The sequence below is a fragment of the Caloenas nicobarica genome, chromosome 7, assembly GCF_036013445.1.
Source record: "Caloenas nicobarica isolate bCalNic1 chromosome 7, bCalNic1.hap1, whole genome shotgun sequence".
In the NCBI taxonomy this organism is placed as follows: Eukaryota; Metazoa; Chordata; class Aves; order Columbiformes; family Columbidae; genus Caloenas; species Caloenas nicobarica.
The window spans coordinates 19,846,366-19,917,712 of NC_088251.1; the positions used below are offsets into that span (position 1 = coordinate 19,846,366).

The 71,347-nt window shown below is 41.5% G+C and overlaps 5 protein-coding genes across 6 annotated transcripts; 1 reads left to right on the forward strand and 4 right to left on the reverse strand.

The window, feature by feature from the left end:
* Window positions 1-3,439: 3,439 nt before the first annotated feature.
* On the reverse strand, window positions 3,440-4,890 carry CH25H (cholesterol 25-hydroxylase). Its single transcript, XM_065639320.1, has one exon. The coding sequence runs from the start codon at window positions 4,817-4,819 to the stop codon at window positions 3,995-3,997; it is 825 nt and encodes a 274-aa protein (XP_065495392.1). The 5' UTR covers window positions 4,820-4,890; the 3' UTR covers window positions 3,440-3,994.
* A 5,200-nt stretch (window positions 4,891-10,090) lies between these two features.
* LOC135990635 (putative lysosomal acid lipase/cholesteryl ester hydrolase) lies at window positions 10,091-23,181 on the reverse strand. 2 transcript variants are annotated; one of them, XM_065638445.1, is made up of 9 exons: window positions 22,970-23,181; window positions 21,082-21,202; window positions 17,787-17,985; window positions 17,285-17,394; window positions 16,555-16,691; window positions 15,356-15,502; window positions 14,019-14,090; window positions 13,187-13,258; window positions 10,091-12,428 (listed from the first exon to the last, which is right to left on the reverse strand). In XM_065638445.1, exons 1-9 carry the CDS (start codon window positions 23,072-23,074, stop codon window positions 12,195-12,197), a joined length of 1,197 nt encoding a protein of 398 aa, XP_065494517.1. In that variant the 5' UTR covers window positions 23,075-23,181; the 3' UTR covers window positions 10,091-12,194. The 2 variants fall into 2 exon arrangements, with proteins under 2 accessions (XP_065494517.1, XP_065494518.1); XM_065638446.1 differs by lacking the exon at window positions 10,091-12,428 and adding an exon at window positions 12,530-12,615.
* A 3,611-nt stretch (window positions 23,182-26,792) lies between these two features.
* On the reverse strand, window positions 26,793-40,918 carry LOC135990777 (putative lysosomal acid lipase/cholesteryl ester hydrolase). The gene is made up of 9 exons (XM_065638813.1): window positions 40,504-40,918; window positions 39,233-39,353; window positions 34,755-34,953; window positions 34,253-34,362; window positions 33,522-33,658; window positions 31,990-32,136; window positions 30,708-30,779; window positions 29,540-29,611; window positions 26,793-28,781 (listed from the first exon to the last, which is right to left on the reverse strand). The coding sequence occupies exons 1-9, from the start codon at window positions 40,606-40,608 to the stop codon at window positions 28,548-28,550; spliced, it is 1,197 nt and encodes a 398-aa protein (XP_065494885.1). The 5' UTR covers window positions 40,609-40,918; the 3' UTR covers window positions 26,793-28,547.
* A 4,807-nt stretch (window positions 40,919-45,725) lies between these two features.
* Window positions 45,726-50,066, forward strand: LOC135990999 (interferon-induced protein with tetratricopeptide repeats 5-like). Its single transcript, XM_065639226.1, has 2 exons — window positions 45,726-45,759; window positions 48,283-50,066. The coding sequence occupies exons 1-2, from the start codon at window positions 45,755-45,757 to the stop codon at window positions 49,718-49,720; spliced, it is 1,443 nt and encodes a 480-aa protein (XP_065495298.1). The 5' UTR covers window positions 45,726-45,754; the 3' UTR covers window positions 49,721-50,066.
* A 4,733-nt stretch (window positions 50,067-54,799) lies between these two features.
* SLC16A12 (solute carrier family 16 member 12) lies at window positions 54,800-65,015 on the reverse strand. Its single transcript, XM_065639317.1, has 6 exons — window positions 64,827-65,015; window positions 62,647-62,750; window positions 61,267-61,410; window positions 58,262-58,853; window positions 56,879-57,138; window positions 54,800-55,702 (listed from the first exon to the last, which is right to left on the reverse strand). The coding sequence occupies exons 1-6, from the start codon at window positions 64,925-64,927 to the stop codon at window positions 55,440-55,442; spliced, it is 1,464 nt and encodes a 487-aa protein (XP_065495389.1). The 5' UTR covers window positions 64,928-65,015; the 3' UTR covers window positions 54,800-55,439.
* Between the last annotated feature and the right edge of the window lie 6,332 nt (window positions 65,016-71,347).

Here is a 71,347-nt window from a genome sequence, read left to right on the forward strand (position 1 = left end):
TGACTGCTGAAACCACTAAGATAAAGCCAAATTAAAGTTATTCAGTCCTTCCAATAACGTTGAGGGGCAATGGATGACAATTATGTGTTCTGTCATTACAAATTGCTTCAAAACTAATTTAGAGATAGCATAGTCTGACAGCCCAAAGAGATGCTAGTTTTTCATTTAATCCAGATAATACACTATACTGAGTCACTAAATCCATTAATGACACATATTATTTTTCAAACTATACAAAATCATAGCTGTAGACTGTCTTGTTCTTCCCCTTTAAAGTATTTGCATTTGATTAACATGAATAAGGAGAAAACCTTTTCCAGAAATGAACACTGACTCGTCATGGCTCTAAACTTCATAGGCTCTCTCGAAAGCACCTGAGGAGCAAGCACGATTTCCAGCAGCACTGATAATGCACTCACTATGCAAAAACCTGTCCCTTTACAGTGTTGTATACTGTTACCTCAAAACTACCAAACCAGCTATCATTCAAAAGACTCACCCTAAGTTTCAAGAGAGGCACAGTATTAAATTGCCAGTGAGAAGTTGGGAACTCCTGCAATTTTTAAGATCAAACAAAGAGTTCAATATTTAACCATGTTTCTAAGAACTAAGATGCAGTTACAAAGAAACATGCATCAAATCTTATTTCTTTGACCTTTATCAAATCAGGATTTTTAGACATATAAAGTGGACAATAACAGCATAAAAAAATCTCATTTTATAGCTTCAAGGCACTCTGCAAACATCCTCTCTTTACTCACAAATTACAACAGATCAGCTTTTGGTAGATTAAATAGGAAGTCTGTGTGGTATACCATGTCACATTATGATAAGGAAGGAAGCCAGGAGAATTTTGGAACAGAAAAAAGAAAGTTGGTTTTGATTTTCTGACATAAACCCCTACAATGGAGTGTCATGCCGTTTCATTTGTCTGGTAAAGACTTGTGGTAAAGACCAAGGGGAAATGCAAATACAGGAAGTGACATCTGTAAAATCCTGTTTTAAAATCTCAGCACCATCAACACACAGAACTTGCTGTGCTCTCACGCTCAGTGGTACAGTATATGCTGAACTTTCAATGAAAACAGGAAAAAAAAACCAACAACTTTTATTTGCTTTATCTTCAGTATATGTTTTTGTCTGTGTTTTGCTTTTCATTGAATTGCAAAGGCCTGAAGTTACACGTTTGTCTGAGCTTCTGCTGATGAGTTTTTCTCATACATACATCTAAAGTTATATCATAGTATGCTATTATGGAAAGAGCTTCTAAGTACACACAATATGCAAATGGTTTCAATCCGTCATGGTTCAGAGCCTAAGCTACCTTCAAAGCACTGGAGAAACAGGGACAAGGTATGCTAGGATTGTGTCATGACAATGAAGTACAGATACTTCTAGCATGGAATTCAAATAAGCCACTCCAGACATGTTCTAGTTGAATTTTCATTTGACAACTTTTGGTTGGTTGTTTTTTGTTTGTTTGGGGGTTTTTTTAGTATTCCAAGTTCGTGCAATAATGAACCTTTAAACTGGGATTCCAGGTCTGATTGGCAAGAGGTCCAGTACAGATATAACCGGGAGGAAATTCCGTATCTGAGGAAATGGATTCTTGGTGTGTGTCTAAAGTCATACAGACTTGTGAGGGATGTGAGGGAGAGAAGAGTAGGCAGGATCATCATGGAGTACATTGCCTCTTTCCAGTGTCACTTTGATCATCCTCACTGCTGTTACACCGTGCCTTCAATACCAAATAAGACTATCTCACTTGACAAGAGCAAGCATAGTTTTGCTTGCAGATGACTAGGACTCTTTCTCCAGTAGTAAAGTATTTATTATATCAACACTTAAGCTTCACACAAAAAAGCAGAATAATCCCCAGGGGTTCAGCTACAACCTTTCTTGTGGGATTTGCTCATAAGCTTCCTATAGCAACATATCCAAGTACCTGTTAGCCTTAACTTTGCTTACTTAGAGAGCCAATGGTACATGAAACAGACTGTTATAGTGTATAGTTACAATACATAGTTATAATATAAGGTATAATTCATTGAAACCAGAGAGCACCCCTGTCAGATGCTCAGTATTTGCCAAGCTGAATTAAGTGGGATTTCTAGAACAGAGAGGGTAACTTTGAGATACCTCAAAATGACTACACAGCTCAAAGAAATCAGAGCCTGTATTTTGCCTCCTGCATTCGGCAGGAAAAAAAACCCCACCACAACAAAACAAAACAAATCAAAACAACCCCCACACAAACAAACAAACCAACCAACCCTCACAAAACCAAACTTCCTTCTCTTTGTAGCACACCCCAAAATACTGAAGATTACAATAATCAGAAAGATTGGGAATTCTTTCTTTCAGCTGAACAGATGCAAGGCAAAAATTCTAGTTTTGTATTCTTTTAAGCCTCAGTGTTTGCTCTCAGGATGTGTCATGTTCTTGCCACTGAAAAGAAGGGTTGCTCTACTGTGAAATCCAGAGAGCAGAGGGAGTAGTTAAGCATTAAGATTGCAGCATTCCATACTGTTTATGAAGATGTTTATGAAAATTATTTCCTGTTATCAAAAAGATGCACTGTCCAAAAGTGCTGTTCCCTTTATAAGTTCCTACTGTTGGAAATACGAAGAGTTCTCTCTTCTCCTGGACAAACAGCCTCTGTAAGGTCCTGCAACCCTCTACACATAACATAATGACAGACATATTTGGATGATGATTCATAAGTGTCCATTACACACTCCACATAATTTGCACTTTCTCTGTTCACATCACTATCCTGAGAATTTTATTAGTAATACTGTATTATAAGCATTAAAATGTTACATAGTAGACATCAGAAGTCCATATGGATCTCTGCTGAATGAGACATGGAAGGTTTGCTTGTCTCTTCATGCTTTTTTTTTTTTTTTTTCAGTGTGACTTCTGTGAGACTACTAGGCAATGTTTTATGTGTAACTGTTCTTCTAGCAACATGTAGGCATTTTGTTCTATGGTTTAGGGTCCTGAAAGCTTGATTCTATTCCTCTGAAATCTGCTTGAAATATTGCTTACCAGGTTTTGCATGCAAGTAATAATTAATTGATGTGGTTGTGAAGGACCAATACTCCCTTTTATTATGGGGCTGCTTAATGTTCTGCTCTCACACCATAAATTCAGTGAAAATTATTCAAGCTTCTCACAAATGTAATAATATTTCATTGTGGCTTTTCAAACTGCATTCTTCAATATTCTGTTTCTACAAAATGGAAAACTATTTAAAAATAACACATGATTCTGGAGAAAAAGTAAATGGTTCACTTCTGAAATAACATGACAATATTTTAATAAGAAAAGTCTGAAACTCAAACTGCACCTATGGAAAAGGAATCACACCTGTTCCTAACATAAACAGAGGAATTAATAAAATGAAACAGAATACAATTTTAAAAGAATGGCCATGTTTATTTTCTATTAAAAACAGACAGTACATCAAGCTTTATAACAGAAATATCAAAATTATTGCACAGTTAGCCAACTAGCTTTGTTCGGCAGCAATATTTTACAACATCACTGAGCAATAATATGCTCTGGCAGATTAAACTCCACAAAACCCATGGTGTGTACCTTTTCTGTTTACATCATAAATCATCCTACAACGGTAAGATAATTGTTCTGGCGTATGTATAAAACATCATACAGTAATACAATACATGCTTTATGAAAGCTGGAAAGAAGGAAAGAAGAGAGGATGTCTCTTAATGCTTCCCTTACACCTTCGACTCAAACAAATTTAAGCAACAGATATTTACCCTCCCATTTGCAGTCATCTAACACACGCAGTTCCAAGTATACATAAAAATACACATATATTAAGAGGATTTGTTATAAATAGCTATTGCTTTTATAGGCAGCTTCAAATATACAATCTTCAGCATGTCTTTGAAAAATTAATGTCCCGGTTTAGTCTATTTAAAAAAAAAAAAAAAAAAAGGAGTTTATCCACAGGTAAATATCTCTAATTAGAATGTGTCTCTGTGAATGTCCCGAAGAGTTTGTCCCAGTGGGTGAAGTAAGGAGCATAGTTCGATTTGAATTTCAGATGATGGAGATCATGATGGGGTGCTCCTCCATACAAACCAAAAGGCACAAGTCGGTGAGTTGACCACGGAAGGTCATATCCTGAATGGTCCTCCACTGACAACCAAATGTTTACAAGGAAGAAAATCATTTCTGTCAAAGGATGGCATCCGAGGAGCACTGGGTTGATAGCAGCAAAAAAGCCCAGTGAGAGCAATTCCCATACACTGGAATACTGTGTAGTAAGAGCGAATGTTGACACATGCTTGTGATGCACCTTGTGGAAGGTCTTGTAGAGCCAAGGCACCTTGTGGTGAAGCAAATGCCACAGGAAGTACTCAAAATCAAACAGAAGCAGGCAAACACCTACTTCCAGCAGGACCTCAGGCAGCTCCGGAGCTATCACTGGTAGATTCATTGGTCTCCAGTACCAGTGGAGAAACGTCACTGGGAAGATCAAAACGACATGGTGATATGCACTTTGAATAATGCAAGGTACCATCATTCCAAGAGTTGGATAGTTCTGCGGCTGGATTTTGTATTTGCTCAAGTTTGGTAGTCTAGTGCTTAAAAAGTCCAGTGCAATATATGGAAGACAGAAAGCCAAGTATGCTGTAAAAGAAAACAGCACTGGAAAAAACGGTGACTTGATCAATGGCTCCTTTGCTGTGACAAAGTCCCAAAGAGGCTGCAGGAACAACCTATCCCGCTGTCCATCCATCGCGCAGCTGAGCAGCACTCTGTCTGGCAGGCTGCAGTTCATGCTGATGGCAGTCTGAGAGGTCTGTAAATCCCGCAAGCCTTTATCTCGCTCAATGGAAAACTCCGCCCATCAGAAATCCTCCTTGCTTAGTCATATGTGGCTTTAAAGAGGAAGTTCCCTGTCATGTTATACAGCAGTGGTGTAATGCATTACAATCTCAGAACAGAATTAGCTGCCCAGGGCAATCACTGGAGCTCTACAAGAGATTTGCAAAATAGGAAAAATAAGCAGCAATGCAGGACTCTACCACTGGAATTCAGAAAAAAAAGAGAGTAGGAACATTTTCCACTCTACTTTGTGCACACACTGGAAAAACTGATGTCTCTTAGTAATTTTAAACTGCCCTGTCCTTTGTAATCCTTTTGCCTTTACAAATAAGGAAATACAACCTACCTGTGGATAGCTGGTGGGTAGTGGATGTGTGCAAATACACATTTTCTTAATGATAGCTTCAGTATACAACAGGCTAAGTTAAAACCTTAAGGAGACCCACATTATGCTTACAGTCTGAATGTGGTGGCTGTGACTTATCTCCATCTACTTTTGAGGTCATGTTCTTCTTTATGCTCCTGTATCTACTTGACATGGCAAAATCCACCTGACTTGACCAGATACAAAACCGAGCCAACAACTTTTGAAGGACAAAATATCCCCTGGTTTCTGAGAAGCATATAAAGTAAAATCTCATTATGCTTCCAGGCAGATACTTTGTGACAAATATTTTTGCATTATTGCAATATTCACTCTGCACCTCAACAGTTCTTTGAGCAATATGATGTGGAAATAATCCTTTACCCAGGTGTCAGACTAATTTACGTAGCTAAGATCCACTGGTTAGACCTATGTCCTTTAAAGGATATTCCTTTGACAATAGACAAGTGCAGAGCAGACAGAAGCTAGCAGGCTTGAGTCCCAACATTTGTAATTTGGTAAAAGTATTTTAGGGGTAAATGATGGAGGTTTTGATTTAACCTCTAAGACATCACTTCTTCATGCTTTTAGAAAAAGACAAAGCTTTGAACATTTAAGGAAAACAGAGCTTGCCATCAACTTCCTATGAACTCACCTCTTTTGTAGGTACAGCATTTATTCTAATATTGGAAATGAGCTCAGCTTCCTGGATGACTTTATTAGCCTGTTCAGACAATTTTAGTTCTTTGCTATTCAGAAAAGAAATCTGATGGGGGGAAATGGGAGACGGAATTTCCTTGCTTCTCAATATTTAAGAATAATTAATTAGCAGTGACCTTTTCTGAACTATACATGGACTTCTCCCAACACCTAAGCTTACTTTCAATCTCAACTATTTTCCCTTCAAGAGCCTCTGGTCTTCAGGAAGTGCAGATCTTGCTCTCTTCTCAGACTTCAAGGAGTTTACTGAAACAGTAACATTATCTGTGCTACTACTCAGGCAACCAGAAGTTATTTGTTAGAGACAAGTATGGGATGGCCTTCAAAGACTCTACATGTTGTATAGAAATTTTAGAAATAGATTAATATTTTCTGCAGCTGTGAGACTGTTCTGTTTAACTCAATTAATTCAGACTGTCGAATATAGTGAAACTAAAAGCCAGCGAGATACACTAATTTAATGGATGAGCATCTATATGCAAGAGCTTCATTTCAGTCTTCAGATTGTATTTTATCCTGACCTCCATTCCACAATAAGGACATGAAAAATGCATTTGTAACTCAATCACCATTTGGGTCTGAAAATAATATTCTGAGAGATTATTTCTATTGAATTATGTAGTTACCTCCCAGAGGCGATATGTGATTCTCTATTTTGTTAGAATTATGCAGTGACTGAATTTATTCTATAATGTATTCCAAATCTGCCTAAAGGAAGATTGACAGAAATTGCTCAGCTGCCCTAAGGACACTCCTCCGACTAATCCCTACTAGCCATATGAAGTCTCTAGAAGTTTTAGAACCATTGCTGCCTATAAACTAAAATTTAAAGAATAGGCATTTTGCCTGCAGACTAGGTCATTGAAAAATATTCTTAACTCCCTTAAGGATAAATAGCAGAATTCTGCAGTCTTGTTACTAGTATATCCTGCAACATAAAGCCCAAGTAAGGTGCAAGGCAAGCAGAACTTACCTCGGAGCTGGGTGCTGCCCGGGTCACCAGCACAGCCCATCTGCTGGGGCTCTGGAGGGTGGGCTCTGCTGGCAAGGCTCACCCCAGCCAGGCACTGCGCCCCGCTCAGCAAGAGGGTATGTTCAGAAAAAGGAATCCTCACGCATCAGAGAGGGCAAACCCTTAATCTCCAGACACTGAGTTCCAGCTGTTTGGCTTAGCCACCAAAAAGCACTTATCACATATTTCCGCTCCGCTAACTTAGGTTTCTTTGCCAGCACAAGGTACAATGTGAAGAAAAGACAAAGTACATGCAAATCCTTTCTGTGCTTAATGCAGTAATACAACCTCAGCTTTTTTTTGCTCAGCTTACAATGCTGCCAAACTTTCCCATGTGTTACAAGACTCTAAATGCGTCTCTCAAAAAATCAAGACTCCTGCTACAGAGTTCAGGTTGAAGGGCACATAGCTTGGAATGAGGCCCCGCAAAGGGTCTTAAATAGATTCCACATGAGCACAAGATGCAAGCACCTACCCGAGGCCACGCTGTTAGGTACAAGCTATGAGGTAAATAGCAAAACACCGAGGGGGTAGGAAAACGAGGAAAAGTTTAGCAGGAGGAAAAACCAGGATAAACATACTGAAACTAATGTCACAGCAGCAGAGCCAAAATTTCTTTTTCCCTCCTCCTCTTGTCCCTCTCTCTACGGTAGGATTACTGTTGTACCAGCGATAGGGCAACATCCCAGTGCACGCTGAGCCTTCTGCCAGAAAAAGGGTGCTCGGGAAGAGGGCTGGTCACCCGTTCAGGACAGTGGCAGGGAAGCATCACAGTGACCAGAGCAAAGGCAGGCAGAGCCAGTCCCTCCTCTCATTTTAAAATAAATTGTTACCATACCGTGGGCCCGAGGTCCTCACCCCCCCACTCACCTGGCCCGGCCGTTCCGCGCTGCTGGGGGCCGCTCCGCGGGTGCGGGTCCCGCCGAGCCCCGCGCTCCCCCCGCCCGGCCGCAGCGGCCTCTCCGCGGGCAACAGCGCCGCCCAGCGGAGAGACCCGCCCGCTGCTGCTGCCCGCCGCGGCCGCCTCGGACTCTGCTGCAAGAACGGCGCCCGGAGCCGGCGCCGGCTCCCGGGCAGCGCCACAGCTACCGGCAGCATCTCCTAGGCTTTGTTATAGTTTTCGGGGATAACAAAACACACGCCGTTTTGCAGCAGGACAAAGACTTGTTAGGCACAGATCAGCCACAGGCCTTGCAGGTGTAACCTTCTGTTCAGGTGTACTGAGCCTGAAACTCGGGATCTGTATTCAAAGAAAGGACATGAGAATTTATTCCCCGCTGTGGAATAATCACTGAGAGGGAAAATTATTGAAACTAATTATCAAGAGCACACTTATTGAGAATTAAGCTATACCCCCATCTTCAGCATATAAGGCAGCTGCGCAGACAAGAAGAAATCTGCTCTGTATGATTTCACCCCACACACCTGGCCTGCATTCTTAATTGGTAGTGCCTGAGGAAGCTCAGTGTAGTATTAACATAAAGATATGGGGTGGGGGGAGGCAGATTAGATAGATAGATAGATGATAGATAGATAGATAGATAGACAGATAGATAGATAGATAGATAGATATGAAGGTATCATGGCCAAGCCCTGTTACAAGGCAAATAAGGTGCAGGTACAATAACCAGATTGTACAGCTGCTGCCAGTTTCAAAGATAAAGTATAGATGCTGTCGATTAAAAAGGATAAACGGTCATTTCCATCCAAAATGCTAGTTACTGAGACAGAAATTTGTCTGATGGATGAACTTTGCTCATTATCATCTCATTATAATACCAAAACACACCTCCATCTCAAAGGATACCCACCTCCAGCCTACCTTTAAGCATGTGTTGTGAGGTTTTTACCTTAAAAATCAGTGAGGATTTCTAAACGAATCCATAACAAAGTCATATATGACTAGAGTCACTCAAGCTCCACCTAAACATAGAAAATAGTATAAAATTCCCTAACAATACAGGAAGGGTGGGTGAAGCCATCATCACTGAGCAGTCGACGGAACATACTAGGACTTCTGGGACTAGTCGACGGGCTGAGCCTATCTTCCCCGCCCTCAGGAGGATGCTCTTGCATAAGATTTGTGCACTTAGTTATATCAGATTTTCCCTGGGACACTTCGACTTTAAGCTTGTGTCTTGTAGTCACATTAATAGCACTATATAGTCATCTCAGAATTTTCATATATATGGTACCAATGATTATTTCTTGCAACTAACATCTTGTTTCAACTGAAGTGTACTTTCGCAACTAAAGTGCATTTTTGCAGACAGTGTATTTATCAACAGCATCTAAAAGAACATGCACCTGTTGCTTTAATAAACCTCATTATTTGTGGATCTAGCCATGAGAATTTCTCATTGAATGCAGCCAGACCTATAGTATAATGTGCCCAGATCTATAGTATATATTATGCTATTTGTGTATCTGTGCAGCACGTATATTATACTATTCGTGAATCTATGCAGTGCAAAGATTCAATGATCACAACTGGTCTGCACTATTCATAAATCTAATTGTGTGAATTAATATTAATGTGCCCTGACCTATAGTATATATTATACTATTCATGTATCTGTGCGCCAGACTGGCCGTTGAGCGCAATTAGACTTACAGTGCTAACTTGAGGTTATATGACCTAGCCGCCTTGCACAGCGTTTAACTTCTGCTAAATTAATTATCTTAATGCAACACCCACATCCCAGCAAGCAGCTTCAACTCTGAGCCCATGGATATGTTGAGTACTTGAGGATGAAGAACACGCATTCCTCTTCAGTTTTCATGAAAAACTTTAGCCTGAACACAAAAAACTTCTCTTAACAGAACTAATATATTTTCTTAATCAAAATGTTTTCATACCATCACCTCACCTCCCCAGCCAAGCTTCACTGAAAGCCTCTCTAGCCAGCACAGAAAAAAAAAAGCTTAATCAAAGGTCTTTTTAATGAATTCATAACAATGGCTGGGGATGGAAAGCTGGCAGCAAATTAAATTTTTAATTCTCAGGCTTCACTTTATAAGGATCAGTGTTCAAGACAATAACCATCGGGAAAAGACTAAAATTCTTTCATTCAAAATTTGCAATTCAGTAGTGAGAAATTTATTCGCATCCTCTACAACTACACACATACATCACTTCTGGAGGAGTCAGAATGCACTACAGACACTTTTCAGCTCAGTATCCTCGGAAAATAAGACTTAGACAATTATGTTACAGGTGTGGCTACTGTCCATCCAACATTCATGATTTTTTTTTTCATTTATGATTTCATTGATTTTGTTAATATAAAGTTATTTGAAAGCAAGCTACTGAAGAGGCCACTATTAGCATTCTCATGATGGGCAATGCTGCAGCAGGAATTTGTATTTTATAAGACATCAAAGAAAGGGAAAAGACATTATAAATTCTTCAATTGTAGGAAAATCTTCCACCAAGCACCACATTTTATTATATAGCAGGAAACCTATTCAACCATCAAGGTCTCTCTCACCTATCTTGCAGATTAAAGCCATTTATAACTTTTCTTGATATTCAAGTACCATGTTTCCTTTATTTTTTAATTTGCACGGCACATTCACTATAAAGAGTAATTTACAGAAAAGTGGTTTAGTTTGCTACTGAGCTGACAAAACTGTTTCTTTTACAGGGGCCAAGGAAGTAGGAGCTCTGTTTTACCACCACTTCCTATGCTGAGGCACTTGTATGTTGGTTGACTCGATGTGTAAACTTTTGTCAGTGTTATCACTAGTTACAGAATCACTAAACAGTGAAGAAATGCTCTGCACTGAGCTAGTATATCATTCAGTACATACCAATGACCACATACACACACTGTACCATCCTTACGCCTTCTGCATGAGCTGAACAGTGTGAATATACTTGCAGATGACTATAAAAAAATCCGTTTTCAAGTTCCAAGCACAACACGTGGACAAAACCATGTGCCTTTATGTCTCTGTAAGCCCTTGTAAGCCCAACTATGTTGTACATCTCTAAGACAAAGCCCTGGATTGTGCATTCACTTCAGATGCACACAGGCCTGTAAGTCCGGCAATCCATCAGCTGAATGGGGACTACTATCTCCTGGCTTTCAAGCACAGGTTGATCACATCACTAAAGGCTAAGACTAAGTCAGCAGAAGGTATCTGATGCACTCTGTTATGCTAGGACACTTGTGTATTATCCAAGCTGATATTCAACCAACCTTCAACAACATATATACACACTCATAACAAAATCCTATCTGTAGAACAGGCACTAATTAAGATCTGCTTTGAAAAACAGACCATTCATCACTGCTCATTCTTATTACACCAAGCTTCTTGCTCTTCTCAAGCGATGATTAAGGGGAAAAGTCCACATAAATTAAGTCACTCAAGCTATCGAATTAACGCTTTGGCTCTTCCCTCGCCAGTAGTATACTGGTGGAGTTTGTTTTCTAGTGGTCAGTGCAAGGAAAACAACATGAGTATGTTACATCATTCTGCTTGAAAGCCACAACCTATTGGTATTTCTTTTAACCATTTCTCTACTTCCAGGAATCTGCAAGGACAAATAATGATCCTTATCCACAGCTGGTAGGTGAAACATGAAAGGCTTCAGGAACACCATTAAATCAAGAAAAATGCAGCAATGAACCAGTCTCAAAACAGGAGATTTCAACTGACAGTGGTGATCTCCTCTGGCTTCAGGACAGCTCTTCTGGGCAATATTGAGAGAGTCACCTGATGTAGCAAGTTTGTGTGCGATGGCTAAAATAATAACACAGAAAGAGTCACCAAGTGCTTTTTAAGGTACCAGCACCCAATGGGTCACCGCAGTACAGGGAATACTTCTGAAAAGTACTCAGAAATGGCAACGTACTGACAAATGGCAGTGTTGTATGCACAGTGAAATTCTTATGCTTTTAATCATCAAGCACCTCGGGTGCTCAGTGGGCTAACGTGTCTTTCAGACACATCCCTAAATTCACATGCACATGATACACTCCTTTTGCACAAAGTCACACTGCTGTTTTTCAAGTACCATGCCACTGTGTACAAAATCAGCGAGATACAATGAGGGTTTCTGCAGGAGAGAGAAATAATACTGAAAAATCAAACCAAATATGAAACCAATTCAGTAGTCATTGATGGCATTTTTAAAATGCATCATAAATAAGCAATGTAACATTATTGCCAGAAAAGCATATGAATTCCAGGTGAATTAATACTGTGAAATACCATGCCGGTTCAGAGATACTTCCCCATCATGTTAATTATTTCATTATACAAGCGGTAAGGTGCATCAATGCCCCAGATGAAATCCAAATGTTCCCATTCTGGAATGTTTTTGTGGTAAACCAAGTCTGTGATCTGAGTGAGCAGCATCGCAGCGTCCCTTGTGTCTGCCAGCCAGTCCTGTCCACCAGTCCACACCGCAGTTGGCACAGTCATCTCCTTTATTTTGTAGAAAGGGGGAGTAGACTGAAGAGAGGGGAAGGGAAAACAAAGGCATTAGAAAGAACAACTCTCCAGTGTGATACTGTACCACAATGTAACATATGGCCAAATGCAATAAGAATGTGTCAGGTTCACATGTTTTCTTCCTCTCTTGGGCAGCTAGAGATGGAGTTGGAGTCCTGACTCAGCAGAAACTGTAATTCCAGGAGTCCTGTGATATTTATAGCATAACTAGCGGTGAAGATGTGGCTTGAGGAGTTGACAAGACATCAGCATAGCAGAAGTCTCAGAGAATGCATCCCATTCCAGTTATTTCTAACCCAAATGCTAATAGTGATTGCTACTCTGGAAGTATGATGCTGCAATCTGTCCCAGTCACTAAAGTGACAAGGGGCAAAATATTTTTTAGTATCGCATGCAGCAACTTGGAAACAAACTTGTGTTGAGATTAAACAGGCTGAAGTAAGCAATACACATGAATTGACAGTCTCTGCCTTACAGTGAGAAGTGCAGTGGGACCTCATGATCCAGGCAGGCAGGACCACCCTCAAGAAATGCTGTGCCAGAACAACTTCATATCCAAGTGGGGGCTACATACCAACTTAGGACTAACTCAGAGCAGTATAGTCCTGTTTGGGGGGTTTTGGTGATGTTTGTCTGGTTTGGGTTTTTTTGTTTTCTTCTTGTTTGGTTGGTCCGTTTGGTCAAAGCATCCAGAGAAATGCCCAAGGACTTTTTTTCTGACACTTAAGAATTGTAACACAACCATAAAAGATGTCTACCTGGTTGTAGTGAGCCATATTTGCAGCCTTGCTTCCCCAGTCATAAGCTTGGAATTCTCCAGTCTTCAAAGCCTAGAAATAAATATTCACCCATACAAAGAAGAACTGCAACCCTTCTAATGCTGGAATAAAAAAAGTAGAGTTCATCTGGAGAACTTACAAAGGCAACTGACACAAGAAACAGATTTCACACTCTCATAGCAATGGTAGGAAAGATTGAGGAAAACAGTTTAGTGTACCCAAAGCCAGGATGTGGAAGCTCCGTGCTTACTTCTGAAAAATCTACCCTGCTGTCTAAACGTATATGAACACACCAGGGAGCTTTCTTAGAAAATCCACTCTATATGATTTACCATCTAATATTTTTAAGAAACAGAAGTCTATATAACAGCCATCTCGGAAGAAAAAGCCAAAAAACAAAAAACCACAAACTTCTTTCCGAGCCAACGCTTGAGCAGCTCTGTACAGCACAACACATTGCTGCTGAGTGGGTGACCAAGTCCAGTTACAAGATCACAACTAGCACTGACCACTGCTTCCTTGGCAAAGGTCTTCTCGTATTTATCAGCCTACTAAGCAAGCTTCAGGCACAAGAAGAGCATCACAGGCATGAAATTGTGGACTGGGGTGAAATTTGAAATACACCAATAAAATAGAAAATGAAGCCAGACAGAACAGAACAGAAAGCCTGCTGCTGCTTTTCACAATTCAGGAATTTCGCTTGGGCTATGCTATATATATTTTGGCATTTTATTCCATTTAAATATCAGAGACATCAATATTCTACAAACAAACTAGAGACAATAGGTATTTTAGATTCTGGAAACTCTACCTGGCTCCAGTGGATCATGTTTTGCACAGATGTCCCTGCAGGGCAGTGTGTTGAATACACATCCACTCGGCTCTGCGACAAGATAATTCATAGGCTTTAATCCTCAAAGTGCAACAGTGCAACCATTATTGCTTCTTGAACAATTAACAGAAATTTCTCCATTCTTTTTAAAACTGACATAAACAAAAGTTAACTGGAGCCATATGTACAGATGAGGAAAAAGGTTCAAATGTTTGGGAGATTACTTAAAATTAACTGCAGAACTTTAAAGCTGAACTTTAAACCTGATAATGATATCCCTTAAGCATATTTAATATATTCAGAGTATCTCTTAATAAGTGCTAGTATTGTAAGAATTGTGAGCACATTAACAATCTAAATATTGATGGACCTCAAGAGAAACCTTGCATTACTCTACATCTAAACTAGCAGCTGTCAGTCCAAAGTGATTCAGAATTTCACACACTGAATCGAGAAGTACAAGATAGCCAGGGGAATCTTAAATCCTGGCAGAAAACCAACCAACCAACAAAAAAAAACCCCACCAAATCAAACAAAACCAACCGAACAAAAAAATACCACCATTAAACCCATGAAATCTCTATGTGCTTGGCAAGAAAACATACAAAATCCTGCACTTTCACCTTGATATAAAACACAAAAAAAAATGTACATTTTTGCACACAGAATGGTGAAAAAAAAAAATGCTAATTCTGTCTCACTCCTGTCTAAAAATCCTCAGCCTTCATCCAGCTGTGGGTAAACTGATACCAGCTTCTCCTGATTTCAGGGAGTTAGAAACACTTTAAGCAGCATTATGAAAAAAGGCAGTGTCATGCCAGTTGCTGTTAACTAGCTTTTAGATAACAAAACAAGCCCTAACAACAAGTCCTTTGCAACTAGAACCACAGATAAAGTCATCAGCAGGGTTAGAAACTGGTCCCACAGAAAACAGTTGCACACATCCACCGAGAGGCAAGAACGCTTCAACGGTTCTCTTGAAAAAGCCTGAAAACTGTATCATTATTCCTCACTTCCTAGCAAAAGGAACTAAACATTTGCACCGTCATATTAATTCACTTCTCTTACCCACTTCCCCAAGAGATCTAAAATAATGTATTTTAGCTTTCTAGTAACAGTTTACCCGGTTGATTCTGTCCATCCAAGACAGGCAACTACATCTATACCAAGGAAAGATATTCATTCAAACTCAGCACGATGAAGAAGGCATTAGTTTTTTTCTAATTACATGTGAAGGACAGTCAGTACAGGGATACACAGTCAGTACTGTGTTAGAGTTTAGAATAACTCAGCTATTAAAAGTAACCAAACCATACCATATTCAAGTTTCTCTCATTAAAACCACACAGAAGAAAGAATAAATTGCCGCAAAGATCATCAAGTATTCTGTGGGTGCAAACATGGGTAGCAAGCCACTTGAGCACAAAATTCTGAGGGAGGAATTGTTTAGTTCCAAACACTTTCTACAAAATAAGAAACACACAGAACAAACATGTAATTGCATAGAATGACCCGGGTTTATTTTCTATACTACAGCATTGCTGAGGTAATTATTTCAATTTGCACTGGCAACAGGTGTGTCATATGAAAACAATTTATCTCCTTATGAACCTTATTTCCAGTTCAATGGGAAGGTCATGGTTTGTGCATGTGCTACAAATGATGCAGTTCATTACCGACATAAAATGAACATGGGAAGTGCAACCATCATTAAAGATGATGTCCTCTTTAGACAAAGTTTATTACACAAGGAAGAGGAGACCACGTCTGTCAGTATCACTTTAATATATCTGCCTCTGAAGCAGAGATCTAATAATGCATGGACACGCATTAAATCTGCACAAGGTACCTTAGAGAGGGTTTTACTTCACAGGGCAAACAGCTCTGCACGGGAATCTCCACGGGTGATGGAAAGAATGGTTAAAGACTGGTTAAAATAGTTAAAGATGGTTAAAAACTACACATAGCAGGCTTTCACCATGTCTGACTTCAGGCGCTTTGTGCAGCCTGCCAGTCTGCATACATTCCCTTGGATGTTAATGGGGAAAGGTGAACTCCTCCAGAGGATGATTCACGGCATTCAAATAAAGCCGCTGCTCTTAATCACCCTCTGAAAAATCCTCTTTTAATACTAAATGGTTAGTGGTGAAACAAATCTGTTAATGTTCCTATCAGTTCAAATTCTTCTAAAACAGAACAACTATTTAATTAATCATGTGATTTCTGTAGCATAAATTCTAGAAACATGTACATGGAAAACATAACATTATTCCACCCATTAAGTTTTAATAACAAAAGATTACTCTAAACTGATGCCTGGAAAATTGTCTCATTAGACAACAGTAAAGCCAGAGAAGCCATTGCTTACTTCCATAGCATTATCATTGAAAACTTGGCCTTCTTCTCGTCAAACATGTTAATCTAACCACAGCTCTTCACATTCCTTGCTATGCTGTTTTCAACTAGAAAGGGGGACACCTCATCTGGCTTAAAACACCTACAGTCAAATACAAACCTTGAGTAGCAGGTCAGGAAACACTCTCAATTTTGCCAGAGGGCTAGTGGCAAACTTGACTGTAGCTACTGGTGCCAAGGCAAAGAACATTTTGATTTTCTTAGCCAGCTGTGGCAAAGTTGAAAAAGCAATGAAAGCTGTAAATAAGATGAGAATAGTTAACAAACCTCACTGACGCAAGTTGGATGAGAAGGTTACCTGGCAGTGATTCTATAAAATCTAGGATGTTGAGTGTGCACAAGTATTTTTACATTAATAGTTTCATTGGATCGCTTCAGACATTTTAGATGAATCTCGTTACCATAGAACACAAATTCAATGAGACAAATGAGAAGGATTTGTTTTCTTCTGAAAAACAAGTTCGTGCTAAGTAACCCAACACTCCTCCAGCTCTGTCTAACTGCAGCTCTAAAAGCATCTGAGCCAGGCCTTACATGCAATAAAATATTCCAGAAGTGGGAATCTTTATGAAATATAGCATAGTTCATCCTTTTATTTTAACAGAAGCTCTGCTGGTGGCTACTACTTCAATTTGTCATTTCAACAGCTTCCCACTTTCAGGAAACACAGAAACGCTAAGTCTTTCCTTTTTAACGTTGATGAATATTTCAGGAATCAGCTAAAAACCAGAAGCAGTAATTTCAGAAATATTTCATCATTAAACCAGGCATGTGGAACTGGATATCGTTTCTAACACAACACATGCTAACAAATGCATCTGTTCACGTACCCATTGTGGTGCCCTGTGAATGGCCAACGTAAAATACTTGTTGCTGACCCGTCTTCTTCAAAATAAAGTCCACGGAGGCTGGAATGTCATACTTAGCCATTTCATCAAAGCTACAAAGCAAAGATAAAAAGTCAGTTCTGTAAGTAAAGTGGAACAGCAGTGTGCAACAGCTGCACAGAGCTTTACTGCACTGCAGATCAGTTTTCTGGATATAAAGAAAAGCTTCCTTTGGATGAAGCAGGACACTCTGCTGATGGAGTCTTCCCACCAAGCACCACTGAAAGCAGCTACTGTTCTACTGACCACATATGGAGGCTGTCTCAGGACACGATAGTGACCATAAAGCTCCCCTTCACTGCCCCTACATACATGACAGCACATGTAGCCAGAAAGAAATACCTTGTACATTCACAATGCGATTGAACTGACATGATGGGCAAAGAGAGGACGAGAAGTCTGCTCGCAAACCGTGTGACTAGCTCCTCTAGCAAGTCAAGGATACCTGAAAACCCAGAATTCTTCTTGCTTCACTGTGAAGTGTATGTGTTTCCTGGACCAAGTGTTCCCTCTGCTGTTGCCCAGCCACACATCATAGCCAGCATCTGCCAGCATAAAGCCAAGGCTGTTGTATTCAAAGTTTGCGATCCAGTTGCTGGCATCTGCAAGCAAACCATGCTGCAGAAACACAGCAGGCCTTGGACCTGAAAAACAGAGCATTTATCATAGCTTCCTGTTCATCTGGCATTGAATGCCTAAGAATACTTAAGTAGTTGAAAGAACAACAGTCAAAACTCAGGTGGTATTTAGGAAGACTCTCTCCTGACTTCTCCATCCTGAAAAGGGAAATGACACCTTTATGTGGAATACAGATTGAAAAAAAATGAAAGGTTCCTGCTTCTACACAAAGAAAATAAATTAACATACAATCCTATAGGAGGAATAGGACCTTCAGAAAAGACAGACAGGTGTCTCTGGATCTCACAGTAGCACAGGTGTTTTGGTTTCTTGATTTTTTTTTCTGCTTTAATAACTGAAATCTGAGAACATGGTAACTTAGGCTCAGTGTCAGAGTTGACACATCATTCTACCGCAATAACAATTCACAAAATAGTTCCTCCATTGATAATTTAAACTTGGATCTTTCAGCAGAAGCAGTCACATCGCAACTGTTCCAGTCACCTACACCCTCCGTTCCAGGTCATGTCCATAAATGTTTGCTGTGAGTTCCACAACCCAAATTACCAATATTCGTCCCTCCTGGCATTGCTGTCATGAAGAAGCTTCTCAGTGCCTGCTTTTCCCATTTTGTGGCGCGCTGTCCCTGCTACCAAAGCAAATCTCCAGCAGTGCCAAACTGGTGCTAGAGACAGTGCAGCTCAACACAACTGTTAACTCTGCTGCAGTAATACCCCACTGCCTTACGAACAGCGTGAAGCATTTTCAAGCCTAATCTCAAATTTGTTTTCAGTAATGTCCACTTTGATACTTTCTTGCCCTTTACTAAATTCTGATCAACCAACTTCTGATGTTTTTGAAGAACAGGCTCTTGCCAAGCTGCTACTTGCATGTTTCATAACATAGGAAGGGGAAAACTGTTTAACTGCTTCAATGCTTTCATTCTGTTCTCCTACTAGCTTCCAATTTCTGACAGTTCCTTTTTCACTTTACAAAGCAGTCACCAGATCTGCACATGAAACGCACAACCATATGACAAACTGATTTGGACCACAATAATTTTCTATCACCTCTGATCCTAAAAACCCCAGGCGGGGGAATAAGAAAGGTAGATCCTTAAACCACTGTTTTTGCTATAGAACATTTTGTTCTCTTCACTGCACCCCCAAGAAGTTGAAGACAGACATTTCCATGCCCTTCTTACCCATGCTATGCAGTTGGTTTAGGTTTTTAGTTAACACTATAACAAAAAAAAATGTTTTGCTTTTAGGTTCTCTGGACATTTTCCTTACCCTCCACCCCCTGTTTTTTCTTAGCTGAAAAATTGTAGGTTTGTTCCAAAACATCATGTGATACATAATTCCAAGGGATCCCATTCACATTATGTAGGTATTGCAAAAGAAGAATTATGGCATATATCTGCTAGGTCAGCAGTAACACATCATTGGTATCTTTCTCAGAAAACATACCAAGTCTATAAAAACTTAATATCAACATAAACTTTGAAATCTTCAATTCTTCCAGAAGGCCACACTTCAAGAGTGCGGCAAGGGGAATGTGGAGAATTCCTACGGATCAGGAAACTTCTGTTTGTCTATGTCATCAATGAAGGATTCTGCATCAATGAAGGCAGCCTGTCTTTTTCTGTGGGCTTCTCTGAAATTCTGAAGTCCAACCTGTCAGGTTGGACTGGCCTCCTCCATGTGCTGACCTTTACACACCCACCTAGTGAGAGACGGTGGATGGCGTGAACATCCTCATACCAAACCTACAGAGAAGGTCAGGAAGACTGTTGCTTGGCCTTTGACGGAGGAGAGGGTTTTTCCACAGGTCTTGTTCACACCCAGGGCTATAGAACAACCACCAATTTATTCTGCAAGCTCCATGCTTTTATCTCTCATCCCAGTTTTTTTCAGTCCAAAGGGTTCTGAGGCAGTCCTTAGAAGATGTACATTTTCTATGCAAACAGGCAGCTGTCGTATGCATGAGATTGTAGGATCTTTGATACGGGATGGCAACAGGACTGATACCAAACTCAGCCATTGCTGTACAAATACACTGTTACTTCCATATGCAGTGTATGAGGATAGCAAGTCAAAGGCCACATGTACTCCTCTTCTACACACATTTGCCTCATTTTATAAGCATTCCATCATTCAGTCCTTGTCAAAACCTCTGCCCATATCACTCTGTTAAGTTTCAGCTTACATTCCCCCTATCCTCCTCACCTGTACACTCCCTGCATCTCATCCAAGCTTTTATACCAGCTTTCACAGTAATTCTTACAGCCTTTAACAGTCCTCCATCAAATCACATTCATGGAACAACCTAGTCTGGGTTGACTGTTGTCAACTACTTGCTACATATCTTAATTTGCAATACATTTTTAAAGGTATTATGCTCATTCTGATGTGATGTTATGTTATTACATTGTTTTATCTATTTAAGCAGATGTGTAAAACATGACACTCCAACAGTGTGCTGTATTGGTCTGGCTTGTACCTCACTGCAAAGAAGCTTCAGTGAGGTTAAAATTTAGAAACAAATTCTTATTTTATGCAGAAATCAGGCAGTAATTCTTTCGTGAACATGTGAATGGGAACTCTTGCGGTTCAGTTATATTTCACCAAAAGAGGCATATGAACTACCTCTAATTCTGAAAAAGCTCAGGCATTTTTAACAAACTTAGTTGCTATAAAAAAGCATTTTTTCAAATGGCGTTTGAAATAACCCCACAATATTACAATCAATCTCTTCTAAAGAGACTTCACTACTTAAAAACCCCCAACAAATCTCAACCCTTGTTCTCCACTGCCTAGAAAATCCAGGTCCCTCAGTCCCTCAAAAAAGTCAAAGAACAGTGAAAGGCTTGTACTAATGTCACAAAAAGGCAACGCCAGGGAAACACAGCTTTCCAACTCCCTTTCCCTTCCTTTACTCAAGTCACTCTACCTATGTGCCTAATCTATTTTGGCCATAACTTTCACCAATAACACATTCTAACTGCAGAAGTCATATAGTCATCAATCTTTTTTTCTGGATTCTTAGAGGAGCAAAAGTTTTAGAAATCAGACAGAGCTTTTCCATGACTTCCCATTTTTCCAAGCAGACATAAATCTTACCTTTGCTGCTCCCACGGCCTTTTCTTCCGTAAGGAATTCTGTTAATGGAAAGGATATACCCATCTTCTGTTGTCACTTCATACTCCTCACTAGGGTATCCCCGGAAGGTAATAATTTGACTCTGAAGAAGGAAAAGAAACCACCTTGGAGTCCAACTGCCAGCCTCCCCAGTTCATTAACATGTGCAAAGTTCTCTGTGCTAAGAATGTGCCAGACCAGCTGCCTACTCCATGAAGACAGGTTTTCTTATGAGACTTTGCCCAGTATAGAGTCAGGAACCTGCCAGAGCACAAACTTTTATCCCCAAATTTCAGAGGACTCCCTCACCTGTCCCCATCTTGTTAGTCTTATTAGTTACATGCTGCTTACAGTGAGAAAGGAGACTGAAGTGTTGCAAAGGAGATTATAATAACAGGGAAAATCACCAAGACATGGATTTGGCAGACAAAAAACTGAAACTGTCTGTTCTCAAAGAAAGCAGTGCATTCCAGTAACAGACAGGTGAGGACAGCAAAAAGCCGCTGGCACTACAGTGGCAAACAGAAGAAGAGAGGCAGGGAAGAGTTAACATTTCCTGAAGCGGAAGTCTATAAAAACATTTCAGATGCATACCTACACTTTATGCTGAATTCTTTGTTACACAGATGACATAATCATGTTTAGGCAAAGTGCTGAAATGACCCACAAACACCGCAGCTTTGAAATACTAAGGTCACACTCTTCACCTGTGCGAGCTGATGACACTGCCACCTCAGATCAGAGTTTCATGTGCCATTTCTTGCTCACCTTTCTCCTTGAACCTTACGTCTGTTGCAGAGCTTCTAAGTGACTTTGGTGACAAGCCACACAAAAACCAAATAATAATAAAATACCCCACACTTGTTTAACATCATGATTTCATTAACAGGTTTATCTCCCATCTCTTATGTCTCAGGCTTTATGTTATTTTCATTTGATGCAACTCCATTAAGACAGAGAACTTGCTATTTAATTGGTTTTATGACGCCAACTGTGCCTTAAGAAAATGCAATAAATGCAAGACATGAATGAAGTTCTACTCTTAGACTACTGGGCAAGGAAGAGAAGGAGCATTTAATTAAATATGCTATTTCTTTTCAATATATTTTAATCATGCACAGAGACATTAACATTCTGAAATTATTTTAAGGCTAAATTTGATTCAAGTGTTATTATCCTTAGACTAAATGACTATTTTCAGTTCTCGAAGTGATATTTATATGATCCTGAAAACTAAAGCACTTCTTATAGACCTTACATGTTTCTAGCTTGAAGTATCCCCTCGTACATGTGAAAAAATACCATGGTTTAGAATGGGCAGAGAACAAAAAGCAACTACTACCAGTTATTAACCACATATATTTTCTGAGCTGATTGTTGCAGCAGCGGAAGAATAAAGTTAAGAAAGTAAATGCCACACAGGAGGAAAAGCAGTTATGGGTAACGACACGGGGGCATCCTGCCAGCAGGACAGCTATGCTGCATAAACACGCACTACTACAGCACTTAGGAGAGTGTCCTGATTCTAGCACAAAACACAGGTCTGTTTCAGGAAACGTGCGAGAAAGATCAGCCGCAGGCTACAGGGGACCGAGAAGGACCTGGCAGGAGGAGGAGGGCAGAAAGGCGACGTGCGAGCAGAGGGTGCGAGCAGCAGCCGCAGGCTGAGCGCTGAGCGCTGCCCGAAGCCTCCGCGCTCCCACCGCGGCTGCGGAGGCCGGGAGGCGCCGGGCTTGCGCCCCTGGGGCCGTAACGGGGCCGCCCGCCGCCCCGGCCCCGCTCCGCTCCTCGGTCCGGGACAGCCCCGCGGCCACAGCCGGTGACAGTCTCGGGCGCTTCTCCGTCCCCGACGCCCCCCGCTGCCGCTTACGATGTTCATGTTCGTTTCGGGGTCCACATTTCTCCTCCCGTTGGCGAGAGCGCCCGAAGCAGCGATGCTCTGCAGCAGGAAAGCGGCGAGCACCAGGCCCCGCATGCTGGCCCTGCGGGAAGGAGCCGGAGGCCGCGGCGAAGCAGAACCGGGCGCTGCAGCTGCAGCGAGCGGGCCCCGCCGGGGCTTATGTGCCGCCTCCGCCGAGCGCGGCGACCGGCACGGGACCGCGTGACAGGGGCGGGGGCGGCCGCCCGGGTGACAGGGCGAGGAACGGGGCGGCAATTAAGATTACACTGCAGTCAGTTGCCTTTGCCAGTTCTCCAGATGAATTATGGTTTTTTTATTCCTGCAACAGAAGGGTTGCAATTCTTTTTTGCATGCGTAAATATTTATTTCTAGGCTGCGAAGACTAGGGAACTCCAAGCTTACGACTGGGGAAGCAAGGCTGCAAATATGGCTCACTACAACTAGGTAGACAACTTCTAGGGAAGTGTTACAATTCCTAAGTGTCACAAAAAAAAGTCCTTGGGCACTTCTTTGAGTTAGTCCTAGGTCGGTATGGAGCCCACACTTGCCTACCAAGTTGTGCTGGCACAGTGTTTCTTGAGGGTGTTGCTGCCTGCCTGGATCATGAGGTCCCACTGGACTTCTCACTGTAAGGCATAGACTTACATAGATTACACAGATTGCTTACTTCAGCCTCTTTAATCTCCACATGCCTCTCTCTAAATTGCTGTGTGCGATAATAAAATATTTTGCCCTTTGTCACTTTAGTGACTGGGACAGATTGCAGTATCATACTTCTAGAGTAGCAATCACTGTTAGCATTTGGGTTAGAAATAAACTGAATGGGATGCATTCTCTGAGACTTCAAAGCAAAACATCAATGTTTTTTTGTTTTAGCATTAACTAAAAACCTAAACCAACTGCATAGCATGGGTAAGAAGGGCATGGAAATGTCTGTCTTCAACTTCTTGGGGGTGCAGTGAAGAGAACAAAATGTTCTATAGCAGAAAGGGTGGTTTAAGGATCTAGCTTTCCTGTTCCCCCTCTGGGGTTTTTAGGATCAGAGGTGATAGAAAATTATTGTGATCCAAATCAGTTTGTCATATGGTTGTGCGTTTCATGTGCAGATCTGGTGACTGCTTTGTGAAGTGAAAAAGGAACTGTCAGAAATTGGAGGCTAGTAGGAGAACAGAATGAAAGCATTAAAGCAGTTAAACAGTTTTCCCCTGCCTATGTTATGAAACATGCAAGTAGCAGCTTGGCAAGAGCCTGTTCTTCAAAAACATCAGATGTTGGTTGATCTGAATTTAGTAAAGGGCAAGAAAGTATCAAAGTGGACATTACTGAAAACAAATTTGAGATTAGGCTTGAAAATGCTTCATGCTGTTCATAAGGCAGTGGGGTATTACTGCAGCAGAGTTAACAGTTGTGTTGAGCTGCACTGTCTCCAGCACCAGTTCGGCACTGCTGGAGATTTGCTTTGGTAGCAGGGACAGCGCGTGACAAAATGGGAAAAGCAGGCACTGAGAAGCTTCTTCATGACAGCAATGCCAGGAGGGACGAATATCGGTAATTTGGGTTGTGGAACTCACAGCAAACATTTATGGACATGATCTGGAACGGAGGGTGTAGGTGACTGGAACAGTTGCGATGTGACTGCTTCTGCTGAAAGATCCAAGTTTAAATTATCAATGGAGGAACTATTTTGTGAATTGTTATTGCGGTAGAATGATGTGTCAACTCTGACATTGAGCCTAAGTTAACCATGTTTTCAGATTTCAGTTATTAAAGCAGAAAAAAAAATCAAGAAACCAAAACACCTGTGCTACTGTGAGACCCAGAGACACCTGTCTGTCTTTTCTGAAGGTCCTATTCCTCCTATGTTAATTTATTTTCTTTGTGTAGAAGCAGGAACCTTTCATTTTTTAAAATCTATATTCCAGATAGAATCATAGAATCATTTCAGTTGGAAGAGACCCTCAGGATCATTAAGTCCAACCATAACCTAACTCTAGCACTAACCCATGTTCCTAAGAACCTCATGTAAACACCTGTTAAACACCTCCAGGGATGGTGACTCAACCACTTCCCTTGGCAGCCTGTTCCAATGCTTGACAACGCTTTCTGTGAAGAATTTTTTCCTAATATCCAATTTAAACCTCCCCTGGCGCAACTTGAGGCCATTTCCTCTTGTCCTATCACTTGCTACTTGGGAGAAGAGACCAACCCCCTCCATGCTACAACCTCCTTTCAGGTAGTTGTAGACAGCGATCAGGTCTCCCCTCAGCCTCCTTTTCTCCAGGCTGAACAGCCCCAGTTCCCTCAGCTGCTCCTCATCAGACTTGTGCTCCAGACCCTTCACCAGCTTCATCACCCTCCTCTGCACTCTCTAGTACCTCAATATCCTTCTTATGATCAAGGGCTCAAAACCAAACACAGAATTCAAGGTGGGGCTTCACCACTGCTGAGTATAGTGGTACAATCACTTCCCTAGTCCTGCTGGCCACACTCTTCCTCATACAAGACAGGATGCTGTTGGCCTTTTTCAGGATGGAGAAATCAGGAGAGAGGCTTCCTAAATTGCACCTGGGTTTTGACTGTGGTTCTTTTAACTAAAGTCAAGGGGAGAAAGTCCTTTGAAACAGATTCCCTTGTTGGCTACTTTTATTGCTCTTCAGGTTCTGCCAGAGCTTTGGTAATGGAAGGGAATTGCGTAGAGATAACATCTAAACTGATCCTAGAGACAACAATAAACTATTAATGTAAAAATACTTGTGCACACTCAACATCCTAGATTTTATAGAATCACTGCCAGGTAACCTTCTCATCCAACTTGCGTCAGTGAGGTTTGTTAACTATTCTCATCTTATGTACAGCTTTCATTGCTTTTTCAACTTTGCCACAGCTGGCTAAGAAAATCAAAATGTTCTTTGCCTTGGCACCAGTAGCTACAGTCAAGTTTGCCACTAGCCCTCTGGCAAAATTGAGAGTGTTTCCTGACCTGCTACTCAAGGTTTGTATTTGACTGTAGGTGTTTTAAGCCAGATGAGGTGTCCCCCTTTCTAGTTGAAAACAGCATAGCAAGGAATGTGAAGAGCTGTGGTTAGATTAACATGTTTGATGAGAAGAGGGCCAAGTTTTCAATGATAATGCTATGGAAGTAAGCAGTGGCTTCTCTGGCTTTACTGTTGTCTAATGAGACAATTTTCCAGGCACACAGCAGGTTCATCAGCTGACAAAGCTGGGAGAACACAGGATTTAATACACCCTGCTATCTTGACTGCACATCTGCTGTATTCAGAATATACAGAAAGGTAAAGCCTGAGCATATTTATTATTGAAGATGCCAAAGGTCAAAAGCTGGGTCAAACGTACCACAGCAAAGATAAGGTCTCTGCCTTAGTATAGGGTTAAATGCTATTGATGAGATTACCAGACTGTCCATTAAGCAATCCAATTATCCAAGCTTTAAGAATGTGATACAAGAAGCTTTCTACCATGTCAGTGGTTTGAAAGGAGCCTCACCTGTAGGCTTAGAAAATTACTCCATCTTCTGAGTAGATATTTACAATTGGTACCTTACTTAAAAGGCTCAGAGAAGTCACCCAAAACAAGATGAATGACCTTTTAGGTTACGGAAAGCCTCATTCAGGACAGAAGTAAAATGGAAGCTTACTTAGCTATTTTACTTTTTTATTATACTTGTTCTATGCATTAATTATTGTGAAAAACAGACTCAGCTTTCTGGATTCTGTCCCAAAGATTCACACGCATTTAGGAAACAAGAAGTGAAACACAACACATCACTCCGCACTCCAAGCAGGTCTCATTTATTGAAATTGCTCTAGCTTAATAAACATGACACGCATAGCTCTTGCCAGATCACATACCCTCACAACTGCTAAGTTAGCCACTTGGGATTTCTACAGAAACTTGCTTTCAGCACAGCAAGGTGAAGCAAATACAGCTGCTACAAATATAAAGCAAAAGCAAACTCAGAGGTCCTGCTAGGAACTGCAACAGAAATATCATGAGCCACTTTTTCCTTAAACAAAGCCCGAGGATTCCCTGAGTCTGAATTAGAAACAAGAAAAAGGCCAAATGAATAAACCCTCATTTATGGCTTATGTATCTTTTTGCAATTTTTTAATTTGTTTTTGTGGGGTCTTTTTTTGTGGGGTTTTTTTGAGTTTTTGTTTGCTTTTTTTTTTTAAAAAAAGTTTGCCTCAGTTTAAAATGCACAATTTTCTATGCCATGTAGAAAGGGCTTTTTATCCTGTTGGGATTACTGAGAGAAATCCAGGTTGGATCCAACCATGGCACAGAAATCATCAGCTGGACTGAGGCAACTGACTCTGGAGACCGTCCATACAACTACATTTGGCACAGAACTTTTGTGCAATTCAGATAAGCCAAACTCCTCTGCATAGTTGATGGAAAGAGCAAGGCACCTGTAGTACAGACAATTACAGCTCCAAAGTCAGACCCTGAAGCAGATGTGAATCCTCTACCCCCATCAAATGAGGGCTTAGCCCCATTTTGAAGTAGCAAGTGAGACAAATGCAAACTGCTGTTAATACTGCCAGGCTTCACCAGGGTGTTGTACAGTTCCTGAAAACAACTGTGGCAAGCACCACATAAGCACCTAAAAAGCAAACGGATTTTCAAAGCAGCAGGTGATTAAGGGGAAAAGTCCACACAAATTAAGTCACTCAAGCTATAGAAATAACACTTTGGCTCTTCCCTCGCCAGTAGTATACTGGTGGAGTTTGTTTTCTAGTGGTCAGTGCAAGGAAAACAACATGAGTATGTTACATCATTCTGCTTGAAAGCCATAACCTATCGGTATTTCTTTTAACCATTTCTCTACTTCCAGGAATCTGCAAGGACAAATAATGATCCTTATCCACAGCTGGTAGGTGAAACATGAAAGGCTTCAGGAACACCATTAAATCAAGAAAAATGCAGCAATGAGTCAGTCTCAAAACAGGAGATTTCAACTGACAGTGGTGATCTCCTCTGGCTTCAGGACAGCTCTTCTGGGCAATATTGAGAGAGTCACCTGATGTAGCAAGTTTGTGTGCGATGGCTAAAATAATAACACAGAAAGAGTCACCAAGTGCTTTTTAAGGTACCAGCACCCAATGGGTCACCGCAGTACAGGGAATACTTCTGAAAAGTACTCAGAAATGGCAACGTACTGACAAATGGCAGTGTTGAATGCACAGTGAAATTCTTATGCTTTTAATCATCAAGCACCTCGGGTGCTCAGTGGGCTAACGTGTCTTTCAGACACATCCCTAAATTCACATGCACATGATACACTCCTTTTGCACAAAGTCACACTGCTGTTTTTCAAGTACCATGCCACTGTGTACAAAATCAGCGAGATACAATGAGGGTTTCTGCAGGAGAGAGAAATAATACTGAAAAATCAAACCAAATATGAAACCAATTCAGTAGTCATTGATGGCATTTTTAAAATGCATCATAAATAAGCAATGTAACATTATTGCCAGAAAAGCATATGAATTCCAGGTGAATTAATACTGTGAAATACCATGCCGGTTCAGAGATACTTCCCCATCATGTTAATTATTTCATTATACAAGCGGTAAGGTGCATCAATGCCCCAGATGAAATCCAAATGTTCCCATTCTGGAATGTTTTTGTGGTAAACCAAGTCTGTGATCTGAGTGAGCAGCATCGCAGCGTCCCTTGTGTCTGCCAGCCAGTCCTGTCCACCAGTCCACACCGTGGTTGGCACAGTCATCTCCTTTATTTTGTAGAAAGGGGGAGTAGACTGAGGAGAGGGGAAGGGAAAACAAAGGCATTAGAAAGAACAACTCTCCAGTGTGATATTGCAGCACAATGTAACATATGGCCAAACGCAATAAGAATGTGTCAGGTTCACATGTTTTCTTCCTCTCTTGGGCAGCTAGAGATGGAGTTGGAGTCCTGACTCAGCAGAAACTGTAATTCCAGGAGTCCTGTGATATTTATAGCATAACTAGCGGTGAAGATGTGGCTTGAGGAGTTGACAAGACATCAGCATAGCAGAAGTCTCAGAGAATGCATCCCATTCCAGTTATTTCTAACCCAAATGCTAATAGTGATTGCTACTCTGGAAGTATGATGCTGCAATCTGTCCCAGTCACTAAAGTGACAAGGGGCAAAATATTTTTTAGTACCGCATGCAGCAACTTGGAAACAAACTTGTGTTGAGATTAAACAGGCTGAAGTAAGCAATACACATGAATTGACAGTCTCTGCCTTACAGTGAGAAGTGCAGTGGGACCTCATGATCCAGGCAGGCAGGACCACCCTCAAGAAATGCTGTGCCAGAACAACTTCATATCCAAGTGGGGGCTACATACCAACTTAGGACTAACTCAGAGCAGTATAGTCCTGTTTGGGGGGTTTTGGTGATGTTTGTCTGGTTTGGGTTTTTTTGTTTTCTTCTTGTTTGGTTGGTCCGTTTGGTCAAAGCATCCAGAGAAATGCCCAAGGACTTTTTTTCTGACACTTAAGAATTGTAACACAACCATAAAAGATGTCTACCTGGTTGTAGTGAGCCATATTTGCAGCCTTGCTTCCCCAGTCATAAGCTTTGAGTTCCCCAGTCTTCACAGCCTAGAAATAAACAAATATTCACCCATACAAAGAAGAACTGCAACCCTTCTAATGCTGGAATAAAAAAAAGTAGAGTTCATCTGGAGAACTTAAATGGCAACTGACACAAGAAACAGTGAAATGCCAAGTATTAACAAGAACAAGTGTCACTGCTTTACCCAGTGTCACAGGAGAGAAAATGTTAACATCCCACAGCATTAGACTTTGTCCCTTATGATTTCACACTCTTTCATAGCAACAATAGGAAAGATTGAGGAAAACAGTTTAGTCTACCCAAAGCCAGGATGTGGTAGCTCCATGCTTACTTCTGAAAAATCTACCCTGCTGTCTAAATGTATATGAACACACCAGGGAGCTTTCTTAGAAAGTCCACTCTATATGATTTACCATCTAGTATTTTTCAGAAACAGAAGTCTATATAATAGCCATCTCGGAAAAAAAAAAAAAAACAAAAACCAAAAAACACAAACTTCTTTCGGAGCCAAAGCATGAGCAGCTCTGTACAGCACAACACATTGCTGCTGAGTGGGTGACCAAGTCCAGTTACAAGATCACAAGTAGCACTGACCACTGCTTCAATGGCAAAGGTCTTCTCGTATTTATCAGCCTGCTAAGCAAGCTTCAGGCACAAGAAGAGCATGACAGGTGTGAAATTGTGGACTGGGGTGAAATTTGAAATACACCAATAAAATAGAAAATGAAACCAAACAGAACAGAACAGAACAGAAAGTCTGCTGCTTTTCACTGTCTAAAAATACAGCTTGTAATCAAAACAGTGTTCACTGAAAGGGGAGCAAATTCCTATCACAGCATCTCTGAGTTAGCGTATTCTGTTGTATTGTTTGTTGGCCCAAAGTACTCACACTTAGCCTCTCTTAAAAAAAAAAAAGGGGAGACTGATGAGCCACCATAAGTCAGTATTACGTTATCAAAGCAGCTGCAGTAAACAGTTGCTGTTCTAACAGCTGTCAGTTCAGAATTTCACTTAGGCTACACTATATATATTTTGGCATTTTATTCCATTTAAATATCAGAGACATCATTATTCTACAAACAAGCTAGAGACAATGGACATTTTAGATTCCGGAAACTCTACCTGGCTCCAGTGGATCATGTTTTGCACAGATGTCCCTGCAGGGCAGTGTGTTGAATACACATCCACTCGGCTCTGCGACAAGATAATTAATACACTTTATTTCTTACAGTGCAACCACATTTTGCTTCTTGAACAACTAACAGAATATTTTCCATTCCTTTTAAAACTGCTATGCACAAAAGTTAACTGGAGCTGTATGTACAGATGAGGTAATAGGTTCAAATGTTTGGGGGATTACTTAAAATTAACTGCAGAACTTTAAAGCCGAACTTTAAACCTGATAATGATATCCCTTAAGCATATTTAATATATTCAGAGTATCTCTTAATAAGTGCTAGTATTGTAAGAATTGTGAGCACATTAACAATCTAAATATTGATGGACCTCAAGAGAAACCTTGCATTACTCTACATCTAAACTAGTAGCTGTCAGTCCAAAGTGATTCAGAACTTCACACACTGAGTTGAGAAGTACAAGATAACCAGCGGAAATGCAAATCCTGGCAGAAAAAAACCCCTATTATTCACCATTAAAACCATGAAATCTCTATGTGCTGATCAAGAAAACATATAAAATCCTGCACTTTCGTCTTGATATAAAACACAAAAAAAATGTACATTTTTGCACACAGAATGGTGAAAAAAAAAAAATGCTAATTCTATCTCACTCCTGTCTAAAAATCCTCAGCCTTCATCCAGCTGTGGGTAAACTGATACCAGCTTCTCCTGATTTCAGGGAGTTAGAAACACTTTAAGCAGCATTATGAAAAAAGGCAGTGTCATGCCAATTGCTGTTAACTAGCTTTTAGATAAGAAAACAAGCCCTAACAACAAGTCCTTTGCAACTAGAACCACAGATAAAGTCATCAGCAGGGTTAGAAACTGGTCCCACAGAAAACAGTTGCACACATCCACCGAGAGGCAAGAACGCTTCAACAGTTCTCTTGAAAAAGCCTGAAAACTCTATCATTATTCCTCACTTCCTAGCAAAAGGAACTAAACATTTGCACCGTCATATTAATTCACTTCTCTTACCCACTTCCCCAAGAGATCTAAAATAATGTATTTTAGCTTTCTAGTAACAGTTTAACCGGTTGATTCTGTCCATCCAAGACAGGCAACTACATCTATACCAAGGAAAGATATTCATTCAAACTCAGCACGATGAAGAAGGCATTAGTTTTTTTCTAATTACATGTGAAGGACAGTCAGTACAGGGATACACAGTCAGTACTGTGTTAGAGTTTAGAATAACTCAGCTATTAAAAGTAACCAAACCATACCATATTCAAGTTTCTCTCATTAAAACCACACAGAAGAAAGAATAAATTGCCGCAAAGATCATCAAGTATTCTGTGGGTGCAAACATGGGTAGCAAGCCACTTCATCAAATAATTCTGAGGGAGGAATTGTTTATTTCCAAACATTTCCTACAAAATAAGAAACACACAGAACAAACATGTAATTGCATAGAATGACCTGGGTTTATTTTCTATACTACAGCATTACTGAGGTAATTATTTCAATTTGCACTGGCAACAGGTGTGTCCTATGAAAGTGATTGATCTCCTTATGAACCTTATTTCCAGTTCAATGGGAAGGTCATGGTTTGTGCTTGTGCTACAAATGATGCAGTTCATTCCCCCCACAAAAAGTATGTGGGAACTGTGACCATCTTAAAGAATCACAAGGCTAAACTCAAATTCTAATCAGTTTTAAATTCAGTATTTTACAGGAGTATAACTCAGATTCTTGTCATCAGATTTGTTTAAGGCTAAAATATTTTAAGCTGCATCTACTAATGTTAAATGGCCTTGTGCTTGGAACTTCCTCTCTTCAAACCACGTATGAAAAACAAGTTGCACAAGCTGTGGTGGCCACTTCCTCTTGACGAGTATTTTTAAAACATCCAAAGATTTGAAAATGACCCACTCAGCACTTCCTTAAGAAGTGACACAGCTCTCTAAAGATATGACTGACCCATGGGTTTGTGGCTGTCATTTACTCCTTGCACTCCAGCTTTTTTGCAAGTCATGATGAGAATCAAGTTCCTCAGCACAACACGAACATCTATACAGGGCACTGTATAGGCCAGTGACTGTTCTCATTAGACAAAGTTAATTACACAAGGAACAGTACACCACAATTGTTAGTATGACTTTAATGTATCTGCCTCTGGAGCAGAGATCTAATAATGCATGGACACGCATTAAATCTGCACAAGGTACGCTAGAGAAGGTTCTACCTCACAGAGCAAACTGCTCTGTGTGGGAATCTCCATCGGCGGTGGAAGGAAAAGTGAAGGTTAAAAACTACACATAGCAGGCTGTTCACAATATCTGACTTCAGGCACTTTGTGCAGCCTGCCAGTCTGCATACATTCCCTTGGATGTTAATGGGGAAAGGTGAACTCCTCCAGAGGATGATTCACGGCATCCAAATAAAGCCGCTGCTCTTAATCACCCTCTGAAGGATCCTCTTTTAATACTGTTAATGTTCAAAAGTACACTGTCTAAAACTATCATATGACCTCTAAAACAGAACAACTATTTCATTAATCATGTGATTTCTGTAGCATAAATTCTAGAAACATGTACACGGAAAACATATCCCATCCCTTATGCAAATTGTCGCAGACAACAGTAAAGCCAGAGAAGCCACTGCTTACTTCCATAGCATTATCATTGAAAACTTGGCCCTCTTCTCGTCAAACATGTTAATCTAACCACAGCTCCTCACATTCTTTACTATGCTGTTTTCAACTAGAAAGGGGGACACCTCATCTGGCTTAAAACACCTACAGTCAAATACAAACCTTGAGTAGCAGGTCAGGAAATACTCCCAATTTTACCAGAGGGCTAGTGGCAAACTTGACTGTAGCTACTGGTGCCAAGGCAAAGAACATTTTGATTTTCTTAGCCAGCTGTGGCAAAGTTGAAAAAGCAATGAAAGCTGTAAATAAGATGAGAATAGTTAACAAACCTCACTGACGCAAGTTGGATGAGAAGGTTACCTGGCAGTGATTCTATAAAATCTAGGATGTTGAGTGTGCACAAGTATTTTTACATTAAGAGTTTCATTGGATCGCTTCAGACATTTTAGATGAATCTAGTTACCATAGAACACAAATTCAATGAGACAAATGAGAAGGATTTGTTTTCTTCTGAAAAACAAGTTCGTGCTAAGTAACCCAACACTCCTCCAGCTCTGTCTAACTGCAGCTCTAAAAGCATCTGAGCCAGGCCTTACATGCAATAAAATATTCCAGAAGTGGGAATCTTTATGAAATATAGCATAGTTCATCCTTTTATTTTAACAGAGGCTCTGCTGGTGGCTACTACTTCAATTTGTCATTTCAACAGCTTCCCACTTTCAGGAAACACAGAAACGCTAAGTCTTTCCTTTTTAATGTCGATGAATATTTCAGGAATCAGCTAAAAACCAGAAGCAGTAGATTTCAAAAATATTTCATCATTAAACCAGGCATGCGGAACTGGATATCGTTTCTAACACAACACATGCTAACAAATGCATCTGTTCACGTACCCATTGTGGTGCCCTGTGAATGGCCAACGTAAAATACTTGTTGCTGACCCGTCTTCTTCAAAATAAAGTCCACGGAGGCTGGAATGTCATACTTAGCCATTTCATCAAAGCTACAAAGCAAAGATAAAAAGTCAGTTCTGTAAGTAAAGTGGAACAGCAGTGTGCAACAGCTGCACAGAGCTTTACTGCACTGCAGATCAGTTTTCTGGATATAAAGAAAAGCTTCCTTTGGATGAAGCAGGACACTCTGCTGATGGAGTCTTCCCACCAAGCGCCACTGAAAGCAGCTACTGTTCTACTGACCACATATGGAGGCTGTCTCAGGACACGATAGTGACCATAAAGCTCCCCTTCACTGCCCCTACATACATGACAGCACATGTAGCCAGAAAGAAATATCTTGTACATTCACAATGCGATTGAACTGACATGATGGGTAAAGAGAGGACGAGAAGTCCACTCGCAAACAGCGTGTCTAGCACCTCTAGCAAGTCAAGGATACCTGAAAACCCAGAATTCTTCTTGCTTCACTGTGAAGTGTATATGTTTCCTGGACCAAGTGTTCCCTCTGCTGTTGCCCAGCCACACATCATAGCCAGCATCTGCCAGCATAAAGCCAAGGCTGTTGTAATCCAAGTTTGTGATCCAGTTGCTGGCATCTGCAAGCAAACCATGCTGCAGAAACACAGCAGGCCTTGGACCTGAAAAACAGAGCATTTATCATAGCTTCCTGTTCATCTGGAATTGAATGCCTAAGAATAATTCAATTGAGTTACTGGAAGTCTGCTTTAGATTTGCACTTTGAATATTTAATCTACTTGACTTAATCTACTAAGTTTACCAATTTGTGTGACATTCATAGTGACATGAAATCACATCTTTACACAAAAAGCTACTTTTTATCATTGAGAATTTTAAACTATCAACTTGTTAGTTTCCTAACTAGACCAAAAGACTCCTTAAAGTTAAAAACAGACAGCAAATGTGCAATAAGTAAACGTGAGAAAAGCAGGATGTACAAAATACAGGTAGCCATTACTACTGTTTCAAGCTCACAAATACTCAGCAAAGTGACCCAAACAGAGGTACAGCTAAACTAATTCTGACCCTTGCCCTGCCCCTAGATCTGGGGAAGGCATTCCCATATATCTGCTACTGATATATTTGTTTTTTACTTAAGACAATGCCAAATTAGGGTGCTGAACTGTGAAAATCTCGCAACTGGTATTGATATTATCTCCGTGCAACTCCCTTCCATTTAGGTTAATAGTTTATTGTTGTCTCTAGGATCAGTTTAGATGTTATCTCTATGCAATTCCCTTCCATTACCAAAACTCTGGCAGAACCTGAAGAGCAATAAGAGCAGCCAACAAGGGAATCTTTTTCAAAGGACTTTCTCCTCCTGACTTAAGTAGTCGAAAGAACCACAGTCAAAACCCAGGTGCAATTTAGGAAGCCTCTCTCCTGACTACTCCATCCCAAAAAGGGAAATGACACCTTTATGTGGAATACAGATCAAAAAAAAAAAAAAAGGAAGGTTCCTGCTTCTACACAAAGAAAGTAAATTAACATATAATCCTACAGGAGGAATATGAGCTTCAGAAAAGCCAGAGACCTGGCTCTGGATCTCACAGTAGCACAGGTGTTTTGGTCTGGTTTGTGGTTTTTTGTTTTGTTTGGGTTTTTTTGTTTCAGTTTGGGTTTTTTTGGTTGCTGTTTTGTTTTTCTGCTTAAATAACTGAAATCTGATAACATGGCCTCATTCAAACAGAAAATTAATCTTGCCTCTTTATATTTTTCTTTAAATGTCACTTACCTAGATAACCCTTCACAGCAACTTATTTATGATGTCTAAGGAAATGTAAAAGGATTAAGTGCTTTACATGAATAGTTATTGAGCGTATTTTTACAACAAAACCCTTCCACATGAATTAAGTTTCCTAAAATGATTTAGATTTCTGCATTTTTACACGCTGCTGTGGGTTTGCTTTTGCTTATCATCAGAAATGTTAATTGAAGGAAATCCAGGAAGTGATGGAGTACATAAATTTGCTCTGAGACAGGGACAAGTGAACTAAGGTCATCTCACCCAAAAATATTTAGCAAACGATTTCTCAGAACTAGAACATTCTGAGGAATGTCTCTTACTGGAGGTTTTAAATTGTCTTTATAATTAGGAAGCTTTCTCAAATATCTCTCTTAAGTTTGCAAATAAATATTTTTCCAAGTCACATTATGCATTGGACCTGGGGAAGTTCTGATCATTATTCTCTCCTTTGCAACATCTTCTGTATTTACAGATGGTACTGATGATCAGTATCTGTGTTCTTTATATGCTCATTAAGCCCATTCTTTCAGCTTCTTTTCCTTGGCTGCTGCTTGCTTGCTTCCTTTAACTTTTGTTGATCCCCTCTTACCTGTCTATATATTAAAAAAAAAAAAAATTTCTATCTTTCTCAGAGTGTGTGTCAAAAACAAGACAAAATACTCCAGCTAATGCCTTGCCAGCAACAAATTAAGCAGAATATCAGCTGCTGTGTCTTGTCTATAATATTGCAAAATGAGATTTGCCTTTTTAAACATAGTTATCTTTTTCCACTCTTCTACAGTTTGTGCCTCAATGCTACAGTTTACTCAGGAATTTACCTCCTCCAATGGCACGGCATTTTACTGCAGTAACAATTCACAAAATAGTTCCTCCATTGATAATTTAAACTTGGATCTTTCAGCAGAAGCAGTCATATCGCAACTGTTCCAGTCACCTACACCCTCTGTTCCAGGTCATGTCCATAAATGTTTGCTGTGAGTTCCACAACCCAAATTACCAATATTCGTCCCTCTTGGCATTGCTGTCATGAAGAAGCTTCTCAGTGCCTGCTTTTCCCATTTCGTGGCGTGCTGTCCCTGCTACCAAAGCAAATCTCCAGCAGTGCCAAACTGGTGCTGGAGACAGTGCAGCTCAACACAACTGTTAACTCTGCTGCAGTAATACCCCACTGCCTTACGAACAGCGTGAAGCATTTTCAAGCCTAATCTCAAATTTGTTTTCAGTAATGTCCACTTTGATACTTTCTTGCCCTTTACTAAATTCTGATCAACCAACTTCTGATGTTTTTGAAGAACAGGCTCTTGCCAAGCTGCTACTTGCATGTTTCATAACATAGGAAGGGGAAAACTGTTTAACTGCTTCAATGCTTTCATTCTGTTCTCCTACTAGCCTTCAATTTCTGACAGTTCCTTTTTCACTTCACAAAGCAGTCAGCAGATCTGCACATGAAACGCACAACCATATGACAAACTGATTTGGACCACAATAACTTTGTATCACCTCTGATCCTAAAAACTCCAGAGGGGGAACAGGAAAGCTAGATCCTTAAACCACCCTTTCTGCTATAGAACATTTTGTTTTCTTCACTGCAACCCCAAGAAGTTGAAGACAGACTTATCTCCATGCCCTTCTTACCCATGCTATGCAGTCGGTTTAGGTTTTTAGTTAACACTATAATAAAAAACAGTGATGTTTTGCTTTTAGGTTCTCTGGACGTTTTCCTTCTCACCCGCCCTCCCCCTTTTTCTTTTATTAGCTGAAGAATTGTAGGTTTGTCCCAAAACATCATGTGATACATAATTCCAAGGGATCCCATTCACATTATGTAGGTATTGCAAAAGAAGAATTATGGCATATATCTGCTAGGTCAGCAGTAACACATCATTGGTATCTTTCTCAGAAAAGATACCAAGTCTATTAGTATCTCAGAAAAGATACCAAAACTTAAGATCAACATGAACTTTGAAATCTCCGATTCTTCTAGAAGACCATACTTCCCTAAATCTGCTCAGTAACGCTTGTTTTTAAAAACGAAGCACTTTGCAAAACATGAACTTGGAGTCAAGGGTGTGGTAAGGGGAATGTGGAGAATTCCCACAGATCAGGGAACTTCTGTTTGTCTATGTCATCAGTGAAGGATCTGACAAAAATCAACAGGTACAAAGTCAGTCTGTCGTTTTCCTGTGGGCTTCTCTGAAATTCTGAAGTACAAAGACACCTGCCAGGTTTGACTGGCCTCCTCCATGCACTGACCTTTAAACAACCACCTTGTGAGAAACGGCTACAGGTCCTCATCTTCCACATATGTGTCTCATTTTAAAAACATTGCATCATTCAGTTCTTGTCAAAACCTCTACCCATATCGCTCCCTTAAGTGTCAGCTTACGTTCCCCTATCCTCCTCACCTGTACACTCCCTGCATCTCATCCATAATTTAATACCATGTTTTACGTTATTACATTGTTTCATCTATTTAAACAGATGTGTAAAACATGACACCCCAATAGTGTGCCATATTGGTCTGACTTGTACCTCACTGCAAAGAAGCTTCAGTGAGGTTAAAATTTAGAAACAAATTCTTATTTTATGCAGAAATCAGGCAGTAATTCTTTCGTGAACATGTGAATGGGAACTCTCATGGTTCAGTTTTATTTCACCAAAAGAGGCATATGAACTACCTCTAATTCTGAAAAAGCTCAGGCATTTTTAACAAACTTAGTTGCTATAAAAAAGCATTTTTTCAAATGAGGTTTGAAATAACCCCACAATATTACAATCAATCTCTTCTAAAGAGACTTCACTACTTAAAAACCCCCAACAAATCTCAACCCTTGTTCTCCACTGCCTAGAAAATCCAGGTCCCTCAGTCCCTCAAAAAAGTCAAAGAACAGTGAAAGGCTTGTACTAATGTCACAAAAAGGCAACGCCAGGGAAATACAGCTTTCCAACTCCCTTTCCCTTCCTTTACTCAAGTCACTCTACCTATGTGCCTAATCTATTTTGGCCATAACATCCACCAATAACACATTCTAACTGCAGAAGTCATATAGTCATCAATCTTTTTTTCTGGATTCTTAGAGGAGCAAAAGTTTTAGAAATCAGACAGAGCTTTTCCATGACTTCCCATTTTTCCAAGCAGACATAAATCTTACCTTTGCTGCTCCCACAGCCTTTTCTTCCGTAAGGAATTCTGTTAATGGAAAGGATATACCCATCTTCTGTTGTCACTTCATACTCCTCACTAGGGTATCCCCAGAAGGTAATAATTTGACTCTGAAGAAGGAAAAGAAACCGCCTTGGAGTCCAACTGCCAGCCTCCCCAGTTCATTAACATGTGCAAAGTTCTCTAGGTTCCTTCCAAAGACTGTGATATGAAATTAGAGATGTGCTAGGAATGTGCCAGACCAGCCACCTACGCGAACCAGACAGGTTTTCTTCTGAGACTTAGCCCAGTACAGTCAGGAACTTGCCAGAGCACAAGCCTTATCCCAGAATCTGGGAGGACTCCCTCACCTGTCCCCATCCACTGTCATCACACACTGCTTACAGTGAGAAAGGAGACTGTGAAGTGTTGCAAAGGAGATTATGATAACAGGGAAATCACCAAGACATGGATTTGGCAGACAAAAATTGAAACTGTCTGTTCCGAAGGAAAGCAGTGCCTTCCAGTAACAGACAAGTAAGGACAGCAAAAACCCGCTGGCACCGCCGTGGTTAATAGGAGAGGCAGGGAAGAGTTAATCTCTCCTGAAGTGAAAGGCTTCCATAAAAAACATTTCAGATTTATATCTGCACCTTATGCTTGATGTTATACAGAGCTCACAAACACATTTAGGCAATGTGCTGAGAAGACCCACAAACACAGCAGCTTTAAAATACTACGGTTGCTAATACTGCTTATTAACAACAAATGTTTCCTGAAGTTGGTTATCGCAGCAGCAGCAGAATAAAGTTAAGAGAATAAATCTCACACAGGAAGAAAAGCAGTTATGGGTAACGACACGGGGGCATCCTGCCAGCAGGACAGCTATGCTGCATAAACACGCACTACTACAGCACTTAGGAGAGTGTCCTGATTCTAGCACAAAACACAGGTCTGTTTCAGGAAACGTGCGAGAAAGATCAGCCGCAGGCTACAGGGGACCGAGAAGGACCTGGCAGGAGGAGGAGGGCAGAAAGGCGACGTGCGAGCAGAGGGTGCGAGCAGCAGCCGCAGGCTGAGCGCTGAGCGCTGCCCGAAGCCTCCGCGCTCCCACCGCGGCTGCGGAGGCCGGGAGGCGCCGGGCTTGCGCCCCTGGGGCCGTAACGGGGCCGCCCGCCGCCCCGGCCCCGCTCCGCTCCTCGGTCCGGGACAGCCCCGCGGCCACAGCCGGTGACAGTCTCGGGCGCTTCTCCGTCCCCGACGCCCCCCGCTGCCGCTTACGATGTTCATGTTCGTTTCGGGGTCCACATTTCTCCTCCCGTTGGCGAGAGCGCCCGAAGCAGCGATGCTCTGCAGCAGGAAAGCGGCGAGCACCAGGCCCCGCATGCTGGCCCTGCGGGAAGGAGCCGGAGGCCGCGGCGAAGCAGAACCGGGCGCTGCAGCTGCAGCGAGCGGGCCCCGCCTGGGCTTATGTGCCGCCTCCGCCGAGCGCGGCGACCGGCACGGGACCGCGTGACAGGGGCGGGGGCGGCCGCCCGGGTGACAGGGCGAGGAACGGGGACGAGCGCGCTCCTGTCCCCGGCGGGCAGGCAGCCGCGGGCCGGAGGCGCTATCGAGCCCCGAGCGGCTCAGCGAGCGCGGCCGGCCGCACCGCGCAGCACTGGCGGGCTGGACCCACGCGTGTCTCCCGCACCCCTTCGCGCCTCCCCCTTGGGGTGGCGCCGGGACGGCCCGCCCTTGGCGGCCAGCTGCCGCCTCGCCCGCGCGGCGCTGCCGGCGCAGCTGAGCGCGGTGCGGCGGGAGGCGGGCGCTCGGGCGGCGGCGGCTCTCAGGCCACGCGGCCGAGCCTATCAGCGGCGCCGGGCCCCGCGGGCGGGAGGCCGCCCTGGGGCGCTGGCTGCCCGGCCCCGGCAGCGCCCGGCCGCGGTTGGCTCTCTTTGCAGCCGGTCACTCTCGCCCGGCGGCGGGCCGGCGGTGCGCGGCCTTGGGCAGCCTGAGCCGGCGCGATTCAGGGTTTCTCAGGTAACACCTGTGCCCCCCCGAACTCCATTTGCAGAAAGCTCTCAGCCCCGAGAGTTGCGTCCATGATCGTTAACTGCGCAGCCCATCTTGTCTGCTCCGTGCGCTCCTTTGAAGTCTCCGAAATCCCCACCGTGCCGCCCTGCGAGGATGTATTTTATTTTCTGCCCTGATCCGCCGCAGCGGTCTGGGGGGGAAAGCAGCAGCGAGGACACGGTGACCCACCGGCCCCACGGCCTGTCCCGGCAGCGGCAGCAGCCCCGGGGGCGCCTCCGGCACCTCGGGAGAATCCGGCCCAGTGTAGGGACTGTAAAGCATTGCCAGCAATCGCTGTTATTCTTAAATAGATCATCTATCCATCACCTTTGAGCATATTGTAAATATATGAAATCTAACACAAGTGGGCTTAAGTTACACGCAGGAACACAGTTCCAGCAGGGCTACCGTCAGCTTTCTGCTCTGAGGCAACTCATTGGCACTGTTTGCATACCTGTAACTTCCCAGAGAAGTGTGTCTGTGGTCAGGTTACGTGTGACCCGGCTTGCAAAAACTTGGAACAAATTCAATCCTGTAATGTAAATATTAATGTTACTACATCCATAGCAATATCTTCAGAGTAATACAAAAACCTGACATAAAATACACAGTGGTAGAGCAGGAGCGTGTCAAGAACAGAAATGTTTATTTAGAAAGCATTAAGATTTTAATTGAAAATAATTGGAGTTTTCATAGAATCCCCTTGTTTTGATACATGAATACATCACTCAATACAAGTGACACTATACAACCCTTTGCATTCCTGGATCCCATTTCTGAGGGTCGTTTTGTTTAAAAAAACACTTGGACAGCAAAAATATTGCTCAGTGATTCACTTTGGTTTGCAATCAAATTAATTACAGGGTACTCTTCCCCCTCCAGGGGAAAACCCAAGTTATAAAGTGCCACAACTTCTGCTGTCAAACATAGTAATTATATGCTAAACTAGGCTAAATTGAAACCAGCATAAAATAGGACATTTAAAGTGATCCTGTCATTTACTATAGTATAGTTCATTTACAATATTTTAATAATGAAAACTGCTTTTCAGGCAATTGTTTGGCTTGGCTAATGATACTATGGGAGAATTCTTTCTCAGCAGGTATCCATTTCAGCTCCAAGGAAATGTACAGAGATGAGTTTTCTCCCTAAAATGTGTATATATTTTGGAAGCCATTCCCTATTCTTGTATCTATACAGAACACTCAAGTAAACAAAGTCTTTGTATTAAATATGAAAACAGTTGTTGTTTCCAGCCCATTTCTGCACAAGTGTTTTCCAGGAAGCTCTTGCCTTTGCTGTTGTGAAATGCAGCTCTTTCTGATTCCAGTAAGCCCAAAGTGGAAGCAGCACGGCTGTAGAAGTATTTCTGAATTTTCCTGTGCTGTGCCAAGAGAGTTACAAAGATGACTGCGAAAAGGCATTACATAACTTTTCACTTACTCTATTTTAAGCATTTTTCTGCACTTATTCAATAAATGTTTGTGTCAAACCAAAGCATATAGATGCAACTAAATTTGTAAAAATATGTATACTTGGCCAAATTTTTGCATTCCAGAAGGAAAATTCCTGCGTTTTCCCATATGCACCAAGCTAGGTACCAAGCAACAGGAAAACAACCACTTGGGACAGAAGCAGAGACAAGAAACTCATAGATATTTAGTAGCATCGTAAATCATTAGTGTCCACATTTGATTTTGGCCTTGCAGAAATCTTTCAAATGCATTTTCTACAACTACCTGCAACCTTTATTTTCCATAAAATACATGAATCTGTGCAGATACCCTAATCCTTTTTCTTTCCCAATTCACTGCCTCTTTTCACCACTTATCAAATACCTAATTGCTAGAGGGTTGCATGCCACTCAGAGTAGTAGCCATACTAACCTTTATCTTGAGCTCTGAAATATCAGCTCCAGCAAAAAAAAATATATACACACAAACACAAAAAATCACTTAAATGAGACACAAGAGGTGTGTATGTTACTAAGGCTCTTCAACTTCATGTAGAAACCAGACGTTCTCATATGTAAGACTGTTTTGCTTTGTTTTTAAAATAAGGAGGAAGACAAATACGGGAAAGGAGGAAAAGAAGGGAAAGGAGTGAAAGGCAAAGGACAGCCTTGTTCTGAAGAGTTACTTCCTCCCAGAATTCACTCTATGCAGGCTGTAGCCCCCCAAGCCGCTGGGCGCCTTCCCCAGGGAGTGCTTCCCTAGCGGCTTGTGGGCTGCCCCGGCTCCCCGTGGACAGCCCGAGGGTCGCTGGAGCCACCAGACAGAGCCACGACCCGGCCAAGCCTGGAGGATGAGCGCGGCTTACTGCCAGATCCGGGGGTTCGCTTGTGTCCTACGTAGATGCTTCCCACACACTTGTGAGGGTGGGGATATGGACTGTTCATACTACAGAAGATAAGCTTTCGTAAGCTAGAATCTAAAATTATTGAAAACATACAAATTGGCAGTCAGAGATCATACAGATTTTTAAATAAAAATGTCGAATACTGTTAATTCTTGTCTGTAGTTGCAGAGATGCATGATGGCAACAGCAGCAGTCCTGAGGTGATAATAGTGTTTGATATAAATGACTTTCTGGCCTGTTAGGACCAAGGGATGACCTTATGCAGCCTCTGCTAAAAACCTCACAAAATGAGGGGAGCTGACATTGTCATATACCAGGAACAATGAGAAGCCTCTTGAGGCACCTTTATATGCATTTTTATTTGCTTATTCCTACAAAATGGGGGGCATACCTCAAATTCTGCACATATTAATTATGAAAGGACATTAGTATATAACTAAACGTATTTCTTAACAAGATTCTTTCACATTTTAAAATGGAATGGATTCAAGAATGGAGAGAGGTTCTGTGATGTTATTTAAAGATCTTATTTATGGGTAAAGAGGAAGCAAATCTTATATAGATAGGTAAAACCAATTTTTTTGTTGTATATAATGTATAATGACAATCTTAGTTTAATGCAAGAATTATCAAAAGTCTAGATCTAATTATTACAAAAAGAAAAATAATAATAATGCAGTTAAAATACTTATTTACAGAAAAAGTCACAATAATAGTAATATTGTGGTTAAAATTGTTACACACACATGCATGGACATTTCTTAGTTTCTATTCCTGCTTTTCTAGGCATTCAGATCAGTAGGTTCAGGCAAAATGCCAACAGTCATCAGCCGCCAGCTTCCAGTCTTGGGAGAAACATGGTGCTAATGGTGATGGTGTTTCTCCTTCCTCTCCCCAGGATCCACTTTAGGTCATAAAAAGAAAGGTGTAAAAGCACGTTAGCAAATACTTAATATATTACATATATTATAGATATATACAGGATATATTAAATATTTGTTAATGTGCTTTTACACCTTTCTTTTTCTTCACTGGTCTGCAGCTGCAGGTTACATCAAAATTTACTACATATAGTGCTATTTATGTATGTTAGATACTATTTCTTTGATCTCTTTGTTACCCCTATAATCAATTTTATCAAGACAGGTATGCATTTCTTTTTTTTTTTAACTAAGCATCAGTGAGTTGTTGATATCCGTAGGTGCTCTAGTACCCAGCCCATGCCCCATCTCTGTCTTAACGTGTGGCCCTGTAACAGGGCATTACTGTTGCTGGCAGCAGGCCATAAGCTTTGCACTGAGTTTGCATGGCCTCAGGACCGAGCCTTGCCGGGCCTGCTGCGCCTGAGCTTGTCCTGACCTGTCTACAGCTTTGTGTTGCTTGGTACATGTGTGACAACAGTTTCTTGAATTGATTGTCTATATCTAATTTGTTTTATCTTTGCACAGTATAACTGCAGTTTTATGTAGAGAGCAGCCACAAACTTGTTGTAGGTGGGGTGAAATATTTGGTGCTCTTACACAATGACATAGTGCAGAGAAATACCAGCCTGGTACAATAGCAGAGACCTTGCAATGTGGAGACAGCAGGATCTGCAGGAGTGCCGGAAGGGGCGATGAGATGTTGTGTGAGTGTTATGTGGATGACACGATACCAATAAACCAGGAGCCCGAAGCATGGTGCAAAATAGTGCAAACATGCATCAGCAGAGACAGGAGGGGGAAATGACCCTTCCCTAGCCTATGCATGATAACCAGCTCAGCCTACAGTAGCCTGAAACATTCTCCTTATCAGGGATAGCTCTGAATTTGAACACAGTAAATGCTGGGAACTGTTAAGAGCTGTTGCACATTCTCCACAACACAGTGTAATGCATGGCACGGAGCCAGGCTGAAAAAAGCAGCTCAGTGACTTGTAAGTTTCGATTCCCCTGCTGGCAGTTGTTCAAGCTTCTTTTGCAGATTCAGACATAAACTGTAGTTTCACTTTCTGGTTTTCATTAAACTGGTCACAGATCATGTGAGGGCTGGAGCACATAAAAGGGAAGTCACAACAACACTGAGTAGCAGTCCTCTGGCTTTCAAGCTACCTTAAGACAAGCAAGCAGAGGAGGAAAACCATGAGGTAAGCACACAACCCAATCTCTTAAAGATGCTTTTTTGTTATGCTGCAGAAAATAATGCTTATTATTTACATAAATGTAAGCAGTGAGGGACTTTATCGATCCAAACAGCAGAAAATACTTTGCAGAATATTTACTGGAAGAATCAAAATAAAATAAGAATGCTATTGAATATGGAAATGTTATTGCATCTCCAACAAGGGACAGTCTCTGTGAACAGAGCTGACAGTCAGAAAAACTGTGTTCATGCAGCCAAATGTGTGGCTGGCACTGATGCATCTGAGAATTTATTTTCTGATCTCTGCTACTGTGAGGACCAGCAAACAGGACAGTGTAGGTTCTGGGCTGCAGCATGGAGCACAAGATGGGGTGTAACGTTTTCTGAAAACAATCACACATGCATGCACACACATACATACAATAAGCCCATATGTTTATGACAACTTTGGAAATTGCATTTACCAATTATCTGCTGAACTAAGCTAACTATATTTAATCTGCATAACAAACCTGGGTTTGTGACATTCACAAATATTCATTTTCCAGAAATGTCTTTTCATTACTTACTCCTCACTGTTGCTTTCATCCATGGACATTGTCGTGGTTCTCTGATGAGGCAATAAAAAACAACATGTTTCAGTTTGAATTGGAGTGCTTAAATACTTCAAGATATTCCTGTTGATTTGGGAGCCAATATCTGTTCTGTGGTATTCACCTGTAGGCAAAGGTTTCTAACAAGATAGTGATAATAATAATAGGAACTTACTTTCACTTCTCCTTCATCCCAGAAGAGTGGGTTTACCTCACATACGGCTTTCTAATTAGGAAGTGTTGTTAATATCAATCAAGAACATCAGTTAGGCAAAGGAGATTATTTGAGAAAGGCAAAGAAGTCTGTAAGGCAAATTTATGCATTAAGAACATTAATAAATACCTTTTTTGTCTAACCTCCCTCCAGTACCTCTGTGTCAGATGGTTTGGGTGGAAATGTGTATTCAGTGATGCTTTCCCCAGTGTCCTTCCCACTGTCCCAGAACCTGTAAAAATTGCTTCCCAATTCCTCCTTGATTTGCCTCCTCGTACTTTTCCAGTGTTTCCACTCCTTTTTTTAACCTCAGAGATATCTCCTCTTTCACATGATTGAGCAGTTGAGGGGCAGCAGACATTGTACCACACAGGCTGTTAGACCCTCTAGGTCTTACAGGAGAGAGAGAAGAGAAATTTTTCTAACAATGAAGGATTTGATTGAGAAGCCCCAGTTATAAAGGTATGTATAATTCTTTTGTTAAGGGAGAGCACAATATGGACTGAAGTGTTCTCTGCACTGTAAAGGTTTATCCTTGATAGATTATGTGATAAAAGCTGGTCTGCGCACCCACACAGAGGCACAGGCAGGAGGGGGAACACAAATAATAGCCTGCCCTGGCTGCTCCCAGAGCTGTCCCAAGAGCCACCAGCCCATCCATCCCCACACACATGGAGGAGCACAGAGGCACAAGGGTGGGTGGCAGCTCCCCAATTCCCCAGCCAGGGACACAAGCCCCCACCCAACCCTGCCAAGCCAGGCTTACATGAGTGCCTTACAGTCTGAACTGCCTAGGAAAATGGGAGTACAGGATGCAGGGGAAAGCATTTGGGGATTGAGACTTATTATGGAATGTTTGGGGAGAAGACCAAAGGCAGGGAAATGAGGAATGTGGGTGATTTGGGAAGGAGCCAATGTTGAAAAATAGAGAGGGATAAAAGGGGTATTAAGGACTGGTTGTATGTAAACAGGGTCTAGTCAATATGTGTGAGAATGTGTGTGTCTAGGTGTGAGGCAGCTGGGCAGTGAGAGGATCCCTGACCAACTACTAGATATCCAGAGCCGTTTTCTGGGCGTCCATAGGGTTAGTAAGTGAGTGAGAGTGCAGTCTGTACCAGCAAGTGAGTAGGGCTGCACACTTGGGAGCCTGTACATCCAGGTGCCAGCAACTGGGGAAACTGGTAGGATCCAGGAGCCAGCTACTGGATACATCAGTATAATCATAAGATTAAAATGGCACTATGATCTAACAAACAAGGATTTACAAATGCAGGAAATTCAAAACAAAAATTATAATCCAAACCATAAAATATACAGAAACATGGGAAAGGCACTATATCACTTTATTTTGAGGGAAGTTTATTTGATTACCTCTTTTGGGTAGGCTTCAGCAATTGTTCGCAGCATAGGAAGTATATTCCTGAGGCCCAGAGGTGTGCCAGCTTTACCACAGAAGCTAGCCCTCCTCTTTGATGTCCAGACCAACAGCTCTGTTGCTACATAAGAGGTGCTCTCATACACTGGCAAGCATAATTACTAAAATAACTATTCAACTCTTTAGACCTATGGCTTCCAACAGCTTTGGCTTGTTTGCAGTATAGTTGACTAGTGGGACCAGGTGAGGTATTGCCTGCTTTTGAAGTACATCATGCCTGGTTTAAAAACAAGAGTAGCAGAAAGCAAATGGAGTATAAGTAAGTTTTTCTTTGATTTCTTCTAGTACCATTTCCAATAATTCCTTGAAGAGCTCCCTGCTGCAGCTAGAATGTCATTTTACCTGGACTTTGCTGAAGCAGGATGTGGATCTTGATGAACTAGAGGAAACAATAGAAGATCAGGTTAAGTTTTTCATAACATCCAACATAAGAAATTACAATCTACTCTCCTATGTATGCCACCTAAAGAATTCAAATGAGGAAGCCCTGAAAAATCTCCAAATAGCTGAAGAAGAAATTAAAAAAAATCATCCAGATGAAATTGCCAGGAGAAGTCTTGTTACCTGGGGGAACTATGCCTGGATCTATTACCACATGAAGAGATATGAAGAAGCACAAACTTATGTAAGCAAAGTGAAAGACAGCTGCAAAGAGCTTTCAAGTACAGCTCAACGGAAGATTCAGCTTCCAGACATCTGTGCTGAACAAGGATGGGCGTTTTTAAAGTTTGGGAGAAAATACTATGAAAGAGCAAAGAATTGCTTTGAAAATGCTCTGAAGAATGAACCCAATAACCCGGAGTTTAATACTGGCTATGCAATAGCAATGTATCGTTTGGAAAATTTTTTCTACAGCCAGTGTGAAGATAGAAGCCTGTCCCTCGAGCTCCTGAAGCATGCAGTGGAACTGAATCCAAAGGATACTTTCACTATGGCATTACTTGCATTAAGGCTTCAGGATGTAGAGCGAGTTGATGAAGGGGAGCAGTACATTGAAGAAGCAATGCAGAAAACCCCTGATTTTCCTCATTTCCTGCGATACGCTGCTATGTTTTACAGAAGGAAAGGAGACGTGGATAAGGCACTAGAGATTTTGAAAAACGCCCTAAGAGTGACACCAAAATCTTCCTTTTTGCATCACCAAGTAGGAATCTGCTACAGAATAAAGCTGTTTCAACTGAAGAAGACTACAAGATACCCACCTCAAGAGCAAGTGGAGGAACTCATCCGACTTGCCATTTTTCATTTTAAAACAGCAATTGATAAAAAGACGAAATTTTTTCATGCGTGTGTTGACCTAGCAAACATGTATGTACAAGGAAAGAGGTATGAAGAAGCAGAAGAGGCATTTCAGAAAGCATTTCAGATAAATATTCTATCCAATGATGATAAACAACAATTGTACTACCATTACGGCAATTTTCAGCGTTTTCATATGAAATTGGAATCTGAAGCCATTAGGTATTACAGAGAAGGGCTAAAAATTGAAGAAGATTCCTATGCAAGAAGTAAGTGCAGTAATGCTCTGAATGAATTGTTGGGATGGAGAATTCAGAGAGGTTTAGGAGATGCAACAGATTTTGGTACACTTGGACTCATTCATAATCTAAATGGTGAGAAACAGGAAGCAATTGAGTGCTATGAGAAAGCTGTTGAATTGCATCCTGACAATGAAGAATATCTGAGTGCATTATGTGAACTACGACTTTCCCTCTCAAGCTAAAGCTCCCAAAAATCCTTCACACCAAAGTAAACCCCAAACCCAAGGACATTTCAACAGGCTCTCAAGTTAAAACCAGATGAAACATCTGGTAGCATCGCTTTCTGGTGATAACGTAGAAGCTGCAGATGATGACTGTTCATTTGTTTGTTTATTCACCAACAGAGAACATGCTTGGAAAGACTAAATAATAGCTAAGCTATCTTAGTCTTCAATGCTAACACTGGTATACAGGTTGTGTTTAAGTGATGATCTGTAGAACACAGAACTTCTAAGCTGGAAATCAGATCTTACCTTCTACTGAGAAAAAGATAAGGGAATGATATTGTAGTATTTCATCTATCTACTTGAAAGGCATGCTTATACACAAATGGATTTTCTGATGTTTCTTCATTTTTTAAAAAAAATATGTCTTTTTTAAGCAGTATTTAGAAGAAACATTTGTTGGAGACTTGTTCAGTTTACTACTTTGTATGTTGCTTAACTATGAAAAATAACTACTGTTTGGCTAGTTCACTGGAAAGCTTACAAAATATGTATTATTGTTGTGAACTATTAAAGAGCATTGCATCCATCAACTGTTGCTTCTGATATCTCTCTCCTGACCAATCCTCATGTTAGTAGATGAAAGAAAGGGAAATAGCCATTTGAAAAAGTAACAGGGATAAAGTTTTGGCAGGATATGAAAAGGTCAGGAGATAGGCCCATTTATTTTCCTGAACTCTCAGCAAAGCTGGCTTCAGAGGTATTGCACCAAAGGATTAAACTGTGCGCAAAACAACATCCATCTACTTTACCCAAAACTGCACTCTCAGGAGCTGCTACAGCAAACATCTGGAGTGGAAGGAAAAGCAGTCTTTGAGATACCAATGAGCTGGCTATCTGCAGCCACGCTTATGAAACAAACCAGGGATAGAAAACACACACAAGAAATGTGCAGAACTGGACATGGAGGGCAGAGCGCACCTAGAGCAAAGGGAGTGGGTACCCAGAGCCTACGTTAATGGAAGAAGGTCTGAAAGGACAGAGTGAACCGGTGGAGGATATTGTTATCTTCAGATATGAAACTGAAAGACATTATTCTTTACAACAGGGTGGCCTAATTCCATTATATTGTACCTTGGTATAATAGATCATGGTTCTCAGGGAAAACTAATGCTGTACTTCCAAAACATTTCTAAGCCCTAGCCAGTAGTGTAAAATGAAACAAACTGGGTGACAGAGCCCATCAGGAAGGATGTGCACTTTTGTTTCCAGCCATCCTGGAGCATTCCTGTCCCTGCAACAGCAGTCCCATGTACAGACACTGTGACAGCCTGAAGGAGTGCAAAATATGATGCCAGATCATGAAACATCAAGAAACCTCTCCCCTCTCAGCTCTCGCTCAAAGAATCTTTCATAATACAAGAGAAAGTGATCAGGAGCTTAACAGTGTATGTACTACAACCACATCTTCCTAAGAAAGGGCTGCAGCACAAACCATCCTTGTTTTCCAGTCACCCACCAGCTCATGTCTTACAAACAAAGGTGGCCCTACCTAGGAACAGAGCAGGGAGGGCAGAGAATAGGAAGGACTGTGAGCAGGGCTAACATGCTGTTCCTGAAAGCTGGTAGGAACAATAGTAGCGTTGAAGTCAGGAACTGGTGACTACCTATGGTGTTGTGCTCAGCTATGTGGGCAAAAAGGTACATTAAGTGACCTCACTGCCTTTCTCGATCTTGAGGCTTCTAAGATCAGCATCGTTTCCATCCAAACCCTCCCGAAGGCACGGCAGGCAGCAGGGTGGAATGAGGAAGAGGTGGTGTGGGTTCCCGAGCCGTGGTGGCACATCCATGCTGCCCTCCACACACTGCCACCAGGGCCTCTCCTGCCTCTCTCCTGGAAAACGAACCTTGCAGAAATAAGAAGAAACAATTAAATATTTTGGGAAAAAGATGAGCCTGAATTTTTAGTTCAAAGTGGCTCAGTCTCCTCCACAGCAAGGAAATGGATGGTGAGGCGCAGTGATGCAAGAAATCCATTTCATGTGCCTTACCTTCTTTGGACTCTGGAGGGTTGTGCTGGACAGCAGTACTCCTGGGGATGCTCTGTGCAAACACTGTCTTCTATTTCTTGCCTAGTGTAAATTAGTGGAAATGTTATTTCCCACACGGTGGTGCTGCTGCATTGCCTGGCCCGTCGACACAGGGAAGGGGCTGAGCTTGAGCCTCAGGAAGCAGACAAAATAAACCCCAGATTTTGCAGTGTCCAATTCCAGTGGGCAAAACCAGAACCACACAGAAGCTAAGCACCTCTCAATTCACACCCAAGTATGAACACATCAGTGGAGCCTACACTAGGGGTGCAGGGGAAAAAGGAGTGAAGATAACCCTTCAGGAAGTATTCATTTATGAATCAAAAGCACCTTCTAAATTATTAAGAAAACTCTACTGGAATACCACAGAACACTCACTCAGAAGAAGGTATTATTTATCGAAGTGATCCTGACTAAGGACTTTGTTATGTTGTACATGAAGTACTGTTACAGCTTAACTTAAACAAGCTTTTCATTCTCACATGAATTTGTAACAGTTGAGAAAGCAAACAGGGAATTCTCGTGGCAATATAAAATATATTCACCATATAGCAGGAGATAAACAATCATCCAAGCTGGCAAAACTATTTCAGGCTCAATGTTTTCTTTTTTACTTCCTTTTTGTTTGTTTGTGGGGTTTTTGTTGGTTTTTTTTTAATCTCTGAAAACAGGCTTATTTTTCAACAGAAGGTACTTGAGTTTTTCAATGCTGCTTTCACACAATTTTTCAAGGTATAATTTATTAAATGTTCCAAAGCTGATCTGATAAAAATTATCACTAAAACCTAAGCAATTTAAAAAGAATGATGATTTCCCCATTTCAAACCTCACAGAATAGAAACATATAGGATAACTTCAGCAGCTGTAAGCAGCTTCACTTAGACTGAATTCCCATTCACTGCACAGAACAGAGGCAAGGATCTTTCTGTTTCTGTCTCAGACAGATGTTACCCCAGCCAAGCCAGACCACGCTGTCCTGGGAATCCAGGCAGGCTCAGTGGTGCGGTGGTCCATTCATACCCGTATCCATCAGTGCTCACCAGGGCTGGTGGGACCAGGAGGTGGGAGGTGGGGAAAATGTCCACAGCTAGCCCAGGTATCTCTGCCTACTGCTGCACCATGCCATGCCAGGAAATAGCCCCATGGAGAACAGCATGAATATTATCATCTCAGAAAAAAACATTGCAGGTACAATAAATATATTTTTTAAAATAGTATAATCCAGAGAATTCTAGAACATGCCACCTGAAACATTTCACATGGCAGGATGAAAATGAGCTGTTCAGTTTAGGTTGTGTAGGCCAGCAGGCAGAAGTTTGGCATGAGGCTTCACAAACCTGGATTGTGTTCCCATTTCTTCCACTCACAGATCATTTCTTGTTATGCTTCCTTCTGTCTTTGTTTCTTAATGCAGAGATTCATGTCAGCACTGATATTTCACAGTGTGTTTTATGCACAGAAAGCATCATTCTGGCATATAAACTTTTGTCTATCGACTTGAGTCAGAGCAGAAACAGTGTTAAAAAATGCTGAAATACTTCTACCATTTTCTACAAAACGTCTGTGGTTAAAACCCTTTGAATGTTTTCTGCTGAATTAGACATTTAAAACAATAAATACTGCCTTAATTATAAGTTAATCATAAAACAAAAGCCTATGAAAGAATATATTGATATTTTAAAAAATGCAAAAAAAACGTTAACAATGTATTACATGGTATTATTTACTAGGATAAAAATGCGTACAGTATTATTCCAACAGGCTTTTAACATATGCAGTTCTGCCATGAACAACTGCTGACATCATGATGTGGTAAAAAAAGTAATTAAATTTTTGTAAAGTAAACGACACCGGTAATTTATAGCTTGTTGAAATAGCTTATCTTCTTTATAAACCACACGATTCCCTACTTTTTGATGTGAAACTTTTGCAGTAAGATCTAAAACTTCTTCAACACTACTAATTAATAAAGCAACCTTTTTTTCCCCCAAAATGTGCATATTTTTCCTAAATCATTGAGAAATACTCATAGTTAATTTTTTATGAATGCATGTTAAACAGAATTAGGGTCCAGGACTCAGTTGCCACACAGAGCTGAAAAATGTTTATGTTATTAGTTTTAAGCAGTTTTTGCACTCTCATCTGTTCTGTGATCTGTCCATGTAGATCATGCTACTGACTGTAACCATGCTTCTGAAGCATGGCAGCGAGAAATGCTTGCTTTGAGCACAGACAACGGAAGTAAAATAATTTTAATATGTTAGATTTGAAATATGCATGAATAATATAACTACTTGATACACATACTATTGATATATATGGAAAAATAGATTATACCCCTATGGCTTTACTCTTGATCTAAATCAAATTTGTGAACGTCAGCCTGTGTTGCTTTCCCTTCTGAGGCACAGAGTGGAACAGGACACCATGAGCAACCATTGAATACACTGCAGATGATTAACAAAACTAGTAGTTCAGCACTGGTGAAAATTATTTGGACTGATCAATTTGGTAATGAACAGAGTGCAGCTTTATACAGTATCAAAACACAGAAATTATTTGCATTGTACAATGTGAACTTCTGCTATTGCTGACAACTGTTTCACTCTGGAAATGTAGAAACATTCCATTATTTATTAGTTCATCACATCAGTAATTTACCACATGAACTACATTCAGTCCATAGCTCCTACGAAGCAGCCAGCTGGAGTATGTTCCTAATTTTTGGAAAAACACAAGCGTCTCCTCTGGTCTCCTGGGCTGCCTTTGGACTTCTTCCAATTTAATGCAACTAAAGCAAGTTTGTCTATCAGTGTGCCTAGTCTAATGGCACAAATTTACTCCTCTTCAGACACTAGAGCAGCCACAGCACCTCTTCTACCCTCCAAGACAAGGATCTGCTGGAGGATCATACCTAGAATGTCAATGTTTAGAAATTCAAGCTTCAAAGATATCCAGGAAAAAAGCAGAAACAACCTCAAAATGTTGCTCTAGGGGGCTTGGGGAAAGGTAGGTCTAAAAACATATTTGAAATGAAATTGCAACATATGTACAAAATTCAGGGACGCTGTAAAACTTAAAGCTGCTCCAGAGGTACTTTCATCATAGATCACAGTTTTCTGCCACATTTTCTAAAAACAAACAAATGAAAAAGGCTTTGGCACTTGAAACAGTTATTTGCAAATAGTTTAATGTGGACTGATAGATGTGGAGGTTTTTTGGTGTTGTATGTGATTAGTCCATTGAAACGCAATAGACCAGAACACCAAAAAGCTTATTAATATTATTTTTGAAATAATTTTAACTTCATTGTTCAGTTTTGCTCACTGACTACTTTGTAGCTTTCTTTGGATTTATAGCCAATTATCGTCTTTGAGATTACCTGTGGAGTTGACATACTGCATTTCAAATAAATCTGTGAACATTTGTCTCTAAAAACTCTTTATTTTCAGTCTAGCTTTCTTCTATTGCTGCATTAACTTGGTATTACTGTTGCTGTATGTAGATTTTAGTCAACTAAAACATGACAGAAAAATCTGACTGAGAGATGCCTTGTTTCACAGGAGGAATATCTTTAACAGCATAACACTACAGAGCCACCTCCATCTCAGTCACAGCTGTGCAGTATTGAATCTTGACAGCACTTGTCATCTGTTGCTGTAGCTGTTTGTATCCACAGCCAAAAATTCAACATCCTTTTGGTCTAATTCTGCTGTGACAGAATAAGCTACTGCTCCATTTGTCCAGATGTGCTGTTTGGTGCCAGTATCATTAGTGAGCGACTGCAAATGCATTCTTTTGATTTTCTTTGCTAGCCTTGCAAAGCACAATAACGTTGAACTAAATATCATAGAAAATCCACACAGGAGGAATGATGCAGTATAGCTGCCAGTTGTGTCCACAAGCCAGCCTGTAGGAAAAAAATCATGGGTTTTTAAAGGCCCACCAGAATTCTAATAATTTACAAATTCTGTGATCAACAGTTTTATAAGCTTCTGGATTTATCAGATATAAATAAAATCAAACAATACAGGTTTACATCACCATCACTATACTTTTATCTCCTGGGGCAGGGAGAGGTTTGTCTTCAGCAGGCAGATAAGATTTTTATCGGCTTTTGTTTGGACGTCAAACACATGAGAAAAGGCACAGCAACCATCACCACAATACTAAATAAACATCTTTCGACTGCATGGATTTAGCTGTCAGTCTTTAGACATGCTTAGAGAGCCACAGGGTTATATATTGTGTGCATGAGATCTTCATACAGAAACATCTAGTGAGCTATGCCATAGGCTCATGCATCACTTTAAATAATTCCATTTTGCAATAATTTTTGCTATGGAAAATTAAATTAAAAGACTCAGAAACAGAGATTAATTAGGAATTGATGTGAAGGTAGACAAAATATGCAAGATATTTATATACATGTCTGCTTGAAAAAAGATCTCTCGCCTTCCACAGTATTCAAAACCATGTCAGGTTCTTTCTAAAGAATAATAGGAGTAGAGCTCTCATTCTTCCTTCACTGTAATGGAACCGATAGGGAGAATGATGGTTAGATATTACAGTGGTGAGCTTGTGACCAAACAGTAGTGAAGCTGACACACCTACCTGTTCAAAGCAGTCTGGAGATGAAAAGTCCTCCACACAAAAAAACCAAACAAACAAAACCCAACCCAATCAACCAAACACACACACACACACACAAAACAAAAACTCCTGGAATGAAACACTCTCTAGGTTACATTTTCAAAATTGTGTAAATTCACGGTGAAATCTGTTGTTTCATCTACTTGCAATTTCTGTACTACATGAAGTGGTGATATAACAGCTCTTAGAAGCCCATTTCCATTCTGGTTTATTTTTTAAATTTCAGCTTGCTCTATATGTAGAAATCATCCCATCAACACAGGGCTTAAGTGGGATCTAGAGTCTTATGAGGGTCTAGGTGTGTTATGCCCCTGCCCAGTGGCTACCTCTGCAATCAGTATGCATTTGCCGTCCTTCCTCTCCTTTTACATCACAGCAACAGGTAAATCTGAAGTAGTGATAAGATTATAGGAAAGTCATTTTATGAACTGACCTGCAACAGGCGGGCTCACTAGATATGGTATGGCATGGAGAAAATACACGACACCCAGTGCTGATGATAAGGAAGAAGTTCCCACTACATCTGCTGTCACGACAGGGATCAGTGTTACGTAGGCTCCATCAAAGTAGCCAAAGGTAAATGAGAAAGGCACAAGCAAGGGGAAGTTTTGAAGAATTGGCAGGAAGAGACAGCAGAGGCCATCCATCCCCACAGCAAAGAGGTAGCAGAAGTGCCGATGCTTCTTCAGACACCTGCAAATTTCAAAACAGAAAAGAAAAATATTATCACTGTACACAGTATCTCAGTTTCTATGCCCTGGCATACAGCACTTCAGTCTCTCTCTCTTTTATATGGTTCAAAATGAAGTCAATTTTCTTATGCAGTCTTCAAGATAAAAAGCTCAACACCAATGAGCCCAGGTAGGGAAAGCTGCCCACCTACAGCTGCAGAAACATCTGGTAAGCAGCAGCCAATGCTGCCTGCCAGATTCTTTCGGCTGTCCCTAGTGAGGGGACCCACTCTGCTGCCAGGATTTTGCAGCCCTCTGAAGTTTCAATGTCCAAAGCAATACTGCATCGGGCTTTACATCCCAGCCCAGCAAGGTGCTCCCAGTATTATGCCTCTCTTAGTTGTCATCCTTTGCATCAGCCCTTAAACACTGGAATCAGTGTAAGCTAAGCAAGATGGCAAACTCCCTTTCTCCCTGCCCCACAAACCCAATAACTGATTTTTCCCACAAACTGAATAAGCACAAAGGATGTGTCCTTTAGTATCAAAAACCTTCTGAATTTAGCCAGTCTCTACTGATGTTACAGATGCTGTAAACAAATGTTTGGAGTGAGCTGAGTTAGCAAAGGATGGTGAGTTCTTGCATATTGGAAAACGTATAACAATTTTAGGTCAGTCTTTCTGGCTATATGCCTGGCAGTGTTGGGAAGACCCCTGACCCTTTTCCATGACTTCTGTGCCTCCTCAGCAGCACAAAAGAGATGGAAAGGCAGAGGAAGTAGAGTGAGATCCTCTAGGAAATATGTACAGAGGATCTTGCTCAACATACCTCAGGCAGGGGGTTATAGTACCACTGTTAAATGCAAGATCTTTGCACAAACACATAATGTCTTCAGGTAAAACAAAACAAAACAAAAAACCCCACAAACAAGCCAGCAGAATTGAACAAACTCAGAAGAGACATACATTAAATAGTAACCATTTCTGAAAGTTAGACTGTGTGGGGTTTTTGTTTGTTTGTTGTTTTTTAAAGTTACACATGCTACAGAAAAGGTCCATAATGTTAACTTTTATATATGTTACACCTCATTTGCACCCAGCCTCCCAGCAGCTAAAGTTTACACTTGCTTAGCAGTAAGCCATTACCTTCTGTCTGTTAGCCATCCAAAGGTGACATTACCAATGATGTCTATGACACCAAGTATGGACATGAGGAAGGCAGCCTGGTGATGACTCACTCCAACGCTCAAAGCATAAGGCACTAGGTAGACAAAAAGAGGGCTACAGCCATATGCCATAAATAAAATGGACACTGCCAGCACCATGAAGCCTGGCATCAGTAAAAAGTCATATTCCTTCCATGAACAGTAGCATAAACATTCACGAGACCATGCTTTGATTAAAGGTGAACAGATGGACATTTGTTTTAAGTCTCGTTTCTGCGCTTTGGGGACATAATCCTGTTCGAGAAACTCAGGAGCGGTTTTATGGTCTTCCTTAAGAGCAATAGGTCGCATCAAGGCACCACAGACACAGAGGTTTAAAACAAAACCTCCCAAGATGAGTAAAGCTCCACGCCAGGAAAACTGCTCGATTAAGAGCTGGACCACGGGGGCCAGGATGAAGGTACCGATTCCACTTCCTGACATGGCTATTCCATACGCCAGCGCTTTTCTTTTGTTGAAATATTTGCCCACCATCGCGATGGCTGGAGAATAACAGAGTGCAAACCCAAGTCCTAGAAGAGAAAGCACAGTGCAGATGGCTTAATACTAAGCATGACACAGGGAACACACTAAATTAAACCACATAACCCACTTTCATTAGCACAAATGAATAGGAAGCTTTTTCTGATGCTGTATCATGCAGCCCAGTCACAGTGTGAAGAGAAACCAGGATGACTCCATTCTTCCACGGTCAGGGTCACTGACTTGACAAATCTAACAGGTCATCATTAATCCACGATAACAAGGCTCAGAAAGAAGTGATGGGATTCACTTAATAAAAAGAACAAGGACGATCACTAAACATCAGAGAAATGGTGTGTCAGTTCTCCTGGATGCAAGATGAGGTCTTGCCCCAGGGTCTGCACAGCTGCTGGCACTGGACACACTGTCCTGATGAGGCACCACTTTGTGTTCCAGTCTGTTGCAATCCTGAACATTAATTTTCAGGTCTCTGAAACACAGTATAAAGAGTCTGTCTCTGTTACTAATATTCTACAATAAACTTTTTTTAGTCAGCTAAACAAACTCCACACAGCAGCTGCTTGGCATCCTGACCATTTAAAATCCCTGCCTACAGGTAGAGAGCAGGGGAAAAGCCTTAGAAAATAAAGCCATGTCCAATTTAGTAAAAGAATAAGATGAATCTCTTGGACTGACAAAAAGATTGTGGTCTCTGTTGCAGAACCAGAGAGCAGTTTTTAATCACCATTTGCTTGCCCTAACACTAAAACATATATTTCTGAATCAGCTGCAGAAATGAGCTCCTGACTAGGGTTTTGGAGTGTGTCCTACATTGAGGTTAAAACAGTCCCCACTGCCTTTGGCAGAACTTGCCAATAAGAGATAATCACCCGGTGCCATAACCAGCTTGCCACGTCCTCTTCAAAGGCTGCACTGTGCCAGGCGAGCACAGAGCCTGCCGGGACGGGATAAGCGGATTAGAGGGATGCAGGGTGGTGGGTGCCCGCCCTGGCACCCCTCAGGAGGCGGAGGGAGGAGCAGGGCAGAGAGCTGGGGTGGGACCCATGCGGGCAGCAGGGCCGGAGGAGCAGCCCTGAGCTAGACATCATCACTCAAGAGCTGTGAAAATGATCCCCTATTTGGTGCACATCCCATTTAGTTTTTAGTGAGCTGGCAGTCCCAAAAAAGCCAATAAATGTCCTGTGAAAAGCAGGGATGAAAAGTTTGGGGCTGAAAACATTTTAATATCTCTCAGAAGGAATTCTGCTACTTATTGCCAGCTTTCTCACCTCACCTCTGCTTCACTCTTCACAGTTTCAAGTCCTGCAGTTTTTATGGATATAGACCTCCACCAGTCATGCTCCAACCCCCTCTCTGGGGCACCACCTCTAGCCCTTACCAACAGTTCACCTTTCCATTAATCAGTCCCCACAGACTAGAAGTTGTAGAATTGGCTCTTTACAACTCCATGTACAAAGTGCAACTGCTTTTCCACTTCAGTATTCACAGTGGTTCTTGCTAAGGAAGCCTCGGTGGCATTAGCATGGTATGTGGCAGAGTCCCACGAGTTACAAGAAGCCTTTTTATTTGTTATGAACACATTTGTCAAAGATTAACATTGTAATACAGGAGTAACATGCACTACAATAAGGATTTACTTTTTTTTAAACAAATAAGCTGTTGGCAGCATGTGAACTGCAGTAATTCCACCAACTTGTTACTAAACAACAGGGGACCAAGTGCAAGGGTTTATATCACCGTGGCTACCAAGTCAGTATTAATGAGAAAGGAATGTCAGTGTGACCATGGGCACCTCTCAAGTTTCTCTGTGCACACCAAACACAAGGAGATAGGACAGAGCAAAGATATTTGTTACCACCATACCTGAATTCAAATGTAGGAGCTGCTGCCGCAACACTGCCAATCAACGATTTGTTTACTTTTCAAATAGAAAGGAATGCATGCAAAAATAAGGTGCACAGTTGAGGTACCAGGTTTTCACCCAGCGCTCCTCTGCCCACTTACTCTTATGTTTTGATTTAGACTTTTCGTTTTAACACACAAATACTTGGGGCAATCTAGAACTCCTACTATAAAAAACTCCACCCAAATCAGCGTCCAAAAAGGAAACCTTCTTGTGCATCACCAGCAACAGCAGTCCTTCCTGACCTCCCATAATTTCTGAACTCTAACGATAGCCCTCTCTCTAACAGAAGTTAAAGAGTTACTTTTGCAGCATGTGGCATTTGGGCTGTATGAGACTCACTGAGCGCTGGAGCCCTCACAGGGGCAGCCAAAGCCTCTCTTTTACAATGACAGAAACAGGTCTGAGTATCTCTATGTAATGGTGTGCTGGCAATATGACCTGGAGAAGAGATCATCCCTCTTGAAAGAAAGTACCATAATTTTTAACATTCCCATGTTGCTTTCCTGGCAGGAACAAAGGGGCCGAATGCCTCCTACCTGTAAGGACTCCTAATGATAAGTAGAGATGTTCCAGGCTGGTGGCGAATGAACTCAAAATTAGTCCAGCAGATGCAAGCAGCCCTCCTAGCATGATGCCAACTTGGCAGGATACATGATTACTGATTAAACTCCCAAGCGGTGCTTCAAAGAAATAAATAAAGCTGGTAGTTAATGGCAGGTCCTCACACACAGTTAATTGCAATGGTCATCAAGGAAAAGAAAGCAGCAGGCAAGCAGGAGAAAACAATGATCACAGCTACACAGAGCGGTCTTCCAACATCCCTCTTCTATCACAATGGTGTGAGCTCCAAAAAACTTCTAAAAATTGTTTTCCTGAAAGTCAGGGTAAAACTGAAATTTACAGTACGTTTCTCAGCAGCCATTTTAAGTAGATCAAAGTCATTGTGGAACACAGCTACTCTGCAGTTTTGGAGGTCAAGAGAGGCCACAGTGACAGCCCACACTGTTCATTACTCCATGCTTACAACGCTGAGACCTTCCCCCACCTTGAATTTGCACTTCAGCCCTCAGTAACTTCAGGCATCCTTCCTCACTCCTCCCTGACCTTATGGGTTCTGTGTCAGACACAAACAGGAAAAGTCTCACATCTTTTGGACCATCTCCGGGACTGCTACCTCTCCTGTCCTTCTCCAATGTTGATGGCTCCCAGATCACCCTGTCTCTACCACGGGGTGTCATCACCAGTTCTCTCCCTCTCTGCTACCTGCGATGCCAGGGCAAGGTTATCCTTATTTTTCTTTTTTTCCCTAAGATATAAGCTGACTGACATAGGAGAATTGCAATGTCTCATTCCAGCTGCATTCCTGTGCCCTCATAGCAATTCTCATGGATTAACCCTCTTCCACAGGATTAGGGCATGGATTTTCACCTAACTGTACAGTTTTAAAGTAAACTCATGAGAAATTCGGTACAAATACTGCATCAATGCATGCCATTTTTTAGCAACACTGAATTTTCTTTTAAAAGAAAGGACTATTTGTATACATACAAGTTTGCTAAAAAGAGGATAACTGTGACTTGATCGAAAGGCAAGATGTACATCCTGTGATAAGCGTCAAATATTACTCCAATTAAAAAGCAAAAGAAACAAGTGCTCAGTTAGTAGCTCTCAAACACAACTTGTCCAACTAGACCTCGACAAAAGTACATTTCTGAAAACAAATCATTTGACAAATCGAAGTTCTATTTCTTTTCAATAGTACGAAGATACTCCCTTCCTGCACAACTATACTGGGGGAAGCAGCTTGGATATAACATACCCCAGAGAGTTCACGGTATCTATCTTTCCCAGCTGACTCCACCAACTTGTGAACATGCTAAAAGCAGCCACATTCATCTTCAAAGGATAATACGCACCACAGAGCATCGTAGCACAGTCGACAATGGAGTGGATCCAAGCTGTTCTGGCATAATCCTGCCCAAAGTATGCCTGGAACTCCACAAAAAAAATAGAGATGCACCTAGGAAAGAAAACATGAACACCAATCTGTTGAACATGGGATATTTGCCTCACAGAAAACACCAGTCTCACTCTTCAGGTATAAAGAGTATCCACCTGAAGGTCCTGTCCAGCTCCCAGGAAAATCAAATCTGTGGTTTGCCTAAATCCCAATGAGACGTAGAAAATTTTTAGACAGTTTCTAAGGGATATTGGAAATGGAGGGTTACCCTAATGCACGAGGGACAAGACATGAAAGGATGTGTGCAAGCTGAATAATTCCAGCAGTACTCTGTATAAAGCACTGAGACTAGGGTGATTCAACCAGAGAAGAATCCTTGCTTTGCACTGGCAACAAATAAATCACAAATTGGTGTCCGATTATTATCCCAACAGGGGGATTAGACGATTAGGCTGATGTAGAACCTAATTCAGACACATAACTACTCCAGAGAGATTATGAACATTATAATACCATGTTTCTCATTGTGGTATCTGCTGCTAGATTTTTCTAACTAATATTATTTTTAACTGAAATGAAATTGAAGTTGTAATTATCACCAGCAATTTATAGCCCACATCACGGTGTGACTTTCCTGGTACACAAAGCCACAGCTCCCCAGTTCTTCACCGATGTGGTTGTTTGATAATGGTGGCATTCACATCTGCACAAACTGGCAGGGCAGAGCCAGCATATTACCTCTAGTGCCAACCCCAACTATAGCTATGTGTTCATGGGTGCACAAGTGCAAAGCAAGTGAAAAGCAACTCGTCATGAACAAAGAATAAAAACACAGCGGCAGTCCACCGACCTTCCAGCAGTTTATTAAAATGTTTCTATGAGAGGTTATTTTGCTCTGCTTAATGAGTGTTACTGTTCTACCTGTCTCTGCAGGAGAACGGATTAAAAGGCTGCATAGTTTCATCCTGGTTTCTGGATCAGCAAGAGATCCCTTTTTCCCGTTCCTTTTTTCCTCCTGCAAATTAATGACCAACCACTTTCTTCAGCTTTTTTTCTTGCACACACTTCATTCTTGTATATACTCTAGATATGTGCCAGTCAATAGATGATTTCTTTGAGGTAATACATTCCACACATGAAAAAGGAATTAAATCCACTAGAAAATCTCTACTGTTATTATGGAATTGGTACATTTGCATGCATAGACTAACACTGTATCAATGTTTCTATGCCTCTTTTAATGCTGTTGACTCCAAGAGCCTAGATTTAAGATCCCTAAAATCTGGCAGCTTTATTTTAAAAGAAATTTTTTTAAAATTTAGGCAGAACACACTGTACTTACACTATACTAACTGTTCAACAAGACACTGTCTCACTGTTCCTCACTTACCAGGGTGATTTTATTTCTCTGCTTAATATAGTTTAAATGTCCATGTTCACACACACCAGGCTCCTCTGCCTCTAGCTGACATCAAAGTCACCCAACAGCAGCTGTGGAAATCATTTCACTCCAGATGCATACGTTATGTTTATGCAAGGCAGCAGTCTGTTCCTGTTCTATTTTTGAGAAAATACTTTCTGCATATTTCAGATACGAGAGGGGCCTCCTCTCCAGGGCATAGACCTCAGTAGGAATGGTACCTGAAATGCTTGCTGTAGGAGCAGGGGGGTATTTACAGGTTTCTCAGGTAGACTTGGGAGCAAAGCAAATCCACTGGAACTGGCAAAAACGTGCACAGCTGTGGGACCAGAGGGACACAGCAGATGTGAGGAGACTCTACATGATTCTTTCCTCCCTGACCAAACCACCACAGCCTGATGTAATAGTGCTTGCCCGAGGCTTTGATTCTGCGAAGAATCAAGGAGAGGGTGTTGAGAGACAAGGCAGCTGTCAGAGGACACGAGACTAAAACCAGAGGGCTCATAATCCCTCAGCCATCCCCTCCCAGCCTTAGGGATTTCAGGAAGCCTTTAAAAATTTAGCAGCACAGAGGTTTGTAGCTAGCCAGAATAACCCCTGCAACTGTGGGATATCAGGGGAGATCCCAAATCCTCTTCCTAAGGAAAAAAAAAAAAAAAAAAAAAAGTGAAGTAGCACTGCAAATAGGTCAGAAAGACGAGAAGCAGCCCCTTTACCTCGTCACAGCCCTGGTACAGATAGTGACAAGGAAGCAGCCGGCAACGATCATCCACCCCCAGCCTCCATCCGGGGGCTCAGCGTGCCGGGGTGAGGCCATGGTGCGGGCTGGGGCGATTCCTCCCTCCTCCTCGCCTCAGTGGCAGAGGCCGAATCTGGCCGGCTCGCAGAGCCCGGGCTGCCTGGTACATGGGTCACTGGCCATCTGAAGGGAGAGAGAGAGAGAAAAAACAGGCAGAGAAGGAAGCAGGGGACATCACACGTGCTGTAACCTGCATGGCTGGGCTAGGACGTACTGCTTCGGCTTTATTGCATGAAAGTGAGGGTTTTCTTTCAAATGCAGTCAATGAAAATTTGTTGGAAGCCAGAATGCCATCGGAATTTGGCCCCCTGTCTGGTATCATTTATTTCAGGGTAATTTGGCTGGCAGTTACATCCTAGCACATGATACCCTTTTCCCCCACAAATGTCACAGCACATACATGTAAGTCACACACTTTGCTGGTGCCAGTCACTGCAGCTCATTTACATTCAGTGGTTCCCCCTCACTAACACCAGTCCCTGATTGGAATTATATTTTCAGTTGCAGTCTTGACTCAAAGTAGCTATTCTTCCTTGTACACAATTTAGTGTAAAATTTTTGTTTGAGAGAACATGGTTTTCACCTTTGTATGAAAAGGGAATGTTCACTGCAAAATCAGAGCAGACCTGATGATGAAATTACCTCATTGTTCTCACAAGTCAAAACTTAGATGAAGCCTGTAACCAGGTGGGACATGGTGACTTCATATTCTGAGCATGGACAATTCATTGAAGGTTAGAACCAGCCTGTCCCCCTCTTCCATCTACTCAAATCAAAGGAGTGCCTGCATCCGGGCCACAACATGGGTTCTAAATGCACACCGAGTGCTGCGGGACACTGCAGGAGACCAAATGACACCCAGTGGATGCTATCTGAGTGACTGAGTCATGTGCGTTGGAGTAGCTTTGCTGATGGTGTGGGTGTCACCAGCAGCATGGGACCAACAGCCTTTAGTCCCTTCTGCGCCAGCGACTGCACAGCAGGGCTAGTCCGAGGGACCTGAGACACCCTGCTTCGCTCGCGACAGGGACATGCAGTGCTGGCTCTCAGACCATGTTTTCGCCATCACCGGCAGGCAGCTAACCCCCGGGTGAATCAAAGATTCATAAGACTTAAGCAAACTATCTGGGGTGACTTTCAGTTTTGCTTGGAGAGAAACCTCAAAAAGCTTCTTTGTCACCTAATATGCTGAATATGCAACATCCCACTGTCAAGAACCACAGGCTCCCCAGGAAACATTACCTGTTACAGCATGTAAGAGGTAAGTAGTTGCAGAGCTACTCAAAAGCACAACTCAAGAAAGCAGCTACATGGCTGCATTCCAAAAGCCAGTGGCTGTGCTGTTGTATGAAGCACCTGAACCACCATGGGAAGTGAATAGCAAAGAGAACCACAAAACATGTGCCTGTCCATGCTTTTGAGCAGGGATTTAAGGGAAACGTGTTTGAAACAGTATCCTTGAAAAATATCAGTGAATAAAAATATCCACAAAAGATGCCAAAACTATATTATACCACCATCTAGTTATACAAGCTAAAAAAAGGTAGCATTAAATATCAGTTCCAGGTCTGTTTCTGTGCTAGTAAACCTGCTAGCTATCACACATTTTACTTTAGGCCAAAAATGCTGTATACTCTTTGGAAATAAAAATTACTGTCCTATTTTCTCTCTTTGTATAATAAGCTTTCCTAATATTTATCTATAAGTAAATATATATATAAAGCTTTCTAATGATTCAGAGCCCAAAGCAATACCCACAATAAGCATTAGAACATGTACTAATGCTGTCTTTATTGCTCTCTTCTCCTCCATTGCCATGAACATCTGTCAAATCGCAAGTTAAATTGTATTATACAGTCTTTGCAAAGTCTGGGTTATTCTATGTGTTTATACAGGGTCTAGTACAATGGGGATCTTCACTGCAGCATGAAGTGCTATTACAATATAACCCACACTAATGAAGAGAGGTCAGGTATGATAAAAATAAAATCTCTCACGACCTGCTTTGCTTGTCAATTCCATGTCTCTCTGGAGAAATACACAGGGCTCCACTCTGCCTGATGATGGAAATGCTTCACTCTTTGTATAAATAGGCCACTTGTCAGATGGGACATCTGACATAGCTACCGTTTGGACTGCATAGCAATGATCACAATAGCTCACAAGGATCAAACAAGAATTCACGGCTGGGGTTACAAGATCTTTGGTAAGCAGCCACCAAACCTGGTATCTCACGCATAGAGGCTCCTAAGTGAGTTTAAAGGGTCGCAGCTGGGTGCAGTCTTTACATGCTCATTCCTACAGCTGATTAGAAAAAAACCACACAAAGTAAATGAGATTCAAATTAGTTTAGAGTTTCAAACCTCACCTGTGAGGTATTCGATTGCCAGGACTTATGTACATAAAAGATCAATGAAAGCTCTGGAATGGAGACCAGGACAGTTTGCCTTTTCTGACACAACTTTCTAATATACAGCAAAAAATGCCAATGCAGCTGGCAGAGCTTTCTGGGCAGCCTCTGCAAGTGCCCACATGATCCCAAGGACATTACTGGCCTCTTCACAAGCCTTATGACATTTTGCTTGAAGGGTAAAGTTCAGTTTTTGACCTTACCTATTTGCTTCAGGGCAAATATACAGCAGTGCCATGTGTACCCACACTCCCCTTCCCTCCCCACTATGTTCTGAAACAAATTCTCTGATGCAAACACAGACAAATTGAGGAAGAAAAGGTAAAACAGATTAGCTAATGCAGTACAATAAGAACACAAGTATGTAGGCAAGTATAGCATTATTCATAAAATCTATGAGGGAGGCTGAAAACGCCTGCAGTCAAGAGATAGAGGATGGGCACGTGATACAGGAGGCGCATTTGCGGACTTGCCACTTCACACACACGTTCTGTATCTGCGTTCCAGCATGCGCTGCTAATTTGTGAGCACACCGTACATCTCGTGTTGAATCCACCCAGACAGCAGACAGTTTTGCAGGGTTTATGTTACATTTTGAGTAAGCTGACATGAACTAATGACTGATTCTTTATTTTTAACTAATATTAATTAAACAACTGTAGTATTAAATATGTGCAAATACTGGATCAACAAGTTTTATGATAGCTAAGGCAGTGGTCACGTGATTCTTCTTACTCAATCAGTGAATAACCAGATCATCAAGCAGTACAATTTGATGCAAACCACCACCACATCCCTGTCTACTCAGATACGAAACAAAATTCAATGCTTTTCGTGCCCATTTGGCAAGAAAATTATATCATCCTGCCAAATTCATGTGACCAAGCAGAGCAAGTGCCCGTGGACACCACAATTTGCCTCTAACACAAAGGGCCTCAAAAGTGGATTTATTGTATTATTGCAAGTTTACTATGTTATGTTCAAACGCCGGGATAGCCAGTAAGAACTCATGACAGTCACCTGAATTAACAGGGCATGGATAAAGTTCAAATTATTTTGCTCAAGGATTTTCTGGCAATCACAAGTAATGCTGTTTGGTGGAGTTTGCATAAGCATGATATGTTACAGAGATATCCTGAACAATTCAGATGCACCTCTGCAGCATTTTTGCAGTGTCTTGGCAAGGCAAAGGTTCTTATTTTGGATCTGAGCAGTATTTTTCACTGCCCCTTCTGGAGGGATGAAGATTTAATTTCAAGTTCTGATTAAGGGTGGAGGAGGCAGTTACAGGAATGCCAGGAGGAATAATAATAACTCTTCAATAAGCAGAAATATACACAAAATCTTTCAGAGGAGTCAACAATTTCCACATAGAGAACCATAACTAATTTTAATGCATGTACAGCAATAGCTGAGTGCCAGGACCTCAGCCTAGACCCCTGGTCCAACTTCGCAGGCAAGCTTCAGATTTGGTCTAAGACCCTAGTTAGCATTTTAGCTGTACGTCAACATATTTGGGAAGCATTTGATGACATATCAGGCTCAGCAAACATACATTAGGTATTTGGTTACATGATCACTTACTGTTATTTTCACAGAACCCTGTCTCCCAACATATACATGAACGGTAAATATTTAAGGAGGTTACAAGCAACTAAAACCAACCATATTAGAAGAAATGCCTGGCCAACATAGAAATAGGCTGCCCAACCTCTCCATAGTAGGATCAGTACAAACCTCATCTCCTTGACTTCCCACTTGCTTCGGGGAGTACTCTGCCTGTCATAGCCACTGAACTGATAGGTAAATTAAAACATTACCTTTCTTGTTGCTGCACCTATCTAATAAACACTTATTATGGCATCCTGACAATTTTATTCTGAAGTGAGAAAACTTCATTTGCTTACACCCTGGTACTGTTTTCTAATTATCCGGATCACGGATAGTACATATTGTGGACTCTGTAAATGAAGTTGAACAGGGAGAAAGCACATACTTTGTCTGAGCAGCCATGTTCTCCCCTTCCCAGATCTACCTTGGTTTGCTCTCATGTTGCATATTTTTCTTAACCTTTCTGGTGCAGAATAAATCTCTTATTGTATATCTGCTCCCCCTTTAGCACTGTAATGCCTAATCCCCACTGGCAGTGCTGGTTGCTACTATAACATCTCAGATGTGAATAAAAGTTCCTACTGGTTGAGGCAGCTAAAGGAAAGCTGGGTTAAAAGAAAAGCTCATGAAAGAGCTCTTCACTTTGTAACCTCTGCTAGATAATTTTCACTGAAGCGTTAAGTAAATGTGCTTTGCCATGAGTTCAAAGAAGATATAAACAAGGTGAACATGGCAGCAAATTCCGCTGATCCCTGAGAAAGCCTCAGTTACCCAGTGTGCCCTGACAGTTCACTGAACAGTGACTCTTCCCCAAGTTAATACATTAGGTTTTATTTGGCAGGATAAATAACCTATCAATTGCTTCAGCACATGTTTTTGAGAACCCTGAAAATAAAACAACTGCTCCTGAGAGCATCTCCCCTACTCAATCTGCTCGGCCAGCAGAAAGAAGTGTGTGAGGTTACTAAAAAGGCACTACTACAACCTTGCACCTCATCATGAGGTCCCTTTTGCCAGGGAAAGGAGCACAGAAATCCACGGCAGCCTAGCAACTGGCCAGCACAGCAATGGGAGCCACGCACCTTTAAAAACACAGCACACAGCCAGCAAAGCACGTGCTGCCCCTCTGTCTGCTCCTCCTGCCACCATAAAGATTTTCTTCTTCAAACAAATTGATTCAATAATGGTATCACAAGAGTGTGAAGATGAGAAGCATTTACGTGGCGAAGGTCAGAGGAATGGCAAGTACAGTCCTACTAGCCTGCCCATGGACCACGAAGTTGCTTCTTTCCTACCTTGTTCAGCTGCTCCATTTACTGCGCTGATGTACCCGGGCACGTCAAGAAATGTTTCCTCACCTGCCAGACAGTTTGAGTGCTTTTTGAAAATGTTCCATTTGTAGAAGGATATGGCTTCAGCCAGAAGAACAGGCACGAGGTCAGGTTAGTATCACAGCTGTCCCACCATAGGAGCACACAACCCCCAGACCATACTGGGGGCCTCACCCCGCTGCTTTCTGCTTCTTCACATTATCCTGCCTACACAAAATTAAAACGGCTGTACATCGAGATGTCTTTGCAATTTCTTTCAGAACTGTACGGAAGGATTTTGTACAGTTTATCCCAAAGGAGCTGGCCCAAATACCTATACCAGCATAAGCAAGCACAGAATCCAACACTTATTTTTACCTGTTTGGTAATACAGAGATGCACATGAGAGAAGAATTTCTTCTCTGCTTAAAGATGTCTTTGTCCAGCTTCTAAATAAGACCAAAGTTTATGCTTTCCTAAGAAGACTGCCACTGAAATTTTCCTTGTGCAAGCCAGTGAGCCTGAGGTATATCCATATAAGCAGGATACACATTTAGCTTCTCAGATCTCCATAAGCTCAGTACCTCTCCAGCACTGTTACAAATGGCTAAAAACAAGAACCACTTAACTGAAAGTTAATTTAGGGAATTGTACCAGAACCAAAGTAAATAATAATTTAAAAACAACCCGACTTTTAATTGCTGTCACAGCACTAACACAAGACAGATTGTAATTACTTTTTCCACTATTTTATGTATAATATACCTGCCTGAATCTGGATAGCTTACTCTGCAAATCTTTAAACTCTTGCTTTTTTAAGGAGCGTTTTTCCTATGATACAAGATAACAGCAACATTAAGAATGTATTTGTATTCTAGTAGTACTTTGGGATTTCTAATCTGAGAGCAGGTGTCATGGTACTAGGCATCATACATATACCTAATAAAACTTGCTCACCATCCAAAAGGTATCAAGACAGAGAAGATGAATCCTATCAGAGCCCAGCTTATTAACACCCATAGCTATGCTGAGCAGCAAATGTTCTTCATTTGCTTTGGTTTGTGTGTACGAGGGAGGGAGATGGCTGTTGAAGGGAGCATAGACATG

Coding starts and splice junctions, on each gene's coding strand:
- LOC135990635 (XM_065638445.1), bottom strand. CDS start 23,074: ATGCGGGGCCTGGTGCTCGCCGCTTTCCTGCTGCAGAGCATCGCTGCT. Junction 17,986..21,081: donor AGGCCGTGGGAGCAGCAAAG/GTAAGATTTATG, acceptor TCTGTTTTTCAG/GTCCAAGGCCTGCTGTGTTT. Junction 14,091..15,355: donor ATGAGAGAAACTTGAATATG/GTATGGTTTGGT, acceptor ATCTTGTCGCAG/AGCCGAGTGGATGTGTATTC.
- CH25H (XM_065639320.1), bottom strand. CDS start 4,819: ATGAACTGCAGCCTGCCAGACAGAGTGCTGCTCAGCTGCGCGATGGAT.
- LOC135990777 (XM_065638813.1), bottom strand. CDS start 40,608: ATGCGGGGCCTGGTGCTCGCCGCTTTCCTGCTGCAGAGCATCGCTGCT. Junction 34,954..39,232: donor AGGCTGTGGGAGCAGCAAAG/GTAAGATTTATG, acceptor TCTGTTTTTCAG/GTCCAAGGCCTGCTGTGTTT. Junction 34,363..34,754: donor GAAGAATTCTGGGTTTTCAG/GTATCCTTGACT, acceptor TTTGCTTTGTAG/CTTTGATGAAATGGCTAAGT.
- SLC16A12 (XM_065639317.1), bottom strand. CDS start 64,927: ATGGCCTCACCCCGGCACGCTGAGCCCCCGGATGGAGGCTGGGGGTGG. Junction 62,751..64,826: donor TGTACCAGGGCTGTGACGAG/GTAAAGGGGCTG, acceptor TTTCTTTCCTAG/GTGCATCTCTATTTTTTTTG. Junction 55,703..56,878: donor AGTGAGCCCGCCTGTTGCAG/GTCAGTTCATAA, acceptor TTTTTCCTACAG/GCTGGCTTGTGGACACAACT.